This window comes from Peromyscus maniculatus, chromosome X, assembly GCF_049852395.1.
Source record: "Peromyscus maniculatus bairdii isolate BWxNUB_F1_BW_parent chromosome X, HU_Pman_BW_mat_3.1, whole genome shotgun sequence".
NCBI lineage: Eukaryota > Metazoa > Chordata > Mammalia > Rodentia > Cricetidae > Peromyscus > Peromyscus maniculatus.
This window is the reverse complement of record NC_134875.1, coordinates 120,435,119-120,507,207: the sequence shown is the minus strand read 5'-3', so window position 1 is coordinate 120,507,207 and position 72,089 is coordinate 120,435,119. Positions and strand designations below refer to the sequence as shown.

The 72,089-nt window shown below is 41.6% G+C and overlaps 1 protein-coding gene and 1 long non-coding RNA gene across 11 annotated transcripts; one reads left to right on the top strand and one right to left on the bottom strand.

The window, feature by feature from the left end:
- Positions 1-15,031: 15,031 nt before the first annotated feature.
- On the bottom strand, positions 15,032-46,222 carry LOC121825877 (uncharacterized). Of its 6 annotated transcripts, none has more exons than XR_006068245.2 (5): positions 45,863-46,222; positions 40,941-41,037; positions 16,755-16,837; positions 16,531-16,662; positions 15,032-15,452 (listed from the first exon to the last, which is right to left on the bottom strand). It is a non-coding gene; the product is annotated as an uncharacterized LOC121825877 (long non-coding RNA). The 6 variants fall into 6 exon arrangements; XR_013048075.1 differs by lacking the exons at positions 40,941-41,037; positions 45,863-46,222 and adding exons at positions 24,163-24,304; positions 24,537-36,872; XR_013048074.1 differs by lacking the exon at positions 45,863-46,222 and having other exon boundaries at positions 40,941-41,344.
- Msl3 (MSL complex subunit 3) lies at positions 44,917-67,682 on the top strand. 5 transcript variants are annotated; one of them, XM_076562096.1, is made up of 13 exons: positions 44,917-45,294; positions 48,073-48,155; positions 48,536-48,631; positions 48,939-49,039; positions 49,887-49,978; positions 50,519-50,644; positions 53,132-53,292; positions 54,686-54,844; positions 56,740-57,002; positions 58,522-58,631; positions 61,085-61,184; positions 61,878-61,962; positions 64,019-67,682. In XM_076562096.1, exons 1-13 carry the CDS (start codon positions 45,235-45,237, stop codon positions 64,116-64,118), a joined length of 1,536 nt encoding a protein of 511 aa, XP_076418211.1. In that variant the 5' UTR covers positions 44,917-45,234; the 3' UTR covers positions 64,119-67,682. The 5 variants fall into 5 exon arrangements, with proteins under 5 accessions (XP_076418211.1, XP_006994379.1, XP_076418212.1 ...); XM_006994317.4 differs by lacking the exon at positions 44,917-45,294 and adding an exon at positions 46,344-46,613; XM_076562097.1 differs by lacking the exon at positions 44,917-45,294 and adding an exon at positions 46,827-47,449.
- Positions 67,683-72,089: the final 4,407 nt, after the last annotated feature.

Sequence of the window (72,089 nt, the reverse complement as noted above, 5' to 3'; positions counted from 1 at the left end):
TGCTTTTCTTTCAACTTTTAGCTTAAACTCACATTAGAATTTACAGGTGCATTTAGCAGAACATCAACTTCACTATAATTATAATAACAAAAAAATCAATTGTGTTGTTTGAATCCTTTACTGGAGGTAACGCTAGCTGCTATAACAAGTAAGCACTTAAGTTCAATGATTAAACATAGAGGACAGAAGTTCAGTAAACTCTCACAACAAATCAATTTGGATATTTTTCATCACTGGGCAAGCAGCTTCCCTCCATGCATATTTGTCACTCTTAAACCCTTGAGTCCCTATTCAGGGTAAAGAGTTAAAAGAAAAACATAAATAGCATCAGTTTCCTTTTAAATTGCATATACTTTATGTATTTTGTGTGTGCATGGGTGTGCACATAATAGTATGAGTGTGGAAGTCAGAGAACAACTTGCAGGAGTCAGTCCTCTCCTATTGTGTGGGTCCTGGGAATCAGGTCATCAGGATTGGCAGTAAGTGTCTTGACCAACTAACTGAGCTATCTCATTGTACTAGCATCAATTTCTTTGACAATCCAAGATGAACTGAGTAATCTCCATTTCATTGGCATATGATGGATGAGAAACAGCCTTGTGGATATACCTGTAATCAAGGGCGGCTGGGAAGTGTAGTACTAGGTTGATCAGGTTCCTTCAGGTGCCCACTCTTCATAATGGAAGAGAAAAAAGTATATAGACTACATGCAGCCAAAATGAACAGCTTTCTTTAACTCAAAGCAGTTTAGAAAAATCAGGAATTATCATACATTGAATTTTGTCTCCCTACAACATATGTTGGGCATTCTAAGTTCCAGACCTCAGGATCTAAATTTATTTGAAATAGTATATAAGAATTAGAATTAAAGTGGCAATGGGGTGGGGTGGGCTCTTCCTCCAATCTGATTAGTGTGTTTGTGAAAAAAAAAGTAGAGAGATAATGAGTGAAAATAGCCACATGACTGCACAGGCTTAGATCAGAAAGGTCCATGTATAAACCAAAGCTTGCTGGACACTGTAAGAAGCTACAAGAGGCATGGAAGGTTCCTCCTTTAGAGACATTGGGTGAAGCATGGCCCTATAGACACCTTCATTTTAGACTTCTGAACTTGAAAAGTGTGACATGATAAATATTTTCTTTTGAATGCCACCTGATACACACACTTCATTGTGACTATCCTAAGAAAGAAAAAGAGTAGTCAAATGCCAATACCAATAGTACAAAGTAACATGCCAATGCTTCATGGGCCTCATTTCCCATTTACCTTGAACTTCTGCATATCCTTGGATAACGTTGGCCAAAGGATATGTGGCTGATAATGGGGCCAATGTGAATGGAGCAAGTTTGACAAATGTATCCTTCAATGATGATCTTGTTTTCATCCCAAATTTCTTCAAAGAGGCAGTTACATCTCTGTATCTTCCTCTATGATGCTAATCTTCCTGCCATGGTTCATCTTGATTATGAATTTGAGAGATGCCTAAGGAATTAATAAAGCTTCTTTAGCAATGTCACACTTGTGACTATGTTGTGAGTGTGTATGTGCAGACACAGGAGGCAGATGCCTGAGGGAGAAGTCCTGGCCTGAATATGGACAGCACAGTGCCATTGGCAGGGGGCCCAGCAGGAACAAAAGCTGAAGGTGAAAGAAGACTGACCAGCATGTGCAAGCTCAAGTTTTCTTTTCTGTTTGTTTGTTTGTTTGTTTTTAAAGACGGAGTCTTTCTACATAGCCTAGGCTGGAATGAAATTCTTGATCCTCCTGTCTCAGCCTCCCAAGTTCTGGGATTACAGGCATATGCCACCTCACCCAGCTTTTGATTTATTTCTTTTGAATCAGTGTGTACATTGCTGCCCGTGGAGATCAGACTATATTTTCCAATCTTTGAAAGTGGGCATATATCAGGGACTCTCTCCAGGGAGCTTCTAGCAGGGACTGCATCATTGGTTTTTCTTGTTCTGTTGAGCAAGTATTATGACACTGTCTATTTTGTCTTCATATGAGCCAATAAACTCTCTCAGTCTGTTGGTTCTGTTCTTCTAGCCCCTTGGTGTTCTTTTTTTTTTTTTTTTTTTTTTTTTTTTTTTTTTTTTTTGAGACAGGGTTTCTCCATGTAGTTTTGGTTCCTGTCCTAGAGCTTGTTCTATAGATCAGGCTGGCCTTGAACTCACAGAGATCCACCTGGCTCTTCCTCCCCAGTGCTGGGATTAAAGGCATGCACCACCACTGCCCAGCGCCCCCTTGGTGTTCTAAGAAGACCTCCGTTATACTCTTGAAATTATTTTAAGAAGAAAGTATGGAGATACAAAAAGTTGGTTTTATTCCTTTTAAAAACAACTTTGGGCCTGGCCATATTACTCAGTTTGTAGAGTGCTTACATAATACACACAAGGTCCTTGATTCAATCCCTTGTACTGAATAAACTGGACTTGGTGGCACATACTAACATTCAGGAGGTAGAGGCAGGATGATCAGAAGTTCAAGGTCATTTTTACCAATACATCAAGTTCAAGGCCTGGCAAGGCTACATGAGAACTTGATTCAAAGAAATAAAAGGAAACTTTATTCTTTGTTTGTTTCATACAAGCACCATTTTCAAAGCATTTATACCAAGTTCATCATATGAAACTAAGATTGAATGTCTAGAGTCCTACAAACAACACTCTGTAAACAGACTTTCTCTTCTGCTACCAGTCCCAAAATAATAACAGGGAGACTTCTTATTAATTACGAAAGCTTGTCCTTTAGCTTATGTTTATCTCAACTAGCTCCTATAACTTAAATTAACCTATTTATATTAATCTATGTTCTGTCATGTGGCATTAACTCTCTTTCATCTTATACTTCCTGTTTCTTCTCTGTCTGTCTGGCGACTCTGCCCTTCGTCCCCGAGCTCTCTCTGTCCAGAAGTCCTGCCTATACCTCCTTCTTAGATACTGGCCACTTAGCTTTTTATTACACCAATCACAGTGACACATCTTCATACAGTGTAAAGGAATATTCCACAACATTCCCCCCTTTTGTCTAAATAAAATAGAAAGGTTTTTAACTCTAACACAGTAAAACTATATACAATAAGAACAACTATCAGGTAAGAATTACATTTACAATGTCCAGTTCTTTCACATTTGGGAAATCTAGAGAAAATATTCCTTTATATATCCTATCTTAGTCCAAAGTTTTATGTCTAAACCACTTTTTGTTATAACTTGTATTACCATCCTTAAAATATTCTTTTAGACCTTAAAAACATCTATTTAGATAAACAACTTAACCTTTTATGTTTCTCAACTTTATAAACTTTACATCTCTTATGTAAGTTTATTTTCTGAATTTGGTTACAAGGAAAACTGTAAAACTATAACTATCTAGTCTTCAATCCCCTTCAGAGACCCAAGAAGGACATACTATTACTTGAGTAAACAGGAAGTGCAGAGAAAGCAACTTCCAAAATTATAGAAATGACAGAGACATTTGGCTGCCTGGACAGTCACACCAAGTTTCCTTTGCAACATTGGGACATCCATCTTCAGCCTATGACCCTAAAATATCTGACAGACTTTTCTGTGAAGTAGGAATTTTGAATGACTGTCCTACCTTGTCTTAGCAAGGTTTGACAGTTGTCTTCTTTTGTGTCCTGATAGTCCAGTTTGGATAGCATACTGTCAGCCACTGAGGCAAGGGCAGTTTCTTTCCCAAATGGCTAGCTTTTACCACAAAGAAAGCAAACTCCTTATGGAGGTACTTTGATGCCCATCATCCTTTTTTGGAGTAAATTGGTGCTGCTAGGAGCAGACATATCTCACTGTCATGAAAAGCCTTATGTTATTAAAGCATTTTAAATGTCATATTTTGTAGGTCTTTGAAGTGTTTGAAGATCACCTATCTATATAAAATATATCTCTGCTTATCCTTGAAAATATATCTAACATGATTACAAGTTTGATTATTATAGATGACTAACTACTAACCTGTGTTTCTTAATTATCCTAAATAGCTTACAAGGACTAGAACTTTACATTGCATTTTTAAATGAGCTGCACTGGTACAATACTTTAAACAAGAATAGAAACATATATACAGTATAACAAAAATAACCTTAAATTTCTATCAGTATACAAAACTAGTTTAAACAAGACTATAAACATATATAGAGTATATTCTACTAAAAATAACCTTAAATTTGTATCAATATACACAAATCCACATCAATGTAAAATATTTGAGATTAATGGTTGTTCAAAAGTAAACTCAATAGTCCATCCCTTTATCCCATCATTTCTATATTTCATACTATATGCCCCCTTTTTCCCTTCAGAAAGAGATCCCGGAATCAAATCTCCTTGTTCACCTTTTTTCTGACCATGACCACTAACAGCTTGCCACCAACCACCCTAAACAATGACAAACACCCATAACCCACCAAATAAGCAAAATCCATCCACCCTACCTCTCTTGGGAATGTGGGTGTCATGTTCTCTAGACTGCTTCCTGTTGTCTGGCGGTGACAGCATCTTTAGGGGAACCTGAGAAAATTGGGATAATGGTCAAGTACTGGGAGAGCTAGCTGTACTATTTTTTTTTAATTTGGTCTTTGAGTGATGGGAAAGTGTAGAGCTTATCTGAAGTCCTGGCTGGAGTAGTCTCTAAGGCTGGATCATCTCAGCTAGCAACTTTGAAGATATTCTGAATGCAGAATTTTGAGGAGATTGCAACAGAGGCATTCTGAGAGATGGATCACCTGTGTTACATGTCTTTATTGATGTCTGGTACTTTTTTTCTGAAAACACATAAACTTTTAAAGGTAACACATATATCTGCATTAATACAAGTATAGAATGTGCAGTGTGCATGAGTTAATTAAAGATTTTTTTTGCTTTATGTTTTAGTAGGTAAAAGGCATTTGTCAAATTTATAATTCTGTTTGGACTGTATAACTAACCTTTATCCATGCCATATGAAAGGACAGCATGTAATAAGAAGTCATGATAGCCAGACGGTGGTAATGCATGCCTTTAATCCCAGCATTGGGGAGGCAAAGCCAGGTGGCTCTCTGTGAGTTTGAGGCCAGTCTGGTCTACAGAGTGAGATCCAGGACAGACAGGCACCAAAACTACACAGAGAAATCCTGTCTCAAAAAACAAATAATAATAATAATGGTGATAATAATAATAATAATAATAGTGTCTGCCTGAAGCAGGAGTTTGTACCCAGTGCTGGCTGCTCAAGTGCTCAGTTATACAGCAGGGCCTCTTAAAATAGCCATGCTTCTGTATACTGAGCTTGCCCAAGAGACTGCTTTCTCAGGCCCTATGTGGATATTCAAGCCTCCATGTTGGTCGCCATATGTAGATGGATTTTTCTTTGGGCTGCCAGCTCACAAAAAATGACACAGAGATTTATTAATTATGAAAGCTTGGCCTTTAGCTTAGGCTTGTCTCAAATAGCTCTTATAACTTAAATTAACCCATAAATATAAATATTAATCTATGTTCTGTCAAGCGGCATTACCTCTCTTTTCTCTTGCACTTCTTGTTTCCTCTCTGTTTGGCAACTCTGCCCTTCTTCTTCCCTGAGCGCGCTCTGTCCAGAAGTCCTGCCCAAACCTCCTGCCTAGCTATTGACCATTTAACTTTTTATTGAACCAATCACAGTGACATATATTATGCAGTGTAAAGGAATATTTCACAACGTTCATTTGAAAGCATCTTTTATCAGACCTTAACAGGAGTTGAGTATGTTTTGGAAGCATCTTTGAACGTTATACTTAGAGGCTGGGGATATTGTTCAGTAGTAGAGTGCTTGCCTAGTCTACATAGTCTATGCACAAAGTCCTGGGTTTGATCCCCAGTCCTGCAGAAGAAAATGAATGTTATACTAAGAAAGGAGAAAGTATTTGGAAATATGAACATCTGGAAATCTCTACACTTAGCTCTACCACAAGAGGTGATGTAGCCTTTTGAATAGGCATACAGTTTGAAAACAGAGAATTAAAAAAACAGACCCACTACAAGTTCTTTTATTATCCTTAAAATTAAAAGACACTTCAACACTCAGGCTCTAGATTAGCTCCATCTGATTCAACCTAAGCCAATCCTACTAAAGTCTAGGATCTTGGTTCTAGGATGGCTCCTGTTGCTGTTGTATTTGGCATCTCATCACAGAGGCCCTCATTCTATCTAACTAACACTCCCAAACTATGGTCCAGCCACAGCATTTCTGAGAGAATTCTGCTTGAGGGTAATTCCATTTGAGTGGAGCCTTGACTGCCCTTTCTGACCCTCTCCCTGACTGCTGGAATTTGAGACAGGGCTTACTGCACTCTTACCCATATGTCAGAACAGCTGCCCATGAAGTAGGCTCCAATGTCCATGTATTTGATTGGACTTGGTAATTTGATCAATCAGCTGCCCTTCCAATCAGACCCAGACAAAATATAATTCCTAAGACAAGTATTTTAAAATCTGTCATCTTCAGATCATCTCCATCTTATTTTATTTCATGTTGCTATAACAAAAATACCTCAAGTCGAATACTATATAAAGAAAAGATATTTAGCCCACTTCTTAAGGATCTAGAGCAGTGTTTCTCAATCTATGGGTCATAACCCCTTTTGGGGTTGCATATCAGATACTTGCATTAGGATCCATAACAGTAGCAAAATTACAATTATGAAGTAGCAATCCAAATAACTTTATGGTTGGGGTCACCACAACATGAGAAACTGTATTAAAGGGTCACAGCATTAGGAAGTTTGAGAACCACTGCTCTAGAGTGTGACATGGGTATGTCTTGGCTCCAGTGAAAGCCTCATGCAGGTGGCATCACGATGGTGGGAACATACCCGAGAGGAGCAGATTAGGTGGTAAATTAGACAAGAGGTGAAATAGCTGAACCAGCTTTACAGCAAACCATTTTCACTGAAAGAAACTCAGTACTGAAATAAGCACATCAGATCTCTGTGAGGGTGGTACTCTGTTCACCAAGCTTCTAGCACACAATCCTTTGAAGAACATGCTCAAATCCTACCCAAACTATAGCACCTACAACAGAGCCAAATGTAGTGTTACTTTTATACAATGGAGTCTTGGGCCAGGGAATTGGCTCAGTGGATAAAGGCACTTGCCACCAAGCCTGAAGAGCTCAGTTGGATCCCGTGGACCCACATGATGGAAGAAGAGAACCAACCTCCCCCTTCCAAGTCACTCTCTGACCTCCAAACAAGATGTTGTGTCATACATAGACAGCCCCTGCACACAATTTAAAAATGTAAAAACAAATTTAAAAATTAATTTAATTGCAAAATGAAGTCTCAAGGTGATTTTGAAAAGACAGTTCTCTAACGCTACAGTTTGGTGTCTACCTTATTAGAAAGTGCATTCTTCTTTGTACGGTCATCTTTTGAGACCAAGCATAGATTGCTTACACTAGGGAAGCTTTCACTTGCGCCAAAGCTAAACTTTAAGCCTTAGCCTGTTTTACCAGCAAGGCTCTCCTGAGTTTGGCATTATTTAGCTCATCTTGACATGCATAACGCTGAAAGAGCTTTTAAATTACACACAAACTATATTCCTAAGTAGAACGCTGGTATCATTGAAGCATCACCAGAGTCACCATCTGGTGGTCATGCTGGTGAATGACATATTTTGCCGAGAGGACAGAGAATTTTTTAAGTCCTTGTAATATTTTAAAGGATTGATAAGAATAACAGCCTTTCATTTGATCTTTCATTCTTTGACTTCTTATACCAGCAGAGAATTTTAACAGACATCTAAGGAGTGTACTTTCGTTTCCAAACCAGGAACGATTGCAATTAAATGGCCGAGTAAAGTATTTCTTCAAAGGCCATACAGTAAACATTTTAGACTTTGTGAGCCATATGGTCTCTGTTGAATTACTAAACATTGCTTCTGGAGGATTAGAGTTCTATGTATACAACTAGGCATGGTGTTTCCAAGGAAATCTTTGTTTATAGATGCTGAAATTTTTATTTCATGTCATTTTCACATGTCACAGTATGTTCATATTTGTTCCAACCACTTGAGACTATAAAAACCCAGGGGCTAAAGAGATAGCTCTGCAGTTAAGAAGGGATACTACCCTTACAGAGGACCTGAGTTCAGCTACTAGTACCCACATAAGGAAGTTTACAACCTTCTGTTTAACTCTAGCTCCAGGAGATATGATGCTCTCTCTTAGTCTCCACAGGCACTGCACTCACATTCACATACCCAAACACACACACACACACACACACACACACACACACACACACACACACACACATTCACATAATTAAAATTCAAAAACAATCATTTAAAAATGTGAAAATCCCCTCTTAGTTTATAGGCCTTGAAAAGCAGACAGCAGATTGGAGGTGGTCTCCAAGTCAAGGTTGGTAGAATCTAAATGAACTTCCTTGTCTTCATTGCCCTCCTTCAGGATGATTGTGATATAAGTGTACTGCTCTCTGAACCTGGTAACTTCTCTTTGTGTCTCTGAAAAGTAATGTGGAGCTGTGAATATAATCATCTGTTTGAGCAAAGTCGAACCCTATAGGTCCATGACAAGGGTGACCCTGAAAGCAAATCATAGGGTGAAGAAAGGAGCCTTATAGAAAACAGTTTTAAAGATGAGCTCACAAAGTTTGTAAAGCATAAGGGAAACAAATGTCATGCCTAATTACAAAGAACTAGAAATAATCAACTAAACGGATTTGATCATTGAAGCAGAGGAATTACCAAGGGAGTTATATAATAGAGCAGACAGAGTTATAGAGAGAACTGTGAACTGCGAGAACTCTAAAGGGAAAATCAAACTATAGGGCAGAAGGGGAAAAGAGTCACACATGCTAAACAGAAGTAAAGTATCCAAACATAAACTCTTTTTTAATGATAATTTATTACCTATTTTAATAATAGATAGTGGGAAATAAATAATAAATTTCTAAGAGCACCGAGTAGCTTCTAATTGTTGAGTGATATTGTTATTTTTCACTTTGATCCTCTTTCCTGTTGCCAACTTTCTACTTACAATGTCTTCTTGAGACTTGTTGGGAAGAAGAAGAGGTTTGTTAGTGGAATAGGATGGAACTGGAGGAGAAAGTGACCAAAATACCTAATACACATGAGTGAATTTGTCAAAGAATAAAAAGAAAGGATGACTCCTCTGAAGGCTGAGGAAATTGCTCAGTGGACAAAATGCTTGTCATGCATGCATGAGGACCTGAGTTCAGATCCCCAGAACGTAAATAAAAGTCAGACAAAGTAACATGCATCTGTAATCCCAGCACTCCCATGGATGGGAGGCACAGACAGAAAAATTTCCAGCAACTCATGGGCTAGCTAGCCTGGCATATGCACTGGCAATAAAGAAGCCCTGCCTTAAATGAGGTAGAAGGCAGGGACCAACAACTAAAGTTATCCTTTGATCTAAACACACACACACACTCACACACACACTCACACACACACTCGCACACACACACTCTCACACACACACTCACACACATGCATAATTTAAAGATAATCATTCCTTTGTAAAAGAGAAATCAATTAGAGTTTTCTAAAATATTAACTAGAAAACATAAATTTATACGATAATAGTGTGATAATAGCTGATAATGGTGACATGAGTTTGTGTAAAAGGGAAACTAATATGACCTTTTGTTCATTATAGAACTTTCAAAGTAAAATTCAGTGGCTTTGGTAGCCTTAGACCACTTCCTGCTCTTACTTCTTTGGAATGTAGACTCTTTCAATGTTAAGTCCTAGGAAGCATAGTCTCTGTGGTGGTTTGGAAGAAAATGGCCCCCCAAAAGAGTGGCACTATTAGGAAGTGTGGCCTTGTTGGAGTAGGTGTGGTGTTATTGGAGGAAGTGTGTCATTGTGGAGGTGGACTTTGAGATCTCATATATGCTCAAGCCATACCCAGTGAGAAAGTTCACTTCCTGTTGCCTGCTCAAGATGTAGAACTCTCAGCTACCTCTCCAGCACCATGTCTGCCTGCATGCCACCATGTCCCACCATGATGATAATGGAATGAACCTCTGAACTGTAAGCCACTCAATTAAATGTTTTCCTTATAAGAGTTGCTGTGCCCCTCACCCCTTGCCGCCTGTGGTAGACTGGAGAACTGACAGCCTGTCACCAACTGCAGTACTAGGGAGAACAGGCCTTGAACCTTGCCTGGACAGCACAGTGGAGCTGACCCTGTTGACAGAGACACAGGTGAGCCTTCCGGGAATATGAGCACGGAAGATCCAGCCCCACCCCTCATCTGCTATAAGGTGGTGTGAGCAAGGAGATGTCCACCACCACCCCTTGCCCCTCACCACCTGTGGCTGGTAGGAGAGCTGGCCCCGAGATCATGAGAACTGGTGAGCTGGCCCAGCACATAACCAGCTGCAACACTCAGGAAAGCAGGCCCAGTACCTCACCTGAACAACATAGTAATGATGACCCTGCTGGCGGATGCACAGGTGAGTGTCCCTGAAGGTATGAAGGCTGGCGCCACCACTCAGGCAGTGGTGTGGGCAAGAGAGAGATGTCCCCCATCCTTCCCTTCACCCCTCACCACCTGTGGCAGGCAGAAGAGCAGGCACCTGGGTCATGAGAGTTGAAGAGTTGGCCCTGCTCTTCACCAACTGCAGCACTCGGAAGAGCAGGCCCTACATCTCACCTGGGCGGCACAGTAGTGCTGACCCTGCTGGGGTTGGGGTGCAGGTGAGAATGCCCTGAGATCATGAGAGTGGGAGAACTGGCCCAGAACACGTCATCTGTCATGTGGTGGCTAGGGTGAGGGAAAGATGCCCTCCCACTCCCCACTAGCCACCTGCAGCAGACGAAAGAGCTGCCCCCCCCCTGCCCCTTACCAGCTGCAGCACTCTGGAGAGCCAGCCCTGCGCCTCACCTGGGCAGCACAGTAGAGCTGACTCTGTCAATGGGGATGCAGGTGAACTGGCCCAAAGAAGTAAGATGAGAGATGAGCATGAGAGATCTGGCCCCACCCTTCATCTGCCATATGGTGGCCTGAGCTAGGGAAAGATGCTCTCCACACCCCATCCTCCACCCCTCACGCCTATGGCAGGTGGGAGAGCTGGCCCTGAGGTCAGGAAAACAAGAATGTTGGCTCTGACTCTGACCAGCACTCAGGAGAGCAGCCCCTGCACTTCACCTGGAAAACAGAGTAGTTGGCCCTCCCTCGTGGTGGTATAGGTGTAGGCAAACCAGCCCCGAGGGAGGGAATGAGGCAAAAGAACTGGCCCCATCTCTTGCTGCTTACTGCATAGTGTGAGCTAGCCTGGGTGGTCCTGGAGAGCTGATGCTGGTGTTGAGGATGACAGAGAGCTGGTGGGCTGACCAACCCAGCAACCGTCCAGGCCCAGAAACAGGGCTATGAGTTGGCCCATCCCAACATCTACCCCTTCTAAGAACTGGTGGAGTATGTGAAGAGGCCAGTCCTGCAATCTCAAAGTTGCAAGATCTCCATGACACAGGACAACAGCAGTATATATAAGAAGAGTCCCAGTGAGTGCCCAGTGTTGATAATGTAACAGAAACCGGAGATCTCGAACCAGACCAATGACTCATTGCAATGAACACTCGTAAATAAAGATGTATGGACCAAAGGGTATACTGTGTGACTCACTACATCGCACTACAGCTTCCTTGACAAGATTTTTCTTTTCCTTCCTTTTAAATTTTATTTTGTTTTATCTTGCGGGGAAGGGGGGAGGTTGCAAGGGCAGAGGGTGGATGAGAAGGGATGGGAAGATGAGTGGAATCAATATGCATGATGTGAAATCCACAAAGAATCAATAAAACATTTTTTTTTTTTGGTTTTTTGAGACAGGGTTTCTCTGTGTAGCTTTGTGCCTTTCCTGGAGCTCACTTGGTAGCCCAGGCTGGCCTCGAACTCACAGAGATCCGCCTGGCTCTGCCTCCCGAGTGCTGGGATTAAAGGCGTGCGCCACCAACGCCCGGCCAATAAAACATTTTTTAAAAGACCAGAAATTTGGGCAGTTGTGGTGCACACCTTTAATCCCAGCACTCAGGAGGCAGAGCCAGGCAGATCTCTGTGAGTTTGAGGCCAGCCTAGTCTATAGATTGAGATCCAGGACAGGTAGCAAAACTACACAGAGAAACCCTGTCTTGAAAAACAAACAAAAAACCAAAAGAAAATAAAAAAGACCAGAAACGAATCACAACTAATCAAACAAAACTGCCAACACAGTCATGTATCTGTGAATAAAGTAAGTTTGTTCCATTCTTTCTAATGGTCGTGGTGTCTCTTCACAGAAATAGAAATCCTAAGACAATCTCTGTTCTTGCACGTCAATCAGCAGAGGCCAAGAGAGATAAAGCAGTACCTTCCACTTGTCTTTATCTGCACTTAGCTTTTCCTCTACTGTTGGAAAACAGTCCAAGAGTGGAGTCGTGAGAAAACTCTAAGAAACCAAGACAAGAGCCTTGTGACCTCTGCTTCTTCAAAGACAGGAATTGTTCTTGGAATGTGCGTTTGTGCCTCTCCCAGGTGTAGCAGATAGGAGTGAGTTTACTTTGGATTATTCATTACAACTGGCTATTGTTACTTGTTTATATGCCTCTATGGAAAAACATGGTTTTGCCACACGTAGCTTGCCCAACACTTGTGTCTTATCCTTGTGAATTCACACTTTATTCATGTGACCCCTCTTAATCCTCAGAGTATAAATTGTCTGATGCTCTGAAAAAAAAAGTTGGCTATTGCATGTGATTTTAGTCTGCCTCATTCATTGACTGCATTCTGCTAGATCCCACTACCTCTAGAGCAATAAACACTCTACTACTGTCCTCTTCTCTGAAGATAGTGCACTTAAGTGTTGTTACTTGTGAACATGTGTATGTGTGTGTGTGTTCATGTATGTGTGTGCATGTATGTATGTGCAAGTATGGGTGTGGAGGCCAGGGGACAACTCACATGCAGTCTTCAGGAATGCCATCTACCTGTTTTGAAACAGAATCTTTCATCAGCCTAGAGCACATGATTAGGCTAGGCTGGCTATCCAGGGAGCCCTAGGGATCCTGTATCTCTTCATTTTCAACACTGAGATTAGAAATGCATGTTACCATGCTTGATACTTTTCTTTAGGGAATAAGTCAATATATTCTGGAGCCAAATATAAGTGACTATACCATAGGAACATGGATTTATGCAATCCCAAGTAGTATGTTCCAATATGGTAACAATTTCCCATGTTTTATAGTAAGAAAGTCATAAGCCAAGTGCTTTCAAAAATTCATTGGTGGGAACATCAAGTACCTGGGTTACAGAAGAGTGGGGAAATCTTGCTCCAGGCTTCAGATGCTATCTGGTGGCATTTTCAGCCTTTGGGTTGGTAGAAGCTAGTGGTTTGTTAGTACAAGTAAAAGGGATTTATCTGATAGTCACAAGGCTGTTAGGTCAAACACAGAGATGGACAATGAATGGCTGTTGTGGGGGATAAAGATAACATGAGATAATTTTGCTCAGGACATGGAATATTCCAGCTCTCTCTAATCAGGCAGGCTTGTAGAATCTTTAACACAGGTGAGGACCTTTTATAAAGCCAGGACTTCAGTTCAAAGTCCCCTCTCTGGAAACTTGTTTTTTCTCTTGCTCTCTTGAAGTCTATGTCAATGAATTCTCTCTTTGTTTTCTGCTGGGGTCGTTTGAAGGAGAAATGTCCCATATAAGCTCGTGTATTTGAACACATGACCTCCAAATAGGGGCACTGTTTGGGAAAGTTATGGAAACTTTAGGAGGTAGAACCTTGCTGAAAAAGTATGTCAGTGGGGATAAGCCTTGAAAATTCATAACCCCATCCACCCTTGTTCACCTCCCTGCACCCATCTACTTCTTGTGAGCAGAAGAAATCTGATGTTTCTGCCTCCTGGGTGTTATGCTAGCTTCACACTCCTGCTGTTGGGCCTTCTCTGCCATGTTGGATTCTATCCCTTGGGAACTGTAAGGCCAAATTAGCCCCTTTCTTTCCTAAGTTGCTTTTGGAAATGACATTTTATCATAGCAATAGAAAAGTAATTAACACACTTGGCAAACTCTTTGTATTGGCAAGTCACAAGGCATTCACACACTGTTTTGTACTTGATTTCTCATGGCCACTTTTTCTCCAGTGCTTGTGGCAGTGGCAGCTGGATGAGTGATTCAAAGGCAGCTGAGAACATCACACCCTAGTGTGGCCTGAAGGCTGTCTGGACAGAGACTTGCTGACGCTCATTAATGTATCAGCTAAGGAATTGCTTTCCACATCTTGCAGAAGGTATTACTTTCCATTCACAGCTATAAGTCTCTGGCAACTGTTTGATAGGACAACTAACTCAAGATAATTCATCTCAGGACTCAGAATATTCCAGCTCATCATAATCAAAGATCTAGTCAGTCAGGCAACCTTGCAGGAAGGAGAGAACAGCGTGCTGTAGACTATCAGGGTAATGCACTACTATGAGGATCCTCTCAGTCTCAATGTGTGGCCTACTGAATGTTTTCTTAGGAGGCCATTTATGGTTTGTTACATATTATAAGAGGCCATCCTCCTCTTTTTCTAGAGACACTTGATCAATCCCTGTCACCAAAGGCATCTGTAAAGGTTAAATGGTGGCACTGATTCATCATTGTGTTCTTGTTCCTTCCAACTTGCAAACTAAAGCATGAATTTTTCAATGATGAACTAGGATCATCAGGTAAAGAATAAGGGGACTTAGCATATTGAACATGGGCCTTTAAAGTAACACCATAACAAGTTGGAAATAAAATAGGAATAAAGAAATTGAATTAATCAAATTCAGATATTAAGGTATGTCAGAGGGTATGTATGCATATTCATGAAAACATGTGCTTCTGTTGTGTGATAAGACTTTTGCCGAGAAGATGCAACACACACATACACATACACACATACACATACACACACACACACACACACATCTACTCAAAGCACAAACCACAACAGACCTAAGTAATAATTGCACCAATGTCTGAGTTGGTGAACCAATGGATTGTTTTATTGAGGTTAGTAGCAGGAGTATGGGTGAGGGGTTGCTTACAAGAAGCAGGGATAACTCAAAGGCAGCTGCACCACCAGAAAGCCCACCCCAACATGGGTGAGGACTCCCCAAAATAGCAACTCTGTGGCTCTTTATACAGTAATTTGCAGGCAGCTCCACAGCCCGGACATTTTCTTCCAGTTGTCTGGTCATTGTCTCCACGCCTAGAAACTGTTTACTTCAGTTTCCATTGTAGACAGGGGCCTTCAAGAACTTCCAAGCTGCTGTTCTTCCCGGATATGTGACCTTTTGTTTGCCTCCTGTTTATCACCTGAGGCTCTTGAGCCTTCCCACTCCTTCCTGCAGCAAATGTTTCAGCCTGGAGAGCATGTTGCAATTCTGAGGAACATGCCACACATCAGCATCTCAAAAAAAAAAAGCAAATCAAAAAATAAATTTTATAGCAAACTAAGGTTCTTCTGCACAGCTAAGGAAAAAAATCTACAACATGAAAATACAATCTATAGAACAAAATATTTAGAAACAATTCATCTGATAGAAAGCTCATATTCAAAATGCATATGGAACTATGGAACTCAATTCAATATCAAGGAAACAGCACAATTAGTACATGGGTAAAGGATTTGAACAGATATTCTTTTCTTTTTGGGGTGGGTGAGAATGAGGTTGAGATAGGTTTCTCTATGTAACCTTGATTGTCCTGGAACTTGCTATGTAGACCAGGCTGCCCTAGAACTCACAGAGATCTGCCTGCCTCTGCCCTCTCTGGATGCTGGGATTAAAGAGGTGTATCACCATACCTGGCAAGACATTGCTCAAAAGATGACAAGTAACTGTCCAGCAGGTATGTGAACAGAACTCCCAGTGTTTATAAGCCTATGACAAATTAAAACTATAGTGATGTATCACTTCACACCTGTTTGGATGGCTATTATCAAAGATGAAAGGTAAGTGTTGATGATGAAATAGATAAAAGGAGACTTTTGTACTCTGTTGGAAGAAGTGTTAATCAGTAGAACAATTATGTGGAACTGTATAGAAACTCCAAACAGAATTTTGTATATGACCCATCAAATCCCACTATGGGATATACATCTAAAGGTCTTGAAGTCAGCATGGTAAAGAACCAACTGCACTCGCATGTCACTAAAGCATTGGTCACAGTAGCTAAGATATTCAATCAAAGTGGCATTAATGGATGAGTGGATAAATACAATACATACATATACACATACACACATACTATTCAGTCTTAGAAATAAAGAAGAAAATTCCTGTCATAAGCAACAGCATAACTAACTTTGGAAGAAAGAATGCTAAATGAAATGAGTCAAGCACAGAAAATCAAAAAGCATATGACCTCAATTATAAGATCTACAAAAGTTGAACTCATACTGGTGTACTATATTTTTGCTATCAAAGCATAACTTGAATGCTTTGAATGGTGAATATTCAGAATGTGTAGGAAAGTATAACACATACCATATTATTTCAATTACCTAAAAAACGTAGTGAGTGCTGTGTGTTCACACACAGGAACCAGAAGTATATGACGGACTGAATAAATTTTGGCTGTGGATGACTGTATTCTTTGCACTTTGTGGGTTTCATTTCCTGTAATGGACATGTGTATTAATTATTTTCTATTGCTCTGATAGAATACCCTGACAAAAAAGCAAGTTTTGGAAGGGTTTAGCATGGCTTACACTTCTAGAGGGATGGAGTTCATCAAGGCAGGGAAGGCGTGGCAACAGGCAGGGATGATATGGTGTCAGGAGCAGGATGCAAACTGATCACATTCCATTCCCATATAGGAAGCAGAAAGAAAGAACAGTAAGTAAGGCAAGGATAAAAAACATCAAAGTGCCCCTCCCCTACCAGGTAAGTACTTCTTCCAGGAAAGTATCACCTCTGAAAGGTTCCATATCCTTGCCAAACACCACCACTAACTAGGGACCATGTGTGCAAATACATGAATCTGTACGGGTCATTTCATTCAAACTACTACACATGTTAATTTAAAAACATAGTCTTCTCTTTTTAAAGTTAAACTGAAGTTAGGGATATAACTCAGTGATAGAGTGCCCCCATAGGATGCATGAAGCCCTAGGTTTGGCCCCCCACACAATTCAGTGTCATCCTTTGCTACACAATGAGTTTGAAGCTAACCTTGGCTATATGGAATAATGTTTTTTTTTTTAAGCCTCAAAAAGGTGCTAGCAGGATGACTCAGCAAATAAAGGCTCTTGCCTCAAGACTGACAATCTGATGGTGATCCACAGAACCCACATAATAAGAGCTGACTCCTGAAATTTACACTCTGACCTCCACACACGCCATGATTCATGAACCCACATTTATATGTGCACAAATAAATATATGTAGAAAAATTAAGACTAAATAAATCATTGAAGCAACACAAGTAGAGAGTAAAGTGTTGAATGATGTAGGGCTGCATTTTTACAAGTAACTCTGACTTTTAAGGAAAGTGTAAACCAAAGACGCTTCCTTTGTTGTCTAGTCTCAGAATTCCTTTCTCTGGCTTCTCTTGGGCTCCAAGGCCCCGTTCTGTTCTATTCCATCTAAGGTTAATTAATCAGTTAGCAGAGTAAGCTGCTTAAGGAAGATTCTGGTATAAAATATTCATTTCACAACAGGAGACAAAACTTCATGGGGAAGAATCAGTAAGTGGGAAATGATAGGCCATAGGGTTGACAGTGAAGACTGAGTTCCCCTATATAACCTATGAACCTACTACCTCATACACTCCTTCCAGGCCCCATTGACCTATTCCTAGAAATCAGTCACTGAAGGCTGGACTGATTTGATTTTAGTGCACCTCTAGGGAAATCTAATTATAAGAAATGCTTTCTTCTCTGAGTTATACGCCAGAAAGTAATAGAAAATAAGCAATAAGAGATTTTAATTTTTTTCCATTATTTTTTCCCAATTACCCTCCTCAATCTTTAATTAAAGCCACTTTTTTTTCTCTAAAAGAAAATGGCTTCTAAAAGACTAGCCAGGATGAGCAGAGGCAAACATCTGGGAGCCAGATTGGAACTCACGGGGGTTTTTTTTGTTATTTTTTTTGTTTTTTATGGATTCTGTGCAGCAACCTCCAGACTGGTCTATATTGGGGGATTTATTAAGGCAACTACACATAGTTGAAAAGGAGGTTCCTGTCCTTTACCCTGCATTTAAGATGTTTCTTAGTACCTTTCATCTCCACTCAGGAGATGCCAGGACTACCCTCCTCCCAAAATATGACAAAAATTTCTCCAGGCATTACTAAATTTTCCAGGTAAAACATACCTCCCCATTAAGGTCTACTGATTTATAATAATATATATTTCTTAGTACCATGGGGTTACAGTGGCTATAATTAATTATAATATAAAGCTTTTTTCTAAGTCTTGAGCTGGATACTTTTATTCATAAGTCATAACTGATTTCATGTCATTTTAAGCATTTTAAACATTCTTCTAGTCATGTCAATACCTAGTTCTTATAACATTAAGGTGTTGTCATAGAAATGTCATATTACTGTCCAGCATTTTTCCATGTCTTCTGTTTTCCATCCAGTGTACCAGCCTATGTCACGATCATAATTGCAGCATCCATATTTTCTCCCTTGTTCTTGGAAAGTAACCCCATCTTCTATCTATTTTCCATTCTGTTTCATTCTCAACTTTTTGTTTTGTTCTCTAGCCAATCTCTTTTTTCCCAGGGTTTCATCAAGAATCCCTGCTGTCTTTGGTTTAGGCAGCCTATTATATGGAACAGTATCAAAGGCTTTCTGAAAATTGAGATTATCCATGTTGCATGCATTACCATTCTCCAACATGTCTGTTAGCTGCTCCAAAGTATACAAAAGAGCCAGTGAAGTTAGATAGCATCTTTCTGCAGAAACCCCCCTTGCCCTTATACTTCCTTAAGCCAAAAGACCAATCTGAATGGAAGAGATACTTGTTGAGCGTGTTTTTAATGCATTCCAAATATTTACATGTTTGGCATTCTGTCGATCCCCATCTGGCAGGCTGATAAAACTGTTCTTCTGGAAACCATGGAGATTTGTAGCCATAGCTTGTGTCTTCTCCAGATACTGTTGGCTTTGGCTAGTTCAGAGTTAACTACCACTTATTGAACCCTTACCAATAGCCTGTACATGGTATCTATTTGATCTTTATGAGCACTGCATGAGGTATGAGGGATTTTTTTCTTTGATTTACAGATAAGAGAAATGGGTCTCAAAGGCTGGGGCCATAAAATAAGTGGCACACTCAAATTTAAATTTGGATGTTCTAATTTCTACTTTGGTCTCACTCCTCCACAACATCAGGAGAACAAAGAGTCCGGAGCCCAAGGCATGAGTTTCTCATTAACTAAGGCCATCTCATTGCTCAAAATGTGGGCCTTTGTAGCAATATCAGTAACACCTGTTTTAGTTACTTTTCTGTCACTGTGATAAAACACCATGACCGAGGCAACTTATTTGGGCTCGTCCAGAGGGATATGACAGCCGGCGTGGTGGCTACAGCAGAAAATTGAGAGCTTGCTCACATCTCAAAGCAGAGAGAGCAAACTACAAGGAGGGCAAAACCTTAAACTCTCAATGCAGGCCCCCACTGACATGCTTCCTTTAGGAAGGCCATCTCTCCTAAACCTGCCAAACAGGACCACCAACTGGGTAATATGTATTCAAATGCCTGAGACTATGGAGACCTTCTCTTTCAAACCACCACAACACCCACGTTTTTGTTAGAAATATAGCGTCCTGAGTCCTTCCCAAGATATGATAAATCAGAGCTGCATTTCAACAAGACCACCGATCATTTCCACACCCAGGAAATTGAAAAGCACTGCAGTTAGGTTGTATGCATATGGAAGAAAGGATTGTCCAACTGGTCATTATGTTACAGCCTCATCCTTTTGCCCCTGTTGACCCTTCTCCACTGTGGCGCAGCCTGATCAGGTATCTCTTTGACATTCTTCCTCATGTTATAGGCCAAAAGGACTGAATATATGTTTCAACTTATTTGCCAACATGGATAAATCCACAGTTTGATTCTCTAGAGCTTTGTGTTGACAATTATGACACTCTATTTGACCTAGGCTTTTAAGAGTTTGCCATGACTTAGGAGGGAAAGGAAAGTATGCACACCTCGGGATAACATTCTTATTCTAGATATCCCTTTCTTGTCTCAGCATCTACACTATCTTGATACCAAAATAAGTAAACAACTGCATAGAAAATTTGATGAGACAATTCTGGTGAGGGACTAGGGAGATGGCTCAGCAGGTAAATATGCTTGCCATGTCTCTTAGTCAGGTTTCTGTTGCTGTGAAGCTACCATGATCATGACAACTCTTATAAAAGAAAATTTTAATTGGGGCTGGCATACAGTTTCAGAGGTTTAGTCCACCATCATCATGGTGAGAAGCATGGCAGTGTGCAGGCAGACATGGTGCTAGAGAAGGAGCCAAGAGTTCTATATCTTGACACACTTCCTCCAACAAGGTCACACCTACTCTATCAAGGCCATACCTCCTAATAGTGCCACTCCCTATGGGCAAAGCATTTCAACACATGAGTCTATGGGGGCCATACCTATTCAAACCATTATGTGTCTTAGTTAGGGTTTCTTGTGCTGCAATTAAACACCATTTCCAAAAATCAAGTTGGGGAGGACAGGGTTCATTTGGCTTATACTTCCACATTACTGTCATCACTGAAGGAAGTCAGGACAGGAACTCAAGCAGGGCAGGATCCTGGAGGCAGGAGCTGATGCAAAAGCCATAGAGGGGTGCTACCTACTGGCTTGCTTCCCCTGAATTGCTCAGCCTGCTTTCTTATAGAACTCAGAACCACCAGCCCAGGGATGGCTCATCCACCATGGGCTGGGCCCTCCCCCATCAATCACTTATTGAAAAGATGCCTTACAGCTGGATCTCATGGAGGTGCATCTTCAACTGAAGCCCCTTCTTCTCTGATGACTCTACCTTGTGTTAAGTTGATACCCAAAACCAGCCAGTATACCATGTAAGCCTTACAAACCAACTTCCAACCCTAAAACCGATGTAAATAGCTGGGTGTAGTATCCCACATCTGTAATCCCAGCACTTTTATGGCAAAATCAAAGATATGGGTATCAGCCTAAAGATCATGGGCCAGCTAGCCTGGATTGTGCAACAAAGCAGCAGAAGCAATAACTAAGAAGACCCCACCTCCATGATGTAGAAGACAAGAAGCAATACTCAAAACTTGCCCTCTGGCCTCAACACCTGTACTGTAGTAAGTGCGTGCGTGCGTGCGTGCATGCATGCATGTGTGCAAGCACGTACATACGTACGTGCATGCATGCGCACGCACGCGCGCGCGCGCATACACACACACACACACACACACACACACACACACACACACACACACAAACACATACACACGAATAAATAAATTAAAATTTGTAAGATGATTAGGGCAGAAATTATTTTTTGAAAATCAAACTGAATCAGAGTTCTGATTCTTAAGGCTTATTTTCATCACAAGAAACTTAGGATCACAGTAAGCTAGTGGCCACATAAGAATTAACAGCAAAGGGTTCCTTGTCTGAGATTTGATAGACAAGTTCCTGTCCACCAACACCACCCAAGAGAAGTGAGATCCACTTAGAGGGACTAAAGTAGACAGCTGGATAGATATGGGTGACAACTGCTCCATTTTCAGAGTGGCCCAACCACAAATCATTCAGCAATTCAGTCATAGGTGCGAAAGGTAATAACAAGCCACACAGCACTGAATGACTGTAATTATAGCTCATACTTCCAGATAGTGCTGCCAGCATTTACTTTATCAGTTTGATTAAGACTCTGGGTTATTTTGTTAACCTTACTTATACTTTAAATAGTACCTTTTAGATTTTTTCCATAAATGTTTAAATTAGCAGTAGGATCAGGATGACCAAATGAATCTCTTTTTTTTTCTAGGACAGGATGTCATGTAGCACAGGATGGTCTTGAACTATCTATGTAGGCAAGAATTGCCTTGAACTTCTGATCCCCCTGTCTCCACCTTCCAAGTGCTGGGACACTATCATGCCTGATTTATGTGGTGCTAAGGATCAACATCAGGGTAGACAAGCACTCTAGCAACGAAGCTCCATCTTCAATCTTTTAAAGTGATTCTTTTAAGATAGGTTTTTGTGAAAACAAAGGATTCCTTAGGGATCTTGATTCTATACTATTCTATTAGTATGCAATAAATACACAGGGGCCATAGTGAGCATTAAAGGTCATGTAATATTTATACATCTGTGAAATTTTGAATATGTGAATTCTTCCATTGGAAGTTTAAACCCCCAATGGCACAGTGTTAAGAGGTGTGACTATTCCTTTTTCCACTTTCATGTGTGCATGTTTGCATGTGTGTGGCCACACATATATGTGTATGCATGTAGAGGCCCAAGGTTATGTTGGGAAGCATCCTTGATTTATCTTCTGCTTTCTTCTTTGAGACAAGGTCTCTCATTTAAACGCAGAGCTTGTCAATCTGACTAGTATAACTAGCCAGCACACTCTGTGGAGTCACTATTTCATCCCTGACTTCCAAGGCTGAGTACAGGTCAACATTGTATACCCGACATTTACATGTCATGCTGGTTAGTTTTTGTCAACTTAATACAAAACAGAGTTACCTAAGAAAAGAGAATCTCAATTGAGGAATTCCCTTCCCTGTATTAGACTGTAGGTAGGCATATCCATGGGGATATGGCACCACTGTGAATGGTGCCACCAATGAGCAGGAGCTCCTGGGTTCTATTAAAAAAATAAACACTGAAGAGGCCCAGTAAGCAGTGTTTCTCCGTGTCTCTGCTTCAGTTCCTGCCTTGAGCTCTTGCCCTGACTTTCCCTGGATGATAGACTACTATAAGGTGTATGATAAAATAAACCCTTCCCTCTCCAAATTGCTTTTGGTCATGGTGTTTTTATCACAGCAACAGAAAGGAAATTAGAGCATGTGGATTCTGGAGATCCAACCTAAGCTCCTCACACTTTGTACAGCAAGTATTTTTTTAACTGCTGAGCTATCATCTCAGTCCGAGAATACTGAGTCATGAGAGCACTGTCCTTATGACCTCATGAATGGATTAAGAACACTATTTGGGGAGAGTTTGTTTAAAAGTTTGTTCTCTCTCAAGTCTTTCACTGCATTAGGATGCAGCAAGAAGGCCTCTGCAGGTTGCTGCCCTTCAGTCTTCAACTTCCCAGCCTCTTTAACTAGGTGCCAAACACACTTCTATTGTCATCATTTACCCAGACTGTAAATTCTGTTATTGCTGTGGAAAAAGGGATAACCCAGTTAGGGTTTCTTTTGCTGCGAATAGATATCATAACCACAGCAACTCTTATAAAGAAAAGCATTTAATTGGGGGGCAGAGGCTTACAGTTCAGAAGTTCAGTCCGTTATCATCAAGGTGGGGAACATGGCACCATGCAGGTAGACGTGGTGCTGGTTACAGCTTGATCAGAAGGCAACAGGAAGTAGACTGGGACACTGGTTAGTATCTTGAGCATAGAAAACCAAAAAGCCTGCCCCCACAATGACACACTTCCTCCAAAAAGACCATACCTACTCCAACAAAGCCATACCTCCTAATAGTGCCACTATGAGCTCATGGGGGCCAATTACATTCAAACTACCACATTCCATTCCCTGCCCCCCATAAGCTTATACCAATATCATAATGCAAAATGCATTTAGTCCAACTTCAAAAGTCCCCAGAGTCTATCATAGTCTCAACAATGTTTAAAAGTCCAAAGTTCATAGTCTTTTCTAAGATTCATGAAATCTCTTAACTGCAACCCCCTATAAAAATAAAAATAAAAAAATAGATCACATAATTCCAATATATAATATCACAGGATATACATTACTGTCCCAAAGCATAAGGAAGGGAGCATGGTGAGAAAATACTAAACCAAAGCAAAACTGAAAACCAGCTGGGCAAACTCCAAACTCTGCATCTCCATGTCTGATGTCAAAATGCTCTTCAGATCTACTGCATTCAGGTCTGTTGACTGCAACACACTTCTTTCTCTTGGGCTGTTTCCACTCACTGTTAGCAGCTCTCCTTGGCAGATATTCCATGAGTCTGGCATCTTTAACACCTTCAATTCTCCAAGGCAATCCAGGCTTCAATTTCACAGCTTAATGGTGGGGATCAGGGTGGGATGCAGGCATATATGGTGCTGGCTACATCTTGATCAGAATGCAACAAGAAGTGGACTGAGTTATTGGTTGGTATCTTGAACAAAGGAGACCTCAAAGTTTACCCCTACAATGACACACTTCCTCCAACAAGGCCAGACCTACTCCAACAATGCCACACCTCCTAATAGTGCCACTCCCTATGATCTTAGGGGGGCCAATTACACTCAAACTACCACATCCAGTAATTCCACTGGAGATATGTGGGAACTGAAATACTCACTTTCCATTTGTCCATCCACTTAGTCTATTATTCAGAATTATGCCCATCTCTAAGAGACAGCTAGGACCTGGAGAACAAAGATGAGTCATGGACCTTCTTCCTTCTGGAAATTCATGATGTGGTCTAATTATGTTCCACATTCATCTTTCATCATCTGGCCATCACATGTTTTCCTTCCTCTTCCTAAACCACATCTAGGCTGATCACAAAGGTCCATGCAAAGAGATTTCCTTCCTTTGTTCTGTTTTGGTTCATGAATAGCAATGTTCTGGTTTCTGACTTTCAAAGTTCATCAAGACTCAGCCTCAAAAGAGAGGAAGACATTTTCTTTGCATTCATTTAAGTACAGGATGACTGCATGAGTAAACACATTTTCCTTTGTTGAGCTCAGTTACAATTCTCTGAGTCTCTGAGATAGGCCTGAGTATGCTTCGTGCTTCCTTACCTTTAGATATGGCTCTTGGCCCCTTTTCTCTTTGAGAATATCTTTCTTTCTCCCCCTCCTCTCTATTTAAGAAATATAACAGTAAAGCCAGGCATAGTGGCATATGTCTTTAATCCCAGCACCTAGGATGAAGAAGCAGGTAGAACAATGTGAGTTCAAGGCCAGCCTTGGCTACATAGCCAGTTTCAGGTCAGTCAGGGCTACATAGTGAGTGAGTCTTTGTCTCAAACAATAAAGATACAGAGAGAGAGAGAGAGAGAGAGAGAGAGAGAGAGAGAGAGAGAGAGAGAGCAAACAAAGAAATATAGCAGTGCTGGAACTACTCCAGTGTTTGCCTAAAAATGCTGATAGTCATAAAGGATCAAGAAAGTAAGGTTGTTGGTGGGACCTGGGGGTCACTGCTATGCTTAAAACTCACCCTGTGTATCTCTTTCAAGAATGTTCCATTCTAAGCATATGCAGTGACCCACTGTCAAACATTAAGCAGAGAGTCCAAATTGGAGATCTCCATCAGGTCCCCACCCCTTGGAGCTCAAGGAACCACTTGGAAGAGAGGGAGGAGGAGGAGCCAGAGGGTTGAGGACACTAGGGGAGCATGGCCCAAAGAATCGGCTAAGTAGGGCTCACAGAGACTGAAGTGTCAGACATGTAGCCTGCCTGGGTCTGCACTAGGTCTTCTGAATATACATTTTGTGTCTGCTTTAGGGACCCTTTCCCTCGCACTGGGTTGCCTTATCCAGCTTTGCTATGAAAGTATGTGTCTAGTCTTATTTTAACTGGGAGGCCTGTTTTTTTTCCCTCAAGGGAAAGGAGGAGTGGATTTGGGGAAGAGGATAAGTGAAGGGAATAAAAGAAAGGGAATGATCTATTCTACATATTTATCCCCATAAATTTGTGCTGCTCTCAGCCTTGGTCAAGGAAATGTCTTTTTCCAGTGGGCAGCAGTTAGTGAAGACATTTGTAAATAGTCAGTGTGCTGATAATAAGTTACTGTTGGGTGCTCATCCTTAAATGGGACATCTATATTACCCTCCATGGCTCAGGAAGCATCACTGATGAGGGGAACAGAAAGAACAAGGGAATGAGAAGGAGTGCTGTCAAATGCTGTCTTCTGGACATTACATGGCTATTGCACCCATGGACTCACAGAAACCTTGGATACCTGCACAATACCGGCCAATTAACATTCCATTGTGGACAGGAAAGGGGCTCATGAGGCCCCAAGCCTCTTGAAGAGCTAGAAGCAGTTAACCATTGCTTGGGGGAAGAAGGGTTCATGTCCCTCAGCAGTGTAGCTACGGGTACATTGTTCCCTCTCAAGCAAATAATTCTCTAAGCAATCTCGTGAATGAACCCTAATTAAATGTACTGGGACACAAGGACACGAAATTGTGGATAAGGAGTTCAGTGGGAGGGGGAGGCTGATAAGGGAATATAAAGAGGTAGATATAAAAATATGAACAAAGTACAGCATATACACAAATATAATTATCAAAAATAACTTTTAAAACATGCTCCAGCCCCTTGTAGAGACATATTTCAGGTAACAGAAGATGATGCATAGATGAGCTGTTTGCTGACTTGAGACAGGCTTGGACATGGTATTGTCTGGCCTCCCAGTTCCAGTCGTAATAACCATAATGGCAATATAAAACTGCTATATTTATGACAGACTTTCTCACGCAGCTAGGATCTGTGACGTGGTTTAGATTTCCACACTGAGCAACACATGCATGAAATTCATATTAAAAAGAGACCTCATTCTGATGATTTGGAGTCTGGAAAGGAAAGTGAAGGACAGAAGAGCATTTGCAGCAGCAAGGCTCTGCAGTTCAGGGTCATAGCACTAGTTGAGCATGAGACACGGGTGTTGTGGTAGTAGAGACAGCACTACCAGCAGCTTTCTGATTTACCCATCACAGCAATTATGGTATAACTTTGAAACTATTAGCCCAGTGGCACCCCCCTGACTCCTGCTCATGAATCATTTCTAGTTTTTTTTTATCTTTAAATACTTACATTATTTTCTGCATGTAATCTTGCAGAGAGCAATATTTGGCACTAATATGGAGAACTGGGGCTATCTAACTTACCTGGTTCAATGACAGTGATGAACTCAATACCATATTTATTTATATCATCCCACCACATAGTATAAACAGAATGTAAACACTGACTACAACCTCATGACTAGCTTTGAAATTGAGGAATATAGTAGCTACATATAAATTCCTTATCATTTTATAGATCTGCCTTTATACATAAATAGTGTTCCTCCTCTTTCTACAATGACTTCATACTACATTGTATAAATAGTAGTTATTTTTAACAGGTACTCCTTGGGTTACAGGGCATATAACATTACAATTGTGATTAAATGAGCAGCAAAAATAATCCAGAATGATAATGCACTCTGGTGTATGCCTGTAATTTCAGCACTCAGGAGGTGAAGGCAGGAAAATCAGAAGTCTAAGGCCATCCTTGGCTAGTTCAAGGCCAGCCTGGTTTGCATAAGACCCTGGTTCAGAAAAAATAATAATATACAAAATAACCAGATAAAGATCATGCAATTGATGGACCTGATTTCATCATGGGAAGAAGATTTTTCTATGTGTATAAAGGTCTAATTACAGTTCATAAGGTATGACCATGTTGGTGCCATTTCAGGGATGTTTATGACTCAGTATATTAAATAGGCAAAGGAGTGGACAGAATTGTTCAATCAGCTATCAATATCCTTTTCCATGCTTCAGCCTGCTTTATGTGAGTTCTGCCATGAATTAGCTGCTTTTACAAAGAAAAATAAATCCATCTGCAAAGCATCTGGGATGATGTAAGACAGGGAAATTTGACATTTTGCAGGCTGCATACCAAGTTAGACAGGTAGATTTGAGTGTGTGGCTGTTGATTTCCATCATCCAGCATCTACTTACCAGCTCTGTGAATATGACACATAAGTGGCTCTTGTAGCCATGGCAACGGTAGCCTCTGGATCTCTGGATGACAGCTATAGTTATGCAACTTAGAAATCAGCAATCTCATTATTTTTATTCCTTCATCTTTTTGAATTGCTTCATTTCATGTAATTTTCCTAAGCTCTTTATGGTGAAAATCAAATGAATTTCTACTTTATGTATTGAAATTAGGGTATATCCAGATGTAGGCATACTCTCCATGCACATGCACACAAAAGATGCAACTCTAGATGTATGTCTATGGAACAAATTACAGGACACATTATTAAGCAGTAAAAAGATAATATACACATATAGTTTTATACAGCATCTGGTGTGTGTATATATAGGACATCTCTGCAATGATATATAAGAAAATCATAACAGACAATGCTCACAAAAGAGAAGTCAGGTGGCTAAAAGTTGAATGCAAAGGAAACTTTTCATTTGATACCTTTTATACTTTGGGAATTTTTACCAACAGAGCATATTATAGCAACAACAACAAAAAAGCATATGAAAAACATCTAAAAGAACTTCTGATATAGGGTGAAAGGGAAAAAACCTGAAAGAAAACCCTAGGGACCATCAACATGTAATGGAAGAGGCATGTACAAAAGAAACCCAGAAAGATCCTTGGATAGCAGTAGCTGAGGGAGCAGTAGCCAAAGGAACAGAGTGTTTGGTAAGGAAAGAATCCTCAACTGGGCAGATGCTAAGAGAGGATGGCAAAGAGATGAAAACTCTGGTGTTGCTTAGTTTAGAAACATGGTCATCAGAGTTATTAAGGAAAGGAGTTTAATGGATTTCATATTGTACCCCTCAAAGGAAGATAGAAGATTATTGGGCTGAGGGGAGGACACTATCTACTTTAGGAGAAAAGTTGTACTGCTTGGATGAAAGGTTGTAGTGCTAGCCCTGAGTCAACTTAGGTGGGCTTTTAAAGCTCAAGTTAGTCTTGAGACACCTACATATTGTTGGCTTGCCCTAATAAACTGTTATGAAGTCTTTATATAGCTTTGCAGTGAAATTTGGTCCCCAGGCACCTGCTATGGATAGGGCTCTGCATGTTGAATGTATTGCTCTGATTGGTTGATAAATAAAATGCTGATTGGCCAGTAGCCAGGCAGGAAGTATAGTGTAGGCAGGATAAGGAGAGAGGAGAATTCTGGGAACAGGAGGCTGAGTCAGGAGTCGCCAGCCAGACATAGAGGAAGCGAGATATAAAAGTACCAGTAAGCCACAAGCCATGTGGCAACTTATAGATTAATAGAAATGGGTTAATTTAGGACATAAAAAAAGAGAGCAAGAAGCCTGCCATGGCCATACAGTTATAAGTAATATAAGTCTCTGTGTGTTTACTTGGGGGATGCTAGTAGGAGAGGTTTGTCCCGACTGCTGGCAGGCCAGAATACAGGAAAACTTCAGCTACAGGTACCAACTAGTATTACTTTCCAGAAAATAGTTACCCAGAAGGATCTGACTTTTTACTGGCAAATTATAAAAGTAGTAAAGATGAAGATTGTATCTATATCTTTTAATGGTTGATCAATGTCAATGGTTTAGAAGGTGACAGGCATGACATATAGAAAATGAAAGCTCACAGATTATCGTGCTCTCAAGGCTAAAGGAAGTGTCATTAAGAAGACTAAAGTTTCGTGTGTTTTACATTTATTCAAGCATAATGTCTATCACTGAATTAATGAGAAGGGCTGCCATATTCATTTGTCTGCTAGAAAAATTAAAAACAAAGAATAATCCATCAGCCACATTTTTCCTCTGGAATTTAAAAATCTGATATAAATAACACTAATGTTGATATAAATTTGTATAAATAATATAAATTTTTAGTTTAATATTTTTGAGAATTTCATACATGAGTATGATTTATATCATTTCTACCCCTCGTTCTCCCCCATTCAATTCCTCCTGTGTTACCTCCACTCTCATGACCTCATCTTCATTGTTGTTACACACACACACACACACACACACACACACACACACACACAAATCACAACCTATTGAGTCCATTTAGTGTTACTCACTGTACACGGGGAAATAGAATATATAAATATATATATATATATATATATATATATAAAATAAACTTGTAATTAGTACTTAGTTTGAAGAACTATATAATTTGAATTATTTAAATCAGTATATCTCAATATTAAATTATTATTCAAGTTGAAGATTTATATCAACACATATATAATTCTAAATGACTTATTATCCAGGATTATGAAAGCATTTAGAAATAAGAGTATATATTTTGTAGTTTTTGGGTTCCATTGGGGGCATCTGTCCTGAGTTTCTAAGAGTCCATCTACAAACAACCAGTACTCATTTCATTATTTCATTGCCTGAAAATGTTGTGAAGCTAATAAAAGGGAATTGATGTTTAGGTCTAGTTTAAGTGACACAGTTTAAATAGCAAGTTAAGAATGCCTGTCTTGTCCCAAGTAGAATCCTAAAAAAATGTTTTGTAAACAGGGTTGGATGAAAATTTTTGAAAGATTTCCTAAAAAGGGAAATTTGATAGCACCAATCTATCTGGTTGGAAACAACAGTCATTATACAGAATCTCATCACTTTTTGTTTATTAAATTAATCCAATATTATTTGTATCTTTCCCTTGGGGATATAAACAAGGAGGGAAGGAGGCAAGGTTGGTATAGGAAACTATAAAGTGACCACATTCAATCTATTGATCTCAGTGAAAAGATCTAAGGTATGTTAAATATAAAGTAAGAGGCTTAAGTTAGTAACTATTTAGGAAACATGGCCAGTAGATGTGACATCCCTGAGTATATTTTTCACTTGTCGACTGAGATCAAAATGTCATATCAAACATTAGGCAAGTCCTGAATATCATTCAGATCTCTAAATTTCAGCCAAAGCAGCCTTAGTTCCAGGTTTCTAAGTCTTTATACATGCTTTTCCTATTTAACTCCATAAGCAATTTTTCCCCTCCAGCCCCTATTTTAGCACATCTTCTCTGGAAAAGCGTCCATCACCCTAGGACATGAAGTGGCATGCTTCATGTATATGCTTCTCCAACACACCCTACTCCCGTTTTCATTACACATTTTTGTTTGTTGTTTGTAAATTCATCTTTATACCCAACTAGACTTGATTTCTAACATTAGGGACCTCGTCTTGGTGCTGTCAATTCTGCTTACCTCCTCCAGGGTGTAGCACCTACTCACTGCTTTTGGATGCATTAGTGACCCAAATGGCCACAGTCTATTACCCTTGATGTCCCCACAACACTGTTTTTCTCCTGATACACACACATCTTTTAAAATACAGAATTTATATCACTAGTTCATTGCAATGTAAACTTTTCTCCTTGATGTGAACGTACTGCTGGGTGGAGAAAGTACACACTCTATAAGACTCTCCACACTAGAATCCTATCTAAAACCTTTTTTTATGAAGCAGAGTTAAAGTTTAATAAAGATACTTTTATATAGGTCTGAGCATATGGGTTAAGATTAAAAGAGACATTCAGAAGAAAGTTAAGACATACCTGAGGGCATAGGTAAGGGCTTCTCAAAGAAGAGTCACAGAAAGTGGGACAACCAAGTGTGAGAATGAGCTCTTCAAGGGAGGCTGCCTTTATTATTTATTTATTTATTTATTTATTTATTTATTTACTTACTTACTTACTTACTTATTTATCCATTCAATTATTTAGACAGGTTTTATGCAATCTAGGCTGGGCTTAAACTTGCTATGTAACTGAGGATGACCTTGCACTTAGAATCCTCCTCCCTCCATCTCCCAAATTCTGGCATTACAGGCATGTGACACCACACTCAGGATATAGTATAGTGAGCACCATGGCAGACAAATACACACATGGGGATACACTATATGAGCAGTGGTTGACATTTACAAATGCTATGCACAAAAGGTGATGCCTAGTTGAAGGATAAACAATTATGTAATAATTAGGCAAAGGGTGATAAAGGCAAACAATATTACTAAATAAGTGGCCAAGAAAACAAGACAAACTGCATCAAGTATTTACTGAACACTTTCAATGTCATGAAAGTCATTTTAGGTATAAGACACTAATATGTAATGAAGTAGCTCCTGTTCCACTGGGTAGCTTTCAATGGAGGAAAAGAGACAGTTACAAAACCATAGTTAAATCCTTTTACCTAGGTATCAGTTAAGCTATAAATACATTCTTCTTTTTTATTTTTTTATTTTATTTTTTGTTTTTCAAAACAAAGTTTCTCTGTGTTGCTCTGGTTGTCCTGAAACTCACTCTGTAGATGAGGCTAGCTTTGAACTCAGAGATCTGTTTACCTTTGCTTCCTAGTGCTGGGATTAAAGTCATGGGCTACCATGATGAGCTACAAACATATCCTTATAGTCTATACATTGATATGTTATTAACACCAAAATTAATATGTATTTGTAGAATTCTATCCTCTGAGTATGTCTTAACAGTTACTACCATTTTAAAAATTTATTTTATTTTTGTGTAGGAGTGTTTTCTGGTATGTATTTATGCCATCTGCATGTCTGATGCCTGTAGAGGTCAGAAGAGGGGATTAGATCCCCTGAAATTAGAATTTCAGATGGTTATGAGCCACCATGTAGGTGCTGGGAGCTGAGCCTGGGTCCCCTGCATCTTGCCATAACCTCTGAGCCATCTCTCCAATCCCAATAGTTACCATCAGCATCAGATCAGCTGTGATTATGCACAAGCTGTGCCCTCATAGAAGGAGGGGGTTGCAGAGGGTTATTGGAACTTAAGATGGATTGGATTCTAGGCATTCTTGACTTCATCTTCTCTCAGCTGTAAATGTGTCCCGCCTGAATGTGGTTTCCAGAGGGTCTAGAGTATAATGAAGCGGGGAGGTTAACAGAAAGGTATTTCTCACCTATGCAGCTTTTAGGAGGTTATCAGCCATGCTGGGGGTGGAACTTTTATCAGTGATGTGGCTGTTCTGGGATCACTCATATGCCAACAAGGAGCCCCTTAGCCATGTTCCTGTAAATAACCCCAACACAAGGTCTTTTCTCAAAAGGATAGGGTGGAAATTGATAGAGCAGGACCCAGTCCCTGCATGCTCACATGGGTGCACATACCCACTGGGCGTAAACTTATACACCCCATTCACACATACACACACAAAAGGAAAAAGAATACATGGCCTAGCAGTAGGGTCAAAAGTAACTGGCCTAGCAGTAGGGTCGAAAGTGACAGTCATGGAGGTTGAGGCACATTTGGGAAGAAAAGCAATGGGTTACTTTATTTAGGTACTTTGTGTATTCTCTGGGTACAAGGCAGACACCGTGTGCAGATAAATAGAGTCTGACACTCAAGAGAAGCCTGGAGTGTGGACAAAGTCATGAGGAGTTGTCCATTTGTTGCCTGGCCCCAATGGCATGGTTAATAGGGAAGTCTGGGGGAAGCACCAGCAATAAGAACTAGTGTAACCTGTCTGTCCACCTCTTACATTAGTGAAAACAGAGCACAGTTACTGAAAATGCAAATCAACAAAGTTCAACCTCTTTTTCAGCTGCATGTTTACATATATCCAATTACTCTTGTCTTCAAAACCTCTCCAAATTTAACCAGGGGAACAATCAGTGCTTTTTAAACATCTATAATAAATGCGTGTATTATATATATGTATATATACATATATATATATATATGGCATCATGTCTTCCAGGCCGACCTAGAACTTTATTTCTATTTAGTCAAGGATGATCTTGAAGTCTCAATCCTCCTGCCTCTACCACCCAAGTGCTGAGATACAGACATGTGCCACCACACGCAGTTTATGTGGTGCTATGGATGGAACCCAGGGTTTTGGACATTCTAAACAAGCATTTTATTAACTGAGCAATATCCCTGACCTATAAAAATCATATTGAATATTTTATATATTAAATACACAGTAATTGAAAATCAAATTCACTAGTCACCATTTTCCTTCAATGGAGTGACACCAAATGTGCATTAAAGAAAAATACATATAGTTACTTGAACATATTAGCTTCTTGTATAAGGCTTCCTGTCTGAGAAGTGGTCTTTCACAATCTTTTCTGGCCTCTAAATGGACTTCCCAACACATAATCAACACAGCACATGTGACGACTTACGTGTGTCACTTTTAAAAGTGACCTGGAAACTCAGGATGGTATTAGCACCATCATCATAGATAATATTTATTTTATTCATTGACCCTTTTTAAACAAAAAGCCAATACAATGAAAAGTTAAATTTGGGACAGATCTAGCTGGAAAGAATCCCCTTTACTTCAAGTCTTGATGTAAGAAAATATGTCTAAAATAACTTAGCCTAGGACTGGGGAGATGGTTCAGTGGGCAAAGTGCTTGATGCATAAGCATGGGGATCTGAGTTTAGATTCACAATACCCACATAAAAGCTGAGTGTTATGACATATATATGTAACCCCAGTGGCAGGGGAGTGGAGACAGGCATAACTTAGGGGCTTCCAGGCCTAATGGCAAGCTCAGGTTCAATGAGACCCTGTCTCAGAAAATAAGGTAAAGAACATCAAAGGAGATTTCCTAACACACACACACACACACACACACACACACACACACACACACACACACTCACCCAATTTGGTTTATTGTACTACTTTGCATTAGAAGTAGCCACATCAACAGGTATTCACAAGGTTGATTCTATTTATTCAGACTGTGGGATGCATGTGGCATCTGAACAGTGGTTGCTCTTTTTCCACCTGAGATGCTTTCCCCCTGAGTCCAAGAATGGGGTAACTCTAATTGGTTCCACATTCCATCATGATAATTATGTTTTTACCCAACCGCCTTGGTGAAGAGGAAGGATTTTACTTTGGGCCAGTACTGTACCCAGCCTGTGGCCAGGAAATATTTGCTACCAGAATGAAGAACATAGAAAGTCTTGTTAGGAAAATGTGATTAGTTTTTGTTGTTGTTGTTTGTTTGTTTTTGTTTTTTTTCAACTTGACATTTTAAACATATCTGGGAAGAGGGAATCTCAACTGAGGAATTTCCTCTATTAATATGGCATGTGGCCATATATATAAGACATTTTCTTAATTGCTACTTGGTGTAGGAGAACCCAGCCCACTGTGGGCTTTACAATCTCTAGGCAAGTTAGCCTAGGCTGTATAAGAAAGTAGCTGAGCAAGTCAGGGGAAGTAAACCAGTAAGCAGCATCCCTCCTAGGTCTCCAATTTAGTTCCTCCTTGGCTTCCTTTTTAGTTAGGGTTTCTATTCCTCTGGTAAAACACCATGACCAAAAGCAACATGGGGAGGAAAGGGTTTGTGTAGTTTTTTTCCTCCTGTTTGGGGGCCTGCCACCCAGCTCCCAAATAATTACACAGAGACTTATGAATGCCAGGCCTTAGCTTGGTTTGTTTCTGGACAGCTTTTCTAACTTAAATTATCCCATTTCTCTTTAACTACATTTTGCCTCTGAGCTTTTCACCTTTCTTTATTCTAGCTTTCTTTCCTTCTTACTCCATGGCTGTTTGTGTGACTGGGTGGCTGGGTAGCTGACCTCTGGAGTCCTCCTCTCCTCCTTTTCTTGTTCCTCATTCCTCTTCTTTTCTTGAGCCTAGATTTCTCCTCCTATCCTTTCTCCTGCCTAGCAACTGGCCATTCAGCTCTTTATTAGACCAATCAGGTGTTTTAGAGAGTCAACATAACACAGCTTTACAGAGTTAAACAGAAAACATTTAATTGAGGTGTCTCACAGCTCCAGAGGTTCAGTCTATTATCATCACAGTGGAGAGCACAGTGACATGAGGCAGATATGGTGTTGGATACATCTTGATCAGAAGGCAACAGGTAGTAGATTCAGTGTCACACTAAGCAAAGTGTGACCAAAAAAACTATCTAGCACAAGTTCCCTTTATCTATAAGTTAACATAACCCCTTTCCTCCCCAAAGTTGTTTTTGGCCATGCTGTTTATTCACAACAGAAATATCAAACTAAGACAGCAGATAGTTATGGAATCTACTTTTTAAAAGGAACTACTTGTTTTAAATAAGATAAGTAATGAAAATTTTATTTGGTATGAGTTTATCAGATGTTACTGGACTGGAGATTGTTAATATATATAATGGAGTTTTTATCTGAATCTGTCAAATGTTAATGGACTAGACATTGTTAATGTAATCTTGACTGTGTATATTGTATATACTTACTGGATATAATTTTTCTTGTATTAGTTATAAGCTTTTTTAAGACAAAAAAAGGGGAAATGTGGTGTTATTATGTTCCCCAAAATATTGTGCACCCTAATAAACTTATCTGGGGTCAGCAACAGAACAACCACTAGATACAAAGGCTAGAAAATGGTGGCACTCACACCTTTAATCCAGCACTCCAGAGGTAGAAATCCCTCTGGATCTCTGTGAGTTCAAGGCCACATTGGAAACAGCCAGGCATGGTGACTCATGCCTTTAATCCCAGAAAGCGAGCCTTTAATCCCAGGGAGTGGTGGTAGAAAGCAGAAAGGTATATAAGGCATGAGGACCAGAAACTAGAAGCATTGGGCTAGCGGCATTTGTCCTGGTTAAGCATTCAGGCTTTTAAGCAGCAATTCAGCTGAGACCCATTCTGGATGAGGACTCAGAGGCCTCCAGTCTGAGCAAGCAAGATCAGCTGAGGATCCAGCGAGGTGAGGTAACTGTGGCTTGTTCTGGCTCTCTGACCTTCCAGTGTTCACCCCAATAACTGGCCTCAGGTTTGATTTTATTAAGAACTTTAAAGATTAATGTTACAGATAGCATGTAATTTCCACTGTCCAATATAATCCACATAGCAGTGATAACTAGAATCTAATACTTGGGATGGAGACTAAATTCTCACTGAACCACTCTGGAAGTTTGTAGGTTTTGAAAATGTCATATTTGTGGGACCTATTAATCTTTGAATAAAAGACCATGGAAATCTTTCTCTGTTCTCTCTCTCTCTCTCTCTCTCTCTCTCTCTCTCTCTCTCTCTCCCCCCCCCCCCCACCCCACCCCGTGTGTGTGTGTGTGCGCGCGCGCGCGCGCGCGCGCGCGTGCGTGCACACGTGTTTACAAATGTGTGTTCATATGTGGAGGCCAGATGTCAATTGCAGCTGTCTCGTTCTACTGATGTCCACTTCATTTTTTTGAGACAGGGTCTCTTAATAAACCTAGATTAGGTCAGGATACTTGGCCAGTGAGCCCTAAGGAATCCTTCTGTCTCACCCCACACTTCATGCTGTAATTACAGCTATTACCAATGTGTTGTATCTGGCTTTTAAAGTGGGTGTTAGGGACCAGACTAAGGTCCTCATGCTTGTAGAATAAGTTCTTTACCTACTAAGTCATCTCTCAAGGCCCATTTTAAGTTCTTTATTGCCATTTTTGGTATAGGTTTTACTATATGTTGTCCATGTATAATGAAGAGTAACCCAGGTCAATAATCTTTAATGACTGAGTTAAAAGTCTCATGATCACTAAATCACTTGGAAATTGCTTCAAGAGGTTTGGTTTTCATCTCCTCCAAGGCTAAGGGATCATTACTGAAGAGGGGGAGAAAGAATATATGAGCCATAAGATAGGGAAAGGGGCTACAAGATGCTATCTTCTGGACATGCAATCATAAACTCCCAATAATTGCATATGACTGCAGGGGATCTCTACAAGAATGGGCCCATCAACAGCCAAGCATGGATGGAGGAGGGGATCAGGGAGCCCTCATTGTTGAACTATTTCTTACTGACAGATTCAGGGAGTGGGCATCATTGCCTTCACTTGTATATATACTAGTGCCCCCCGTCCAACCCTCCACCCCTGCTCCAGTAGGTAATACAGATGTCCCTGGTTAGACTACATGGGTACCAAAACAAAACTAAAAGTCATGTGTCTGGTACAGTGACTGATAGAGTGGGGTGGGGTTGAAAGGGATGAATGAGGAGGGGTAAGAGAAAAATGGGAAGATATATATATTAAACTATCAAAGAACTAACTCAATTTTTAAAAAAGAGATTCAGTTTTAAAAACAGCAGCATGGCATCTTATAAACATCCATTTATAGATTGGAATAAAATAGCAGCATACAAATAGCTGTGATTCCTAGGAGACAGAAAAGCCAATAATAAATCTTCAGTATAGCTTGATTCTCTTTATCACTCCTCCAGAAACTTAAAAAAAATAAGTTCATTATAGGGACCCAAGAAACATGTTTCAAATATCCTTTAAAATGATAAAAAAAAATCCTGTTTTTAAGATGCATTGACTGTAATAGAAACATTTTTATAATCAAGAAATCAACAACTCTCAGAATAAGGTTAACAACACAATTTCCAGATCGTGTATGTTTTGGTCCCCAATCAAAGTTCACTGACAACTCAAAATTGTTTCATTCTTCTTATGGTGAGTCATTTTATATGAAATTACTCAAGGATACAGTCATCTTACTCAAAAACATCCTGTGAGTCTTCAGTGAAGCAAACTGCCTGTGAATAATACATGCAATGTTCCCTTTACGTTGCCTCCAGAAAATTCCAAGAACTCCCAGCCTTTGGTATTTGGAGATTGTCACAATTATTTCAACCATTAAAAAATGATTTCAGATTTTGTACCTTTCAGAAAATTATGTCCTGTAACTTTCTCTGGAAATCTAACAGTAAAGGCATTCCTCTAATTTGGCTTTTGTTGTTGATAGACTCTCAGTATCAAGAAGACTGAAATTATAGCATGATTACAATGTTAGTGTCCTTTTGATGCAAATAATATGCCCCATGCCCATGCTAATTTGATATGACCCAGGTGTAGAGGGCACAGATTATAGAGCAATCTGAAGACACTGCTATTTGAAACCTCTTTAGAGTTTAACAAGCCTCTTTCAAAGCTAGTAAAACGTGTTGGGATGCTCACGGGTAAACTGAGAAAGAAGGGCATGGGAATTTGAGTAGCTTGGAAAACACCTTACTGCTCTGATGTACACTTGTGGGCCACTTTGGGAAAACCCCTTAATAGCTCTGACACTTAGCTTTCCTACTTTTAAATGGAGACAAGATCTAACTTCAAGCTGGGTATGGTGGCACACACCTGTAATCCCAGCACTGGGTGTGGGTGTGGGTTGGGGGGGGGGAGGCAAGGGGATCGGGAGTTCAAAGTCATTTTTGGCTACATAGTGAGGCCAGCCTAGGACACATGAAACTCTGTCTCAGAACAAACTAATCTGCCTTTAAGGAGAGCTAGAGAAACAACCAATGTAAAGCATGGCCTGGAGCCACTTGTTTTGGTAGCTCAGAGTAGGTCGCCAACCCAAATATAGGAGGTTTAGGACCTAAAGTTAATTTTTAAAAAGTTATCACCAGGGACAAAATTGGACTTTACTCAGACTTAGCAATGGATGTAAATAATCACTGGCACTGCTTTCTAAAGCACCAACTGACCTTACTAAGTAGAGTGTTGCAAGAGAATGTTTATGTGCCCCAGTTCTCAACACATCAGGACCAACTTTAGTGGAGCATCTGCATTAATGTTTTTGGTCTTTAAACATAAACACATGGCAAGCAGCCCACAAAAAGAACAGTTGGTTAAGATTATATATAAAGCTTCCCATCTAGAGACACTGGACTTCACTCTGGCATTTCCATTTAGGAGATCTAGGTAGTTTCACAAAACTCCTTTGTTGGTCCAAATTTAGTTGTGTTAATGTGCTTTTTGTTGTTACTAAAGGTTTAGTTCCCCAAGGGTTAATACATATCTTTCTACAGCATAATCTGAAAGGTTTCAAATGTAGGTGTGCTGGGAGAATTTGTTTCAGACTTATGATTGGCTTCTAGTCCAAGACAGACATTGCACATATGAATTCTGTTGCTATTTATAAAGTGACAGCTATTTGACCCTGGAGTCTTGCTTCCCAAGCACAGCTGTGTGGTTTTGTCTTGCAGAGTGATTGGGAATGTCACAGTCAGCCTGAACTCACATGCCAACTTGGGATAAATCAGTCTTAGTTTCCGTATCTAATGAGAATGAGTGTAATACTGACAGAGGACAGGCAAGGGGTTCGAGATGAGGTTAGCAAGGAACACCGCAGCTGCCTCTTGGTATCTTTGTGTTCTGATAGAATAGTCCTTTGCAGTTAAATATGCTTGAAGTTGCAGTTAAGTTGTTCCCGGTATACCAGAAACTAAGGCACATGTCTGCACCAAGAAAGGCCCTGTATCCTCAAAGGCCCTGATGTCATTACTATACCATTTACATTATGGGGTGGTTTTTGTTGCTGTTTCCATATGAATTTCTACAGTGACACACTAGAAAAATATTTTTTTTATCAAATTTTCAATTAGATTATTTATTTACTTATTTATTTATTTATTTATTTATTTATTTATTTATTTATTTATTTATTTATTTATTTACCGGAGCCAGAATCTCACTATGTAGCCCAGATAGGCCTCAAACTGTCAAGAGAGTCTCCTGCCTCTGCCTCCGAAGCACCACCACATGCAGCTTCAGCTCCTTTTCTTATACAGCCACCTTTCTCATAGAGTGCAGGCCCACCTGCCCATAGACGGCACAGCCTACACTGGGGTAGGCCTTCCTACATCAATCACTGTCTCAGCTAGGTATTCTATTGCTGTAATAAAACACCATGACCAAAGCATCTTGGGGAGGAAATGGTATATTTTAGCTTACCATTCCACACCATAGTCCATCACTGGTGGAAAACAAGGCAGGCACCATGAAGGAGGCTTTCTCCCTTGCAGATTGCTCAGCCTGCTTTCTTATAGCCCCCAGGACCCCAGCCCAGGAGTGGCAACACACACAGTGTGTGGGGTTCTCCTACATCAGTAAAGAAAATACCCCATGGGCTTACTCACAGGTCAGTCTGGTAGTGGCGTTTTTCTCAATTGAGGGTCCCTCTTCACAAATGACTCCAGGTTTGTGTCAAGTTAATGGAAAACAACCAGCACAATTATTAATCAAGAAAGACTGAAGGAGGCAATTCCTTACCTGAGGCTCCCTCTCCAATGTTCTCCACAATGGCCTTCCCTGGACTCTCATAGCATCAAGCCTCAGCTGCTTTCTATGATTCCTTCAATCTTGCTGCCTGCATGCCATCAAAAACAGCACCATGTGGGACTCTTACACATGACCAAGTTTGGCTGCCCGTTTTAGCTCCCAGCTTCTGTGTGCTGACTGCAGAAGATTTTGCCTCAGTGAGTCCTGCTCCCCCTACCAGTCAAAAATGGTTTCTTTTTTTACTGAAAAAAAAAATGCATACAATAAATTCTGATCACAGTTTCCTCTTCCCCAGTTCCTCTCAGATCCTCCCCACCAACCCAACTCCAAGACCTTTATTTCTCTATTTCTCTCACTCCCTTTAGAAAACAGGAAAACAAACAAAAAGCAAACAAGAATTTTTTTTTCAAAAATGAAGAAAACCCCCAAAAAAATTCCTAAATAAAGCAATATGAGACAAAAAGAAATCTACTGAAATAACATCAAATTTGTTTGGTATTTGTCCTCAACTGATGGGCATGGAGGGGGGGGGGTCTACCCTCAAGTGTGGTTAATATACCCAATTAGACACCACTGGAGAAAACTAATTTTTCCTTTGCAAGAGGGTGTCAACTGCAGATAGCTTCTTGGTTAGGGGTGGGAGCAGTGCTTCCTTCCTCCTCTCAGTGCTGGGGCCTCCTCTGGCTTGAACCTGGACAGGCCCTGTGAGTGCTGCATGAGGCTGATCTCTTGTTAATCACAGCTGATTCAGTCCCTGCTAACCAGCTTCAATTGTCCCAGCAAAGCAAAGATTTCACTTCTACAGATTCTTAACCCAAAATATCACCAAAATGGCCCTGATGGCGATTTCACTTCCCATTGAAACTTCACAAGCTAAGCCTCCCATTGTCTGCGCCTCTCTCAACATTCCTATCTCCCAAGATCATTAAGTTCTGAGCACTCAACGGTCCCTTTGAGCACAAAGCTCCAAAATCCTTCCACAATTCTTCCCAAAGCCAACGTGACCAGGTGCATGACAACACATTCCTGGTCCTGCCTTTTGCCCTATTTGCTTTTCCTTTTGCTGGGATAAGCACCGTGACCAAAAGCAGGTTGAGAAGACAAGGGCTTGTTCGGCTTACAGGTTATAGTCCACCTTCTAGGGAAGCTAAGGCAGGAACTCAGGGTAAACACTGAAGCAGAGCCCATGAGAGAATGCTAGGGACTGGCTTGCTCAGCTACCTGTCATATACAGCCCAGGGCCACTTGCCCATGGATGGTACAGCCCACTGTGAGTGTCCATCAATCATTAATCAAGAAGATGCCCCCCCCCCAGATAGAGCCACAGACCAGCCCTATGGAGGCAATCATCCTTGGCCACATAGCAAATGAGAGGTCAGCCTGGCCTACATGAGACCAGGGTGGGGTGGAGGTGGGTGGGTACTGGGGGTGAGGGTGTCTCATTCTCAATTGAGGTTCCCTCTACTCGTGTGATTCTAGTTTGTGTGAAGTTGACACAAAATAACCAGCATACCTCTTGACTTGAGAAGTGGTCATAAAAACCAAAGAAACCACTGACACTTTTATAAAGGATCACTAAAACTTTACCAGAATATTCATTAAGTACAAAACACATTTTTAGAGTATAGTTCTGCCTAATATTATCCCTGACCAAAACATCTAGTTGAAAGTTTCTTCCATGGTTCTTAGTTTTATAAATGGATCTGCCTGGAGTTCCTTTCTGGGTGCCCCACCTCCACGTCCAGGGCCCATGTCATGTAGCCCAGGCTGACTTCTAACTTGCTATGTAGCCAAGGATGACGTTGAACTCCCGATCTTCCTGCTTCCACCTTCCAAATGCTGGGTTTACTTGTGTGAGACACCATGCCCGATTTACACCATGCTGAGGTAAAAACCAGAGTTTCCTATAGGCAACAAAAGCATTTTACCATCTGAGTTAGATGCTTACTCGGCCCCGTAGACGCGTGTTTCCAGAATAAAACAGACATTCCCACTGAAAGCACAACATAAGTGGCTCATTAGTTTTCCTCTTTATTCCACCCCATCAATTTTTGTCTGCACAATCACAGGAAAGCACATGCTTACTATTGAAGGCCCGCCTCATGTTACTGTAACTGGCAGCGCAGATATGCTTGATGTAAAGAATGTTCACTTTAAAACAGCACATGAGGTGTGGTCAGAATGTTTTTAGCTACACCAGGGTTTATTATGCTACACAGCAAGAAGCCTGGAGTTAAGCACCACGTTGGTTAATTCAGGGAGTCGAAGCTTAACAATACATTAATGACACGGGACAGCAAGCCAATGGGCTATCTCAAGCTAAGAGTCTGTGATGGTGATAAACTCCCTCATATCAAGATGACTATAGCAATTACCCACGTTCCAATGCAGACTAAACAGTGCCTAGAGAGAAAAGGGTTACTTTAAACCATGTGAAAGTCCTTCACCTGTGCTATAGGGGAATCCTTTTCCAGAAATATCCTCTTTAACTAGCTCTGATTCTACAAAAACTTCCTATTGGCCAAGAGTGGATCATATGGTCATGCCTAACCCAATCACTGCAAGAGAAAAAAAAAAACATTGCAGGATTGGTTTAGATCTGTATTTCTCAGCCCTGCCTGTGTCTTGACGTCACCTGGAAGCCTTGGAAAGAAAATTACAATGCCTGGCAACAGTGTGTCTCCAATATTCCCTAGCTGTTCCAAATGTATCTCCGAAGTGAATGCTGCTGTATCAGCCTAATTAAGTTTCACCACTGCCTGCACCCTAGCGGGAGGTCCATTCTGTGCTGGAGGAAGAGCAAACATCAGAAAAAAAAAAAAACACGAGGCTTTGACGCTGAGAGTGCAAAACCAGGTCTGCAACCACAGCAACTGGGGAAACTGAGGCAAGAGGAACTCTTGAGTTCAAGAGTTCCAGACCAGCCTGGATAACACAGCAGGACTCCATCACAAAACAAAATTAAAGCAAAACAAAACAAAAATCTGATTGATAAGAATAGGGCTGGGATCTAACTGGTTAGATTGTCATGTGGAAGTACTTTGACACATTTCACTTTCCAAGGTTTTTCTGACAGTGCCCTCCTCCTAGGTAAAAATAAGGACGTGTGCCACCTCTATTCCACACTAGCTTTATGGTGGTATGCAGAAGGCTCCAACTTGCTTACTTAGTGCTCTGCCATCCTAGAAGCCAGGAGTAATGTATATACTCAGCTTGATGTTTCTAACACCCAGGAGGCTCAATATTTATTGCACAAATGAATGAGAGACCAGGTGAATTAATAGGAAATACCTAATGTTAAGCATTTACCCAGCATTTATATACCAGGTACTAAATAAAGCCATGAACACTGAATGCTTTGCTTACTCCTTATAAAGTAGGACACCCTTATCTTTTGCTTAAGTATAACAAAACCATCTCACAGAGACTAATTACTTGTCCAAGGTCACACCAGAAAGTAGCATTCATGGGACTGGGACTCACAGAGAATAAATTACAGAGTACACTGAGTTCTTCATTTGGGCAGATCATTTGTGTAAGAGATGGAGAACTCTCCTGTGGATTCTAACCCAAAAGAGGGCTGCAAGAGGGCTACCATTCTCAGAATTACACACACACACACACACAGAGAGAGAGAGAGAGAGAGAGAGAGAGAGAGAGAGAGAGAGAGAGAGAGAGAGAGAGAGAGAGATCATCCTTGGATTTTATAGAGGAGGGCAGAGAAAGAGACAGTGAGTGACCCATGACATAAGGATGGGAATGAATAGAAACAAAAGAATTCACTCCCCCACCAAAGGTTAGAGCATGGAGTGGAACTTTCCGTTCATGAACAAGAAAAACCAAAATACTTCAGCTGTGGTTTACACGTGACAAGTAATTACCTGTGCTTCAGAGCTGCCCCTGCCATTTGCAGAGAACACTACCATCTACTGCCCACATCCCTGGAGAATCAGGGTTTCACTTCTGGCTTATGAACTATATTAGCTTAGATACAAGTCATCATTTGGCCATTTTCCTCAAACCTGTCCCTCCTTCCTAGCCCCTATCTGGCCAGTGGAGCTATCACTCACCCAGCTCCTTATGCTAGAAAACCTGGAGGTCTCCCAAGATTCCTCACTCCCTCCCCTCCTTCATATCCAATTGGCAACTGAGTTTTATGGATTCGACTTCATAAATCTGCAACCTGTTCATTCATTCATTACATATTCATTGTGTGCCAGGAGTATACAATGATGAACTGGATGAGACACCCCCAACCTCCAGCTTCAAGCAGCTTACCATCTTAATGGGGCATCTTGCAAATGAACAACCCATTCTCCAGCAAAGCAGTAAAAGCAAGACACAGGTAAGTAGAGTGCTGGGAGGGAACACTGGAGGGGTGGGTATATGAATCCTCTCGGGAAGCCTGGGTGGGGGTTCTCTTGGAAGTGCCCATGTGGAAATGTGAAAGATGTATGCTCTGTACCAGGTGAAGAAAGGAGTGGGGGTGTGTGTGTGCAAATTTCTGGAAGCAAGAACAGAATACAGTGGGAAACCAGGCAGTTCACTAAAACTGCCGAGATGAACCTCACTGCGTTCTGCTCTGCTCTCCAGCTGGGTCTTAATCCAGTAACTACGAAAGAAACCAGGCAGCACCGCCCTCCCCGTTGCTGACGGTCTATGCTGCAAGTCTCCTATCCCCTGGCCATTCATTCAGGGAGTATTTACTGAACACCCCCTCTGTGCAGGTATCCTGTTAACAGCGGCCTCAATAGTACTTCCACTCTTCGGGAGGTTTTTGAGCCACTGAAGACAGACCGTGAGGGAGCAATTCAAGAGTGCTGGAAACTGACACATAAGAAGTTAAGGACCCTTTAAAGACCCATCTGCCTAGCTGCCCACTGCTCACTTGGGGCCTTCAGGCCTGCTGCTACCTGCTGGTCCTTTCGGAAGGATGACAGAATGTTCTATTCACTGCCCGGAATGTCTCCTCCCCTCGCCCAAGGCCACTGCCTGACTCCGGCCAGCTCCAACACCGCGTCCTTCTCGCGTGGCCACACACATCGGCGCGCAGCTCTGCCGAGGGGGCTGACGCGTGCGCGCGGCCAGGAGGCTCTAGGGGGCAGACGCCATCCAGCCTCCCCGGCGCCTGGTGACTACCCCAGAGCAGCCGTCTCCCTAAGAGACCCCTACGGCCCGGCCGGAGAGCGCGCGACCGGGGTGACCGCCCCGCGCACACGTGGGCGCAGCCTGGAAGCCTCGGGGACCCTAGCCCATGGGGACGAGAGGAGACGTTATGCAGGAAGACCTCGGTCGAGGGGTCTTGCTCCCCGCCCGCACCCCTCACGGAGCCCCAGAGGGGGCAGGCGGGGACGAGCCCTGGCGGGGACGCGCGCTTCCATCGCCACGGCCGAGGTCCCCGCAGTGGCGCGGGGTGGCCGGAGGAGGGGCCGAGGGCGGGGCGGTCATAGCCTCCGCCACTCCCGGGCCCCCCCGGTGGCGGAGCGCCGCCTCCCCGGCCGTCCTCCCCCACCGCGCGCGCTCCGCCCGCCCCGGAGCCTCGCCCTCCGCCACGATGAGCAAATGAGCGCGAGCGAGGGCATGAAATTTCAATTCCACTCTGGGGAGAAAGTGCTGTGCTTCGAGCCTGACCCCACCAAGGCGCGAGTGCTGTACGATGCCAAGGTGCCGCCGCGGGGGGGACAGGGAGGAGGCGCGGGTCTGGGCCCCGGGAATGGGAGGCAAAGGGGCCCGCGGAGGACAAGTGGCTCGGAGTCCTGGACAGCCACCAGGGTGCGCCTCGGCCTGCGCGGAGCAGCCCGTGACGGCAGGGGACGCTGGCGAGACGCGTTACGCGCTCAACTGCCCTAACTAGGAAGAACTCACGACGCTTCCGTTTCTGCTTCCGCTTCCGGTCGTGTCGTGTCGTGTGTCGTGTCGCGTCGCTTACGCGGTTGCTAGGCCTGGATGGCGCTTTGATCGCTGAGCGCCAATTCGGGTGCCTGATGTAGGAGGACTGTCGCCTGAGGCCTCTGCTTTTGCGATAAGTCTCTCCTTGTCCGATGCGGTTTAGCGCCGCGTGGGCTCCCTCGAGGACACCTGACCATCTGACCCACCCACATCCTCAACCCCTCAACCCTGGCCTCTGTTATTGGCAGCTGTCAGCTGGTGACATAATGGTCCCGGACTCGAGACGAGTTTAGGATCAGAGGCATTTAACTGTCACCCTGGGGGGAGGGAGGGGCCCAGGGTTGCTCAGTCGCTTTGACTTTCTGAAGGGTTTGTAGGGGACCGACAGAGCTAGGGAAGAATCCAGTGTGGCCTATATCCAGCTCAGTCAGCAGGGGCTGAGCTATAGCTTGCAGTTTTCAGTTTCTAAGTGGTGGGCTTGAGTGGGCACCTAGTGCTCCGGAGCCCCCAAGAGGGTGAAAATCAGCGCGCTGGGGGTCGGGGCGAGCGTCAGTGTTTCCAGCCACCAAGGCGAAGTCCTTGGTGGCGGAGACAACTCGGAACAGCCCCAGGTGCGTCTTTAGCGATGTTTAAGTGGTGCTGTCCTGTGGGCCACCCCAAGATCTGGGCTGGGTTATGTACTCTGGTCTCTCTTGCAACTCTTATCACTGTTTAAATCCTTCGGCCTTTCCTGCAGCTTGCGGCATCGCTAAGGGGAGGGAGGGATGTGCCGGTTTACTTGTACTAGATGTCCCCTCGGGGGATGCAGGGCTATTAGGGGGATGGGAGAGAGTTGTGGAAGTCTCTAGCTAGCTTGGCTGGACACTGGACAAGGCAAGGTCAGAGTGACTACAACTCCCAGAGGTCTCAGGGCTGCTCTTTCTAGTCTGGGTCCTCGCTAATGACAAATCTACCGACCAATGGCTTCAGAAGCTTCACCCCGGTCTCAAACTCAAGAGACCAATCGTGGGTTGGTTGGACGGATGTTTCCTATTTTGAGGCAACCACTCAGGCAAAGGAAAAAATATGTTGAAGAATGTTACAACCCTGCTCTCTAAAAAGGGAACGAATCTAAAAAGGGAATGAGTTCTTTCTTTTCCTTTAAAAAGGGACTGTGATCTAGTTTTTTTTTTTTAACCTAACTTACAATTTTTGGATTGTTGTGCCACTCGTGAGCAGTATTTCCTGGTTTCAGATCGTCGATGTTATTGTCGGGAAAGACGAAAAGGGAAGAAAGATTCCAGAATATCTGATACATTTTAATGGTTGGAACAGAAGGTGAGTGAACTTGTTACAATCAGACTAAATAGTAATCTGCTTTGTAGCATACTAATTTTGTAGCCTTACGTTTTAGAAACACTTGTAGAAAAGTTTAATTTCCTGCTTTTGCTTTGTTTGTAAAGCTTTCGTATTCTGAGGCATAATTACTTTAAAGTCTGTTATGTATGTTTGGATTACCTGTGAGTAATCATTGGAAATCCTAGTAAGTGTAACTGAGTTTCCTTTGTGCTTTCTTGGTGCCCTTTTGGTGATTTTGAAGTCTTTATATGGCTTTCTAAAATGTAAGCAAGTCTGAGGCATTTCTTCACGATGCTTTTCAGAATTAATTTCATTTGTTTCGAAATACTGACTTACATCCTCTTCCTTTTCTCAACTAGTTGGGATAGATGGGCAGCCGAGGATCATGTGCTTCGTGATACAGATGAAAATCGGAGGTTACAGCGTAAATTGGCCAAAAAAGCAGTAGCTCGCCTGTAAGGATACAAAAACTTTGATGGAAGTGTTATTCAGTATGTTTTTTTACTGTGTTGGATTTTTATGATAAAAAAGTAATAAAATGACAGATTTCATTAATCTTACATATTTAAGGTAAATGAAGAGTTTCTATAGTATTCTATAGAATCATAGATGTTTTACAGAATGATTGTTGTCCATCTGGTAGAGGGGATTGCCATTACGTTTTGAAGTTTGATTTAAGAATTATTATTTATCATGTCCTCTGTGGAGTCCAACTCCTATACCAGTCTGAAATTTTATTTTAATTGTTTTTATCGTTTTCAGGAGAGGTACAGGAAGAAAGAAGAGGCGCTGTAGGTTGCCCGGTGTCGACTCTGTCTTAAAAACTGTGCCAATTAAAGAAAAAACTCAAAATGACGAAAACTGTGAGTGTCTTGACTTTATTTTCCTTAACTAAAACCATTTTCATGTAATCTCTTTAGACCTCCAAGACTGAGAGAAAGAGTCATTGAAATTATAGAAAGGGAAATAGTGCAAACTCATAATATACAGATGTTCTCCAGTTTAAGATTTTGCTGACTTTATGATGGTATGAAAATATACTATTTTCTTGTTCCAATTTCAGTACAATATGCAATAAAATACATGAGATATTTAATACTACCATAAGGTAAGCTTTGTTTCAATGAGTTTGCCCAACTGTCAGCTAATGTAAGTGTTCTGAGTACATTTAGAGTTGTCAGCTATGATATTCAGTAGACTACTTGTATTTTCATCAATTTAGGAATAACTCCATCATAAGGGAAGGAACATCCTTGTAACATGCACTCGGTTTATTTTAGACAATTACAGTAGCAGTCAATATGACCAGTCAGCATGTCAGTCTAAGACTCCGTGGGAGTCTTCCCAGTGACCACCTTCATCTCAGCCAGCAAGCCCGCACAGATCCTTTCTCACAGTCCATTTTCTTCTTGATACCTCCAGGGCCTTGCCACCACTTATGAATCCAACAGTGAACCATAGGATCCTAGCTGGTGAAACACTTTCAGATCATTAGCTCGTGTGATTTTTGTATCCATTGAAATTGGAGTTATATTTATCAAAATAAGTTTCTGTTCCGAAAGGTACAGTATTTGTGTTTAGGATTTAAAATGTATGCAGAACTGCAGACCATTCTTCTTAGTCAAGTGCATGCGCCACCTAAAAATTTGTAAATGTAAGGATTGTCAAAGTATGTAATGTGTGTTTGTCTGATGTTTTTGTTTTACATAGCAATAAGCAGTACCTGTCATGAAAGCTGTGGAGAAAAGAATGAAGAAATAAAAGAACATCGTCAGCGTCGTATTAAAGTAAAGACTAAAGCGGTACTGAAGTTTTTATTGTAGAAACTTTGTCTTTGGTATATATGGTAGTGGCAAAATTTTCAGGGTTGGAACTCTTTTCAAAAAATACATCTTTCAGATGAGTATTATGAATTTTCTATGACATTTAAAGAAAAGACAGCCTTTGTTTATAGTCACTGTGTGAGCATCATCTACTCTTTATACCCACAGACGTTTCCATAAACTATAATCTTTTTTTAAGTAAGATTGTGAACTAGATTTTATAATGATTAATTTTTAACTGTGCATAATAGAGATTGGCTTCTGCTTTCCTCCAAATTAGACATAAACCCCAATGGTAATCATAAATGAGGAAGAAACAAAAGTGACTTTGCAATCTAGTTAATGCTGTGAAAAGCACTTGAACACTTGGTATACCTATCTTTATGTCTTTGTGTTTTAATAGAGGACATGTGGCATGATATGACTGTTGTGAATAAACTAGCTTGGTTGCATAGCAGACTCATGTGGTAGCCATTCCCGTTGTTCTCATTAATTAAAAATGGAATTGTGATATTGCAGAAAAAAAAAGTATTGTCGCTGCGCTCAAGAAAGGACATGGATGAAAGAACTATAACCATAGATATCCCTGAAGTTCTCAAGAAGCAGCTTGAAGATGACTGTTACTATATCAACAGGAGGAAACGGGTATGCTGGAGGAATGGATTGTTCAGGGTGCTTTTACTTGGCTGCATTTTGTGGTCACAGTGTCAAACACTAGGCAGTGTGGAGCGATGGTGGTTTCATTTCCAATTTTGTACTTGATCCAGTTCTAAAACTGACTACCAATGGTGCTGGGTTCTTGTATAACTTAAGACTTGTATACCTTATGCTGTCCATTTGAGTCCTTCAAGGGGCTTTCCAGAATTCTGATACCTGGACTTCAACTAAGATTGGGATTTAAACCAGGAATGATGGTGCACACCTTTAATCCAAGCACTCAGAAGGTAGAGGCAGGTAGACCTCTTGAGTTCAAGGCTAGCCTGCTCTAAATAGAGAGTTCCAGGACAGCCAGAGTGACACAACACACCCTGTTTCAAAAAGAGAGGTGATAAGATGCTGCGGGCTGCAGGGATATATCATAAGAACTCAGCTGGTTCTGGCAAAGTCACTACCTGGAGAGATCAAGGATTTCCTTCAGAGGAAGCCAAATTCCAAGGAGCTTTTGATGTTACTTGGCTTGTTTTTATCAACTGTATTCTGTTATGAAAATCATGTATACCTTCATAATTTTCCCAATTGATTTTTCCCTAAGAAGGGCTAACAGTGTGGACTGATCACTCTCTGGACATACACATTCCAGGTATTTGGAGAACAGCCTCAGGAAAGGCTTCCTCTGGAATCAGATATCTCCCTTAGCCACTTTCAAGGACTAGCAGTAATAACAGCCCACATTCAAGTCTTCTGATTTAAGATAAATTCCACAAGGAGACACCACCTAGGTCAGGTGGATGTTAAGTAATAGCTTTACAAAATTTAGCTTGGACCCTCCTTTCTTACAGCCTTACTAACTTTATAGACCTCTAACTCCTTACCTAACCACTTCTAGGAATATTTAGATAACCTTCTGCACTAACAGCTATGCTCAGCCCAAACCCCAGTTCAAGCCTCCCTGTAATTATCACCATTGGCAGCATCCAGCCAGGTCTATCCCCAGACGGAGGGAAGTACCTTATCAGAGATACCTCTGTACTCTCTAAAAACAGACTTAAGCATCCAGGCTACCCGTTTGAGAAGGCCTGGCGGATGTGCCAATTAAGCTTAACTTCCTCCTTTCCCAAATCTTACCTTAGCTCCAGATATCCCTCTAACTATCACCAGAGGCATCTAGCTGTACACAGGTTGCCTAACGACCGAGCACACTTCCCCCCACCCTGCAGAAAAACGGCAGATAGCTTGGACAGATAGGAGCCACAGGAAAAAAGAAGGCAGTTTTATTTTTTCCCATTGACCTAGCAACTTACAGTCTTAACATTTTTCTACCAATGACGTTTAAGACTATAGTGAGCACATAAGATCCCTCTTCCTAGATATTACCCAAATTTAGCCTTTAGTTAATTCATTTCCCCATTAGTCACTTCCCTTTTGGGTTGCAAATGATAATTAACAATTACTGCCTCTCTATGTGATTCTTATCACCCCTCCATTTGACCCTGGAAGCCTGGCTTTGCACTGCCAAGGGATTACTCCTTGTAAGAGTGTGTGTGTGTGTGTGTGTGTGTGTGTGTGTGTGTGTGTGTGTATGTATATGTATATGTATATGTATATGTATATATATATATACACACACACATACATACATACATATACATATATATGTATGTATGTATATACGGGGACTTCCAGGGCACAAGGGGATGGAGAAGAGAAAAGAGAATGGAAGAAAAAGATGAGTAAGAACTTGAGAGGAACAAACGAGATGGGGAAGAACTACATTGAAGGGCTAGAAGAGAGTATTAGAGGAACGAGATGGAAAATGAGGAAGAGTCAGATGGGGAAATACTAGCTGGATAAGAACAAGGTGAAAAGGACCTAGATGAGGCAGAATTAAGACAAGAGAATTATGATAGAACTGAGAGGGAGCAGTAGAAAAATATGAAGAGAAATTAGGCAAGAAAGGAGCCAGACATGAGAACAGAACTGAAGCTGTGTATAAAGGATGTTATGCCAGAGGAATTAAAGCAAGTGGACTATAGAGCTCGGTATGCTGAGATTCTATTTCCCGAAAATAGTCCTCGCCGTTAGTAGTTCTTTCTCCTGAGCCCCTGGGATGTATAATATTAAGACTGGTCCCTCTAATATTATACAAGAATAAGATTGATAGATTGGGATTTAGTTGGTGGGATAGGGGCACCTCTCTTGGCTATACTTTGAGAGGTTTTCCCAGATTTTTGAATAGAATGCTAAGCCTGAGGATCACTACTTCTATGTATTCAAAACAGTAAGACTATAGTAGAATGCAAACATGATCAGTGGAAGGAGGGATTATTAAAGAGCTTCAAGACATATTTATTTAAGAGGTTCTTGAGCAGAACTGAGAACGTTCAACTGATAAAACCTTAGCTACTCCTGCTTGGAATATATGTCTGATTATAATGGAATGTGAGTATCAGATGATTATATTTTTCTTAACAGTTAGTGAAACTTCCATGCCAGACCAACATCATAACAATTTTGGAATCCTATGTGAAGCATTTTGCTATCAATGCAGCCTTTTCAGCCAATGAGAGGCCTCGTCACCATCATGCCATGATGCATACACACATGAATGTGCACTATGTCCCGGCAGAAAAGAAGTGAGTAGCTGGGGTATTGAGTCTTTGGAATTTGTCTTTGGTTTGGGTTTTGTTGTTATTATTGTTAAGTGTTTTGTTTAGTTTTGGCTTTGTGTGTGTGTGTGTGTGTGTGTGTGTGGTACGGGGATTGACTTTACCCTCAAGCATGCTAGGCAAATGCTCTTCCACTCATCTATACCCTCAGCTTTTTTTCTGTATATTACAGTTTAGAACAGTGGATCCTTTTCTCTGTTCCACTTTATTGAATTCATCTTTTATTTTGTAGCTGATTGGCTGATTATTCATTCAGTTGTCAGTGTAATATGAAATTATTGTGATTTTTGTGAAGTGTTTGATAATTCCGCATGAGACCTGGCTTGATTGTGCATGACCTTGTCACCAAGACCAGGATTTTCAGGGATACCACTTTGGACAAGAACTGTCTACGTGAGGAAGCAAACTGGGCAATGAGAACTGGATCAAAGGTTGCTTGTGACTGGTCATTTTTTAAAATTAATTTATGTATGTATGAGTTTGAGTGCAGGTGTGCCATGGCACACATCTGAAGGTCAGAAGGCAACCTCTGGTGTACGTCCTCACCTTCTGCCTTGGTTAGGACAGTCTCTGGTGGTGTTCACTGCTGGGTACACCACTCTGGCTAGTCTTTGAATTTCCAGAGATTTTTCTGTCTTGGTATCTTGTCTCCCCACAGGCACTCTGGGATTACAGAGTTGTGCACCACTGCATCTAGCTTTTAAGTCGATGTTGGGGATCCGAACTCAAGTTGTCAGGCTTGTACAGCAAGCACTTTTACCCGCTGAGCCACCTTCCCAGCCCCAAACAATGCTCTATTCTAGTCGAGTGGAGTTTCTCAAATCCCACTGTACCCTCATGACTTGGCAGGACCAGTGTTTGGGAGGTAGAGTATGGCAGTTAAAACAGGAGCCAGGAGCACTGGGCTGCTGGGACGCCTCATGTTATATTAAACCTGTCCACTTGTGTTACATGGATACATTTAAGTTATTAGCATACTGCCTGCATTTTATATTAGGACCTATATTTCCCTATTTTTTCATTATTAGCATCTATAGATTGTTCATTCTTTCTATATGGTAGTGGATATATAAGGTTTTAAAAGTCTGTTCTCAGCTGAGTGGCACACGCCTTTAATCCTAGCACTCAAGAGGCAGAGGCAGGTAGAGCTCTGTGAGCTTGAGGCTAGCCTGATCCACATAGTGAGTTCCACGCCAGCCAGGGCTACATGGTGAGACCCTGCCTCAAAATAAATAAATAAATAAAAATGAAGGTAAGTCTGCCCTCTTAAGAAATGTACACCTTCATTGCAAAGTTTGGAAAATACCTGTGACTTTACTGAGTCTCTGACGACTTATCTTTTCTTTCTCAATCCTCCTAGTGTTGACCTTTGTAAGGAGATGGTGGATGGACTACGAATTACCTTTGATTATACTCTCCCGTTGGTTTTGCTCTACCCATATGAACAAGCTCAATATAAAAAGGTGACATCGTCTAAATTTTTTCTTCCTATTAAGGAAAGTACCACCACAACTAATAGGTGAGTTAGACAATGTGGAAGTGCGCCTTCCCCCTCACGTGTCAGCATTGGCATGGCTAATGTCTTTTTGGAAGTATTTCATCTGCTGCTATGGGGGCCGGAATGTTTGGAGGAAGGGAAACATTGGGTGTTCTTTCTGGTACTTCCTTTTTATTCATGGGTAAGCTAGATCTTCACTCACATTCTCATGGTTGTGAAAGATTTTTCCCAAGTAAACATTCCAGGGTAGCCAAGCATGATGGCACGTGCCTGTCATCCTAGCATCCAAGAGGCTGAGGCAGGAGGACTGCTATGAATTTGGAGACAGATGGTCTCTAGAGGGAATTCCAGCTTAGTCAGGACTACATAGCAAGACCAGGACAGACAAAAGATTCCTGAGTAGATAGAACTTTATCAATGGAGTCTGAGCAGCTGTCCCATCTTTCAGAAGACAGGGAAGAGGGTAGAAGCACCATGGGCCAGAAGGGTGGAAAGTGAAAGTGCAGCTGACATCCCTCACTTGCTGCTACGTGATTTGGGGCAGCTTTTTCTGAGCCTCTTGCCTTCCCATCTGTAGTATGGAATGAATGTCGGTCTCCCTGGTGGGGAGCAGTTCCTGATATTGTTTGCAAGGGGCCAGCAACCTTTGGCCCTATGTATAGCTTAGTTCCCTACTTTTCTTTCACTACTGCTTTTCTTCCTTCTGTGCCTAAGCAGGCTTTGTTCTCTGCTCTGGCAGTGGGTGTGAGGATGGATCCATCCTCACCTAAAGTCTTTGCCCTTCATCTGTCTAAGGCATTCTGCCATGCCCTCTCTCTTTTCTTCCTGAATGTTGTGCCCGAGAGGAAAAACCCATTCTTTTCAAGTCGAGCTTGGAGAGTGAATGAGTTTAACTGGGGCTAGCTAGAGGAACATGTGCTACTTACAGGTAACTACACCACTGAAGAAGAGCCTTCCTCTCCCATTAACGGCTTAAGTATCCTCACAAAGGGGGAAGGCTCTGTGTTCCTTCTGAGCCCTACCGCCTTTCACAAGGGAATGTTAGTGGTTATGAGCATCTCATGGGGCTCATCACAGCTGCTCTGATTCCAAGAGGGCAGTGATCATGTCATGCCCAGAGGACTGAGTTTTCTAGCACTAAAGTAGCATCCCTCTATGTTAAACCACTCAGCATCTGCTCTTATCTACGGCTATCATGCTAGACTCTCATTTCCTGTGCCCTGCATTGACTGCCTTTCTTCTCCCTGTCTCTGTCGCTGTCTCTTTCTCTGTGTGTCTCTCATTTTCTCCCTCTCTTTTATGGTTCCTGACTCACTCTCTGCCCCTCTACTGTCTCTTTTTGGTGGCTTCTCTCTGTTCCTTTCCTCATGTCACTTTCGTCTTAGGCAAGAGCCAGCAAAACTCACTGGGGACCTGTGTTGAAGTCATAAATGGTCTACTTCACACCTGATGATTCCTAGAGTCCGGGGTAGACTTTGACATGCTTGGGCCATTTTCACATCCTGGCAGTTTTTACATTTTGAAGACATTGTGTCCTGGGGCTCATCCTGTGTGATGTAGGACACTTAGCAGTAACTCTGTTCTCTATCCTCTAGATAACAATATACCTGCCCTCACTTGTGACAACCCTATAATATCACCAGACACTGGCAATTGTTTTCTGGGCTAGGGCCAACCCCCACTCCCAAAAGCTCTTGTTCTAAAACATATAGAAGAGGTATTCTAGTCTCTAATAACAGCATGCCTTGCAGAGTTATAGTGACCTATCTATTTAGGGACTGTTTAAGAAAAATGTGTGTTGAATATATGTGGGGATACGTATTCGCTCCTCCCTCCGAGCTGGTTTGTGAATGTGCCTTTGGGAGGCCTTGCAGAAAACTTTAGAGGCCGCCAGTGACTCTGTCCTTCTTGCCCAGGAGCCAGGAGGAGCTGTCTCCTAGCCCGCCTTTGTTGAACCCATCCACACCACAGTCCACAGAGAGCCAGCCTCCTAGTGGTGAGCCAGCCACCCCCAAGAGGCGCAAAGCTGATCCAGAAGCCCTGCAGTCTCTGAGGCGGTCCACTCGCCACAGCACCAACTGTGACAGGCTCTCTGAGAGTAGCTCCTCACCTCAGCCCAAGCGCCGGCAGCAGGACACATCTGCCAACATGCCGAAGCTGTTTCTGCACTTGGAAAAGAGTGAGTTGCTCTAAGATCCCCAGGCCGGGGAAAGCTACCTTTTCCTTTGTTCCTAGGCTCCCTAAGTGGGTATTAAGTATGTGCTGTTCCTGGGACCTCACCCAAGTGCTCTAACCTTTGAAGAAGAGTAGAACATCCATAGGAAGATAGGGAGGCAACTGGCCAGGATAGCTCTGTGGATTGGGGAGGCAGGACCGGGCTCTGTGTTTAAGGTTGCCTTTCACCCGCCCTCTCTGCTACTTCTTGTAAGCTGGTGGAGTTATTGGAATCTTCAAGATGAATGGGGCTAGTAGAGTGTTACACTTTTCTTCCTGTTTTCAAGACTTACCTGTAAAACATCGGTTTGAATAAAGTGCTCAAATCAGAGGCTGGTTTTAGCAGAGCTTGGGAGATATAACTCATATGCTGTAAAAATTCAAAGTGATTTTTTTTTAGTATAGTTAGAATGGTGCAGCCATCTCCAAAATCAGTTCAGATATTTTCATCACAGAACAAAAGATCCTACATACATCAGCAACCATTCATTTGCCCTTCTCTACCTACTCTGGAAACTACCGATCTAGTTGGCACTTTGGAGTTGTTTATTTGGAACATTTTATGTAAATTGAATAATGTAAAATGTATGTCCATGATTAATGAGTTGATGGAATGAAAACTGGAATGGTTTAACTAGGAAATAAAATGAATAATAAATAAATAAATAATGATAAAATGAAGTGATATTTCTCTGACTTCCATACTACTCCAGTTTGTTCTTGGCATTATTTATTTAGGTAAAATCACATATAAAGTTAACCACATTTTTAAGATTTATTTTTGTGGATAGATGTTTTGCCTGCATCTATGTCCATGTACCATGGGGATGCTTGGTGCCCTCAGAGGCCAAAAGAGGGTGTCGGATCTAACCTGGAACTAGAGTTAGAGAGAATTGTGAGCTGCCCTGTGGGTGCTGGCAATTGAAGAGGATCCAATGCTCGTAGCCTCTGAGCTATCTCCCTCATCCAAGTTAATCATTTTAAAGTGACTAATTTAGTGGCCCTACCTTACTGTTTTCCCATTTAAAGTGTCTAATCCAGTGGCTTTTAATGTATTAACAGAGTTGTGCAACCATATCACAATCTGTTCCAAAACATGATCAGTTCTCCCCAAGAAACGCCATACCCATTAGCAGTCACCCCACCCACACCTCCTTAGAGCCATGAATCTCCTTTCTGTCCCTGGATTTTCCTATTCTGCATATTTCATATGAATGGAATCACAATACATGGCTCTGGGATGGGCCCCTTTCAGCTTACTTTTCAAGGTTGACTCATGTGGTAACATGTATCAGTAGCATGCTAAAAATGTTATTCCACGTGCTACTTTTTTGATAAGATGAGGATCATATTGCTAAAGGTTTGTAGCTTTTGAGAACTGATTTAGATTTGTGGTCTAGTGTTTATCTGGGTCCTAATGAGTGTCTCTAGTTCAGTCACTCTGTGACTTTATGGGTAAATAATTACGACTTTCTCTTTGGCAGAGACGCCTGTGCATAGCAGATCATCTTCCCCCATTCCTCTGACTCCAAGTAAGGAAGGAAGTGCTGTATTTGCTGGCTTCGAAGGGAGAAGAACCAATGAAATAAATGAGGTAGAGTGGTGGGCGTTCAACTCCAAAGGTTCTTTTACCCTTTGTGGTTGTTCACAGTCCTAAGTTCTTGAAGTATTATGTTGCTTTACAAAAGAATAGCGCACAAGGACAGAGAGGATTCAGTTTAATAGTCTGTTCTTGGTTTCAAATCTGAGGAAACTGCCGGGACTCCAGCTTTACAAGTATAATGACCTTTTACCCTAAAGATCATTCAGCTGTAGAAAGACTTGTATTTATGTTTTGTATAACATAGCAGTACTTTTATTCTTGAGTCTGAGAATACATAGTTTAGGTTTTGTGGGCCATGTGATGCCTATTAAGACCAATCAACTGCAAAGTAGCAAACAATATGTAAATGAGATAGATATTCTGTGTTTCAATAAACCATTATTGTGGACACTAAAATATGAACAGTATATGATATGGAGAAAATAAGAACGTTTGGGGTTGGAAGGTCTTTCAAAGGCTGTGTGTTATACCACACACGCTCATTAAGAAGTATATATAGTAGGACCGAGTCAGCCGAAACGGTCATCCAGTGGGAAGTTAGTGGGAAGCTAATCAAACAGTGTTGCACAAAGGGAATACAGGGTATCTCAAGAGCATCACAGACCGAGTACACGGCGGCCCCGAGACTGATAACCATAGTCCCCAGGGTGGGAAGAGCTGGCTTCTCAGGATCTTATTTTACCTTATTTTAGAGGAGAAACTGTCTTCCTTCTCCCTACATCAGGGTCTCAGGAAAAGGCTCCTAGTTGAGCAGTCCAGCCCTCAACAAAAAGCATAAACAGTTTTGGGGCAATATAGAAATAAGCATCAAACAATTGGATGAGATGTGAGCAGCAGGGTGTAGTTGCTGACTCATTTTTGACATCTGATTCTCCTCCACGGATAGTAACCCTCATAGTCATCTCTTTGAAAGCATGCTGAATGCCAGCATTGGGCTAGACTTTAAGCCCATTATCGTGAATGCCTGAGAACAGCCTTGCCACTACAGGCTGTGTGTTTAAGGGAAATAGTAGTTCTTCCTTTTTTTTTTTTAATTTTTATTCCTTGCTCATATATTATATCCTGACCTGGCAGTTTCCCCTCCCTCTGCTCTTCAAAAAAAAAAAAAAAAAAAAAAGAGCAGTGAGGTAAAGACCATTTCTACTTAGGTCAGTGCTGCCATCTAGTGGTTAATGGTAGAGCAGACTGCTTTGTGGTAAACTGGCGTTCAGCAGGCTCTAGGGACTCAAGAATCCATAGTGACTTTAAGGACCTCAAGGACTTCTTCCATGGTGGGTTTTAACCAGGACTATTTATCCAAATCCTTTATGTCCCTTTCTCCTATTACCAGCTGCCAATTGTGCCAGGGAAAGGGCTGGATGACAACGTTGCTGGTTAAGATGCACAGGTGGTTCTCATTACTGATTACAAATGCCTATCTGTGCCTTCTGATCTGCTGAAGCAGTTCTGAGTTTCCGCTGTGGGAACTGGGTTAGATGCTCGGTGGATGTGAAGACAGATAGTACTGACTGCCAAGGATAAGATAGGGAACCTACATGAAGGTCGTGAGGAGCTGAAGTGAAGCTGGGGCCTTCATTCTGGACTCCCACAGCACTTGTGAATGTCTCGTTTCTTTATTCGGATCAACTGTGCCAGCGTTTCTAATGTTTTACGGGTGGGACCCTTCTGCTTTTTCTCATAGAGGATTTCCTGCAACATTGTTTCTTCCGTGTTAATAGATTAGACATCCCCTATTCTGAAAGCTGGTTTGTTGATTGAGAAGGTACTGCTGGGGAAACTCGTCAGAGAGTTCTGAAAGACAGCTCTCGCTTTAAGCAAAGCCCCAAGTCCATCTGTAGTTCTGAACATCAGAGTAAAGGCAAAGAAACCAATTACCAGGTTGGCACTCGGAGATGATTCAAGTTCGTTTCCATAATGACTTAGATAGCAAGGAAACAAGGACTCGTGATACTCTTGCTAGTGTTTCCTGTGTAAGGGAACTGTGGTGATATAGATGTGAAATGTCCCCCAGAGGCTTGTGTGTTTGAACACTGGGTCCCCAGCTGGTAATGCTGTCTGGGAAGACTGTGGAACCTTCAGGAAGTGAAGCTTACTGGAGGAAGCAGATCACTGGGCCAAGCCTTTAGTTCCCTGCTCTCTCTGCTTCCTGACTTGACACAGTGTGAGCAGCTAGTCTTCTGATCCTGTCTGTATGCCTTCCCCACCGTTATGGAATGTCTCCCCAGATGATAATAGATGCTGAGAAGTTTAAATTCTAGGATCTTCTTTATCTAATTTTACATCCTTCTGGCCCTCACATTTATTTTTATAAGCTGGTGTTCATTAGGTAGCAATATGGTTTCATTCTCTCCATATGATTTAGTGTCATAATATTTAGATATCTAGAAATATCTCCATTTGGAGTAAAGGAAGCATTCATATGGTGGTTTTTTTTTTTTTGGTAGGTCCTGTCTTGGAAACTTGTGCCTGACAATTATCCGCCAGGAGACCAGCCCCCTCCCCCTTCATACATTTATGGTGCACAGCATTTACTGAGATTATTTGGTAAGATTCCCTGTTCTTTATGTCTTCTTTCCAGTTTTCATTTTATTAGCATCTATTATTTACAATAGTGGCTTTCACTATGATATTTTCATATGTGTATGGAATGCATGGTGATCATAGTCACTACCCCATTACCTCTCTTGTCCCTACTATTCATCCTTCTGTTTGCATGGTGTGTGTGTGTGTGTGTGTGTGTGTGTGTGTGTGTGTGTGTGTGTGTGTGTGTGTACCCAAATAATGAGTTTCGTTACAGTCGTTTATAGGTGCATGGGTGAGGAAGGAAGCAAGAGCAGTTTACCAGTGGCTTTGTCACTGATGAAAACGTCTCTCCCTCCTAACAACCATTCACATCCTATAAATTATGAAAGGGAAGTGGGGTCTCATGATGCTCTCAGCCTAGCAGCCTCATGTTGCTTGGCTCTTTTTTTAACCCTTGGATATCTTATAAGCATCTCACTAATGTGGATAGCTGGTTTCCTCTTCAAAGAAAAGGCATTGGGTATACTTTACATTTCATAAAAGTTGGGCTTGTAATCCTTGACTTTCCACTCTACTTTGTTCAGTAACTTACTGTTTGTTGATATAGGTGTTAATTTCAGTCCCGAAGGAGAAAGAGTAACCCAGGTGATCCCACAGTGAATCCTGTCCATTGTAACCTTCTACTGACTACATATGCTTTTGTTTTTAATCCAGTAAAACTTCCAGAAATCCTTGGGAAGATGTCCTTCTCTGAGAAGAATCTGAAGGCTTTACTGAAGCACTTTGATCTCTTTCTGAGGTATTTTTATTACCTTGTCACACCTACCTCTGCCAGCAAATGTGACTTTTCTAGGCTTAACTTTAGCACGCACAGAAGGTAGCTCTGATATTTTCCATATTGGGTGGTGGTGGTGGTGGTGGTGGTGGTGGTGTGTACTGACTGATAGGGTAAGTAGGAAGGGATTTTTTGGTTTGTTTGCTTGTTAGTTTCATGTTTCTTTTAGCCTTCATGTCTCCAGTTTCTGAGTCAAGCACACTGAGGTACATTTTCATGTCACTAGAAGAATCCAGCTGGATAACCTTGTAAGCAGAAAACGAATTTTCTGACGTACAAGTACTTAAGATTTACATTAATTTACATTTTTTTTCTTTAGGAGTACCATAGCCAGTGGCCTTTGTTGTTGGGTGTACCTAAGTTAACTTGAATATCAGCCTAGAACTATAACAAATCACTCCAAATATGTGCTGATATTTATGAATTCAGAGAAAGGTGTTGATTTCTTCACCTAATATAGCTAGTCATTTTCTTATCTAGTAGAATATTTGACCTGTGGATCTGATGCCCATATTTATTCCATTGTCCAGTTAGTCCCACTGTTCCATCCAGATGTTTGTTAGCTATGTCCTTACTTTGTCCTTCAAGGCTGGTCTTCACCTTGCCTCACCCAGCTCAGCCTAGCTACTAGACCTTAAAAGGAGCCATTTTCTTTCTACTGGGCCCCATTCTGAATGGTCTAGGATATTCAAGAGTAGAGAGTACTGTACCCAGAGAAATTAGTCTTAAAGTTTGAAAAGGTATTTTCTTACAGGGATTATTGAATAACATGTCCTTGAAAATAATTAGACTTTCCAACATTTTACTGAAAACAAGTTATAAAAATACTCTCTTCTCTCCCAAATGCCCCTTCAGACAAACCCACAATTCTATTTAACATAAAACTTTCTGCACTGAAAGCAAATGGTGTCGAGACTGCAAGTTAGTATAGGGAAGCATGCAGATTTTGAAGTATTCCTCATATAAAGCAGAAGTTAGGACTTCAGGAAATAACACAGGAAACATAGTCAACATAGGAAAATGTTTTAAAAATGTATCCAAGCTATGAGAGGGGAGATTGGGGTTTGATGTGATCAAGGTCTGTTGCAGGAAATTGTCAACGAGTAAATAAAAACCGTCTTTTAAAAAAAGTAGACAATGGCAGCAATTCAAATCAGCGAACTAAACAATGACCTTCAAGAAGGTGCAAACATAGAAAAAAAGCACTTAGCTGTCAAGTAATTTTTGACAATGGCTTCTTATTTAGAAAGGTGTGACAGTTTTAGGAATCTGGGCAGGTGGGAGATAGCAGGGTTAAGTCCTTCATGGTAGAACTCACAGCTGTCCAAATTTACTTGGAACGTGTTTTGTTTTCTATCTGGTGGGTTTGTTTGCTTTGTTTTATTGCTGTTTTGTTTTTGGAGATGGGGTATCACAAGGTAGTTCCAAGTGCTTAGATTATAGGCTGGAGCCACCAGGCATGCCTCTCACTTGGAATCCCATCATCAGCGTATTGCAGATTCTTAAGTGACTTGCCACTTTTTACCAGCCATCTGCAGACATACCAGTCTTTTGGGATGCTGTGGTACTGTCATCCAGACTTACAACTAACCTCTTGGTATGGCACATTAGTATCCAAAGGGCTGGTATTGGTAGTTTGTATAAGCTCTGTGAATTTCTTAAGTCACATTTATTGCATTTGCCATGTATTATTTTTAGAGTTTGAAAAACAGGAAATACTTATTGAGGTTATTTTTCACAGATGCATGTATGTAATCAGATTGCTACCTAATCAAGTTCAGGTTCTGTTTTCTGTTCTGTAACACTGATGATGAAGAGATTCAGATGCGTAGTGATTGACAGGAACTAGTTCAGTGGGTGCTGTGGAAGTAATCAAGTGAGAAGCAAGACTAGAAGCATGTTTTCTTCCCAGTACACAAACAAGGTGGAATGTGAAAGCGGGTTGAAAGCTAATACTTAGCTTCAGGGTGTTCAGTTCTTTGTATGGTGCTCATTAGTGCCTTTCTTTTGCTTTCTCTAGGTTTTTAGCAGAATACCATGATGACTTCTTCCCGGAGTCAGCTTATGTTGCTGCCTGTGAGGCACACTACAGCACCAAGAACCCCAGGGCAATTTATTAAAGTTTTCCTTGTTCTGGAAAAAATAGCTGCACTATGTGGCGTTATATTTTAGGTTCCAGGTGAAGTGTTAATGAGATGGTGGGCCTACCCCGGGGTTTCTCTGACAGGGGCAGGCTCTGTTGTTTGAGTTGCTCACATACTGTTATTTCTGTTAAGAATTACTTTCTGAGCTCAGCATGGTAGTCCATGCCTATCTGGGTCGATTTAATGAATGAATGAATGAATGAATGATTTTTTTAATGTAATGATTACTTCCTGGGTGCCTGAACGTATTCCAAAGTAACACTGCTGCACAAGCTGTGTGTGCTAGCAGGATAAAAACAGCCATAGCTGTGTTCATAGGGAAACGTTCATGAACGTATACTTAGGTTCAACATTGTTCTGGTAGCCATTGCAGTTGGTTGTTCACAAGAAGCACATTGTTTGATTATTTGTTAATGTTAAACAAAATGGTTTTGAAAACTTGTTTTCTGTTCAACAGATCTTAGCTTGTGCTTGGAAGCCACCAAGTATGCTCAAAGTATTTTAGGGGGGAATTGGTACTGATGGCAAAGGAGAACTTGCAACTGTGCCTCGCTTGTAGCAGTTCCCTATCTCAGAAACATTATTTTTCTTGCTCTAAATAAAGCATTGCCTGTCTTGTTTGAGATTTTACAGCCATACTCTGCTATGTAATGTTATAGTTCCTTTTCTATAAAATGTTATTTTGGGTGATCTAAATAAAGCTTTGCCAGTTTTGTTTGAAAGAAGCAAGAGAAGCTTTGCTCTGGCCTTCCCCGTTCTTTTTATTGCAGGGCAACAGTGGGGTAACCTTTGCTCACAACTTCTGTGTCTCTTTGTACCCTTTTGTCCCTCCCTTTTTTGCTTTGGCCTCTCTTTGCATCATGACTATTGGTGGCTATGAGAAGTCACTGTGACTCTGTGCCAACTTGTGGCTGTTTTGTGGGCCCTCACGGGCCCAACACAGATTTATCCTTCTCTAAGTTTACCAGCTCACATGCTCTGCAGTCATCCTTTTAATCTTCATTTTCCTCTTTTGCATACCTTCCCCCTCTATGGTTTAGAGAGGTCTAAATGACTAGAAAGGATACCGATGTCACAAAAGCATTAAACATTAGCACTTGTCTTCTCTTATGGCTCAGCTCAGTTGACTTTAATTTTGAAAGGCCATTGTTCATGAAGAACAAGAGCCTTAAGGACTTTTAACTAGAACTGGTTCCATTAAAGTGCCTTGTGCATCACTGACTACTAAGATTCACTACCTCTAGATTGCCTGAGTGTAGACATCTTCCTTTCTGCAATTAGTTGCTAACAGATTCAGGTTTGTGGAGACTGATTGGAGCAGCCTGCAAGGTTTTGGTAGATATGATTTTTTAATCTTAATTGCCAATGTGATGGATTTAGAATTACTGTGGAAACACTTCTGGGTGTGTCTATGACACCATTTCAGAAAAGTTTTAACTGAAGAGAAAAGACCCATCTTGAATATGACCAGCACCATGCAATGGACTGGGGTTCCCAATGCAGTGAAAAGGAGAAAGTAAGTGATACCCCAGCATTCATTTCTTTCTACTTCCTGACTCCATGTGTAATACATATGTATTGCCAGTGACTTCATGTTCCTGCTGCTGTGCCTTCTCTGCCATAATGGACTGGACCATCAAACTGGGAGCCAAAGTCAATGCTTTTCTCAGGTACTTTGTCACAGCAAGCACAAACGTAGCTGATACAGGACATTGGAACTAAGAAGTGGTGCTGTTGTGTTAAGCCTGACCATGTGGGTCATGGGCATTTGGAATGGGTTTAAAGCTAAGCGTTTGGAACTTTGAGCCAGAGAAATCTTAAGAGTGCTGTAAGCAGAATTTAATATGCTATTCTGGTGCTGTTTTTGAAAACTCAAATGCCAAGAAAAGCATGGACAGTGGAGATCTGGCTCATGGGGTTTTGGAGAGGAAGAGACTCTGTTGAGAATTGAGCTTCAGGCTATTTGTGTGAGAATCTGGCAAAGAATCTGGTATCCGTCCATGTCATCGGTGACATGTCTTGGGAACTTGAGTGTGGCTAGATTCTATAGTAATGAGCTCCTTTGCTTGGTGGAAGGAATCTGAGGATAGGTTAGCATTCGGGCTGTGTCTTGTTTACTGGCTTTTGCTGTCATCCAGGGCTCCAGTGAAGGAAAGCACAAATGAGGCAAAAGAAGACAGATGTGTCAGCTTGGTGGGGAACAGAATGAGTTTAAAGGGACAGGCAAGATAGATGCAGAGAAAGCAGCTGGAATTGTTAAAAGAGATTAGCAGCATTAAAGAGAAATCTTGTGCTCTGCATTAGACATTAGGGAAGGTATTCTGAAAGCAAGACCCCACCTAATAAACACTCCATTTTGTGAAAATATGAATTCATTTGAAAGGAGAAATCCTAAACTAAGACTATTGCTGAAGGGATTTTCTACTTCTGGAAAGCTGTTACCCAGGGAAGCCTTTCCCCATGGTCTACACACAAAACGCCAATATACTAGTCTATGGAGGCCAGGTCACAGCAGAACTGTGTAATGTCACCCACATGGTACCAGCATACAGGTGTGAAAGATGCAAGACTGAAGGGGTCATGGAAACTTGCACTAGAGTTCCAGAAAGCACCAAGACCAGGCAATGTGTAGCCGGGTTGGAATCTCTGTAAGTAAGCCCTGAGAAGCCATTATGTGAAGATGTGAAAATGAAGTCCAAGCTTTAGTGTGGACCCCAGGATGTTGGAGATGCCTGAACTGTGGCTCCTTGCCTAAGGGAAGCTGCAAGACTGGAGTGGAGCCAGCCCAAGACAGAAGCTGTGTGTGCTGCAAATGGCCGAGCTGGAGAGCTGGGACTACCAAAGCTCTTTGAAGCCCAGATGAGCACCAGATGCTGGACATAGAGCTGCAGGATTTGGTGTTTGCTCTGCTAGGTGTTGGTCTTTTCTTTGGTCTCATCTTTCCTTGTCGTACTCCCCATTCTTCCTTTTGGGAATGGGGATGTTTATTCTTTGCCATTGTATGTTGAAACTTTGTAAGTTGTTGGTTTTATAGAAGTTTACAAGTAAGAGATTGCCTTGAGTCTCAGATAAGACTTTGGACTGTTTAACACTGCTGGGACTGTTAAAGACTATGGGCAGTTTTAGAGAAGGACTAAATGCATTTTGGAATATGAGATGAAAATGAGAATTTAGGGGCCAGAGGTGGAATGTTATGATGTAGTGATGTGTTCAGGTGTCAGGTTGGCCAGGGGTAGATTAGTGATGGTTAATCTTGATTGTCAACTTGGTTGGATTCAGAATCACCCTGGAAACACAACTGTGGATATGACTCTATGAAGGTGCTTCCAAAGAAGTTTAACTGAAGAGAGAAGACCCACCCTAAATGTGGGTGGCACCATTCCATGAGTTGGGGGGTCTCAGACTGAATAAAAATGACAGAGTGGAATACCAAAATTCATCTCTGCTTCCTGACTGCGAGCCTTGCTGCCATGACTTCCCCCATCGTGATGGACTGTGTCGCTTCAAACTGTAAGCCAAAATAAACTCTTCCTTCCTTAAGGTGCTTTTGTCAGGTCTTTTGTGACAGTCATGAGTGGGGGAGGCCTACTACAATAGGATTTCTCTTTATTTGGCTCATGTGGTGCTGGCCTGATGCCTGTGTACCTGCAGTGTGCCCTCCACCTTCACAGCGAGGGGGAAGTCAGTGGCCTCAGTTGTGTACCCACTTTTGACTGTGCCAGTTTCCAGTGGAAAGTCCTGAGTTAATTGTCACACAGATGGCCCCGATTAAAGTAAATGGCCCCCCAAACAAATTCAGACGTCATGAATCTGGGAAAGGAATTGGGTGTGTGTGTGTGTATATGTGTGTGTGACAGGGATGGGAGGTGGATAAGAAAAGGTGTATGGTAGAGGGTAATTAGAATATATTATCCTCATGTATGCAATTGTCAAATTACAAAATTAATTTTTTTAAAAGTGTAATCTAAGCACCCAGGAGGTGAAGAACGGAGGATCAGGAGTTCAAGGTTATCTTCAGCTATAGAGTGACTTCAAAGACAGCCTGTGTCTCAAGGGAGGAGGGTAGGCAATGTGAGGGCAGGGGAAATGGGCTACGCAAGTTAGAGTATGTAACAAGTCTTTTAAAAGTAAGAAGAGGGCTTAGGTGATAAGTCCGTCCGTGGTGGAATGCTTGCCTAGCATGCATGTGTGTGCAGCCTCTTTCAGTGAATTACCGGCAAGATCTTGGATATGTTGCCTACCCAGCCTCACTCCCTCAGAACAGTGACAGGGCATCAACTGGGAGGTTGTCCTACATAATTTTATCCAGATTGTTCATGTGACCAGCTTGCATCACGTGTGGAAAACCCACTGATTGCATCTTCCATCACAAGGTGAGGAAAATGATGAGCAGAAAAAAGAAGGGAGGGGAGGGGAGATATGAAGAGGAGGGAATGGGGAAATGGCTCAGCCAATAAAGTTTCTGCTGTATAAGCATGATGATGTCAGTTCAGGTCCCTGGGCACTCCTATGAAAGCTGAGTGTAGTGTAGTGAGAGGCAGGTGTCTGTACCCATATGGAAAGTAGGCCCTAGAAAACTGACCAGCCAGGCTAGCCAATTGGTAAGCTAGGGGTCCAGTGCTTCAAAACATAAGCTGGAGAGCAATCCAGGAAGACACCTGACTCAACATTTGGCTTCCATACACACATGCATGCACAAATGTGCACACACTGGGAAAGAAAGGAAAGGAGAGGAAGAAATGAGGGAGGGAGAAGGGGGGAAGCAGTCTACCCCAGGAATCTTACAGCAAAGGTGCTCACACTTGGTTGTGTTACAATATGAGTTCAGACTCGGCAAGTAAGGGCCCTAGACTCTGTACTTCTAAGGAGTGTCAGGGCTGCTGACACTGCTGGTCCTCAGCCCGCATCTTGAACAGGGTAGTTATCAAATGTTGTGGGAGGGGATGGGATGTGGGCTATCAAACAAGACTGGGAATGAGATTCAGATGTAGAAGGCTTTGTGCACATTCTTTCTGCATGCTATTTTTTTTCCTGTCAGGACAGCTGCATAAGGAAGATATATTTTACATAATCAAAGAAATACATTAGTTAGGACACAAAGTAGAATTCACACTGAGATCTGTCTTGATGCTAAAATTATGGTTCCTCAATTGTTTCAACTTGAGAAAATACAATAGTCAAGTTCTATCAGTCAGAGGGTAGTGGGGAGGCTGAAGGATAAATTCAGTCAATTTGCAGGCTTTTCACTTTCTCCTTCTCCATCCTTCCCACGTGTCCTCCGTGTCCTCCAGGGTTCTTACTGTTTAAAACTGCCATCTGCTTGGCCATTTGCTTCATTCTGCTCTTAAAGAAATAGCACCCCTTTTTAAAGTTTAGGCTTTATTGTTTGCACAGTTAAAAACCAAAATATCCTTATTCCAATTCTAAAATTGAAGGGCTGATTGGATTGCAAAAGAAATAGACTACATTTGTCTAGGATTTAACCATACTCCTGAGTTGTTTTTTAAAAATATTTTACATTTATTTGTGCCTGAGAAGAGAGAATATTTTATTTTTAATATTTTATGCCTATTTATATTGTGTATATGTATGAGTACGTGTGTGTGTGTGTGTGTGTGTGTGTGTGTGTGCACATGGGGTCCCAGGACAACTTTTAGGAGTCTGTTCTCTTTCCTCCATGTGGACTCCAGGCATTAAATTTAGGTTATCAGGACTGGTAATGCCTTTGCCCCTCTGAGCTATCTTACCAACCCACATATTCAAGAATTTTACTAATATTTGCCTTCCTAGACAGTACCAGAATATCTCTGTATCCAAATCCTTTGTTACATGTGGTTAAGTAAGAACTGTGACATAAATGCTAAATGAACAGGGTTGTTATAGGTACATTAAAGAATGTTGGGAAGCCAGGTGGTGGTGGTACACGCCTTAAATCCCAGCACTTGGGAAGCAGAGCCAGGCAGATCTTGTGAGTTCAAGGCCAGCTTGGTCTACAAAGCAAGTTCCAGGACAGGCTCCAAATCTACACAGAGAAACCTGTCTCAAAAAAAATGTTGGGAAATAGATGCCTCAAGTCCAGCAGGTGGAACTCAAGTCACTGTTAGGAAATACTTCAAAACAGCTGATATCTCTGCAGTTCTGGGATTTTTTAATTTGTTTGTTGGTTTGTTTGTTTTTGAGTCACAGTCTCCTGTAGCTCAAGCTGGCTTCAAACTTCCTATGTACATGAGGATGACCTTGAATTTCTGATCCTGCTGCTTCCACCTCCTGAGTGCTTGGACTGTAGGCATGTACCACCATGCCTGGTTTATATAGTGTTGGGGGTCAATCCCAGAACATTGTGCTTGCTAGACAAACACCCTACTGACTGAGTCATATCTCCAGCCCCAAGGCTCCTGATTTCTGTCCATCATCAACCAACATGATCTATCTAAATGGGTCCAGTAGTGGAATCTTGCATATTTATTAAAGTATTTATTAGTTTTGCTGAATGTAACAGTTACCAACAAACTTCTGAATACCAATTAATGTATTATCAGTGAATAGACACCATTTCTAAGGCCAAAGTTAATACTTCAAAGTGGTTATAGTTATCCAGAGCAGCACCATCCATTCATAAGTTGAGACTTGCTGACTGACTCGTTGCCTCTGACTTTACTGTGTTCCAGCCACATGGACCTCCAGGCCCTTCCTCCAGGAAAGGCATGTATGCCTCTGCCTCAGGGACACAGTCTTGGCTGTCCTCTTAGCATGAATGTTCTTGCTCCAGACATCTACATGCCATACTCCCTTACTACATTCTGATTTTTGTTCAGATGTCACCATATTATCCTTCAACAGCCTCAGAGAGTGACTAAGTCTGTGTTTTCTGAGACTCAGTTGGCTGCAGTATGGAGGTTTACTTTCTTTGATTCTAAATCGAGGTGGGGCTGTGGCTTCAGCTCTGTGATAGAACACTTGCCTAGCAAACTTCAGGACCTGAGCTCAATCTCTGGCACCAAAAATAATAATGATGATGTCAGCAACTTTGGACTTAAACTTCATTCTTAAGCTGTGGGTCAAGAGTGAGGAGCTATCTCAGCACTTTAGGCTTGCCCACTGTCCTTCAGAGCCATTCTGGGCCATTGGTCACCTTCCAAATCATTAGCTTCAAAACCTGCCAATCATAGCAGCCTTCCAGTGTAGGATGATGATAATAGGAGTGCTTTATTCCATGCCACAGAGCCAAGGGTGACTGGAGCCTGCATGACAGTCAGGTTCTATAATCCTCCACAAAACCTCTCCAGAGCTGAGCTTCTATAGCACTTCTGGGTTTGATGCTGTGGGATTTTCTTTAAATCATTCTCTACTTCATTTCCATGAAGCAGGAGCTGACCACAAAGCAGCATGAAAATGGGGAAATGCTATTTACTGTATGAATCAGGAAAAAGAAAATACAGATGTGTATCTTCCATGAGATGTCAGTATGCGCAGTTCCCAGCTTACTGAAGTTTACCTTACAGTTTCTTAGTTTTCTCATGCTTGGAAAGTCATAGGAATTCAGTTGATGCTATATTTCAAAGTTTGATCTTTTCCTGGCAGTATGAGTCTCTCCTTGGAGAACTCTGAGGACTTTGAGAACTGTGGGGTGGGATGTGGTCCTCAGCAGGCCCATGTTCATATTTTTAAGTTGTGTGTGTGTGTGTGTGTGTGTGTGTGTGTGTGTGTGTGTATTCATGCGTAAGGGTGCAGGTGCCCACATGCCATGGTGCATGTGGTAGTCAAAAGACGACCTCTAGTGCTGGTCTATGCCTAGCCCCTTGAGACAGAGCTCTTATTTACTGCTCCATATGCTAGGCTAACTTCCAGCAAGTCTCCTGCCTCTGCTTCTCATCTTCCAGTACTAGGATTATAGACACAGGCTACTATGTCTGCTTTATATGGCTTCTGGAGATCTGAAATTCTTGC

Excerpts from the sequence above, each read along its gene's own strand:
- Msl3 (XM_006994317.4), top strand. The coding sequence starts at position 46,512 with ATGAGCGCGAGCGAGGGCATGAAATTTCAATTCCACTCTGGGGAGAAA. Across the intron at positions 49,040-49,886 it reads AACTCAAAATGACGAAAACT|CAATAAGCAGTACCTGTCAT; the intron begins GTGAGTGTCTTG and ends TGTTTTACATAG. Across the intron at positions 54,845-56,739 it reads AGTACCACCACAACTAATAG|GAGCCAGGAGGAGCTGTCTC; the intron begins GTGAGTTAGACA and ends CTTCTTGCCCAG.